General features: G+C 33.6%; 5 protein-coding genes and 1 long non-coding RNA gene across 7 annotated transcripts; 3 read left to right on the top strand and 3 right to left on the bottom strand.

The window, feature by feature from the left end:
• Positions 1 to 5,144: 5,144 nt before the first annotated feature.
• Positions 5,145 to 11,277, top strand: LOC133205572 (uncharacterized). Its single transcript, XM_061341411.1, has 12 exons — positions 5,145 to 5,352; positions 6,198 to 6,386; positions 6,567 to 6,695; positions 6,798 to 6,861; positions 7,006 to 7,151; positions 7,240 to 7,314; positions 7,486 to 7,635; positions 7,755 to 7,830; positions 8,802 to 8,896; positions 9,169 to 9,362; positions 9,546 to 9,706; positions 10,114 to 11,277. Exons 1-12 carry the CDS (start codon positions 5,262 to 5,264, stop codon positions 10,154 to 10,156), a joined length of 1,413 nt encoding a protein of 470 aa, XP_061197395.1. The 5' UTR covers positions 5,145 to 5,261; the 3' UTR covers positions 10,157 to 11,277.
• An 847-nt stretch (positions 11,278 to 12,124) lies between these two features.
• LOC133172367 (uncharacterized) lies at positions 12,125 to 14,320 on the top strand. Its single transcript, XM_061307238.1, has 3 exons — positions 12,125 to 12,139; positions 12,590 to 13,834; positions 14,093 to 14,320. The coding sequence occupies exons 1-3, from the start codon at positions 12,125 to 12,127 to the stop codon at positions 14,318 to 14,320; spliced, it is 1,488 nt and encodes a 495-aa protein (XP_061163222.1).
• A 1,520-nt stretch (positions 14,321 to 15,840) lies between these two features.
• On the top strand, positions 15,841 to 25,230 carry LOC133205571 (uncharacterized). Its single transcript, XM_061341409.1, has 12 exons — positions 15,841 to 15,986; positions 19,379 to 19,567; positions 19,703 to 19,831; positions 19,917 to 19,980; positions 20,066 to 20,211; positions 20,295 to 20,369; positions 20,603 to 20,752; positions 20,860 to 20,935; positions 21,595 to 21,689; positions 21,859 to 22,052; positions 23,075 to 23,235; positions 23,612 to 25,230. Exons 1-12 carry the CDS (start codon positions 15,896 to 15,898, stop codon positions 23,652 to 23,654), a joined length of 1,413 nt encoding a protein of 470 aa, XP_061197393.1. The 5' UTR covers positions 15,841 to 15,895; the 3' UTR covers positions 23,655 to 25,230.
• Positions 25,231 to 32,350: 7,120 nt separating this feature from the next.
• Positions 32,351 to 33,796, bottom strand: LOC133172368 (neuronal acetylcholine receptor subunit alpha-10-like). The gene has a single exon (XM_061307240.1). The coding sequence runs from the start codon at positions 33,794 to 33,796 to the stop codon at positions 32,351 to 32,353; it is 1,446 nt and encodes a 481-aa protein (XP_061163224.1).
• A 4,158-nt stretch (positions 33,797 to 37,954) lies between these two features.
• Positions 37,955 to 38,674, bottom strand: LOC133205917 (uncharacterized). The gene is made up of 3 exons (XR_009723677.1): positions 38,633 to 38,674; positions 38,261 to 38,347; positions 37,955 to 38,089 (listed from the first exon to the last, which is right to left on the bottom strand). It is a non-coding gene; the product is annotated as an uncharacterized LOC133205917 (long non-coding RNA).
• An 8,041-nt stretch (positions 38,675 to 46,715) lies between these two features.
• Positions 46,716 to 58,075, bottom strand: LOC133172534 (AKT-interacting protein-like). Of its 2 annotated transcripts, none has more exons than XM_061307444.1 (9): positions 55,025 to 55,216; positions 54,573 to 54,805; positions 53,877 to 53,941; positions 53,556 to 53,656; positions 49,971 to 50,059; positions 49,676 to 49,774; positions 48,994 to 49,101; positions 48,678 to 48,738; positions 46,716 to 47,830 (listed from the first exon to the last, which is right to left on the bottom strand). In XM_061307444.1, exons 1-9 carry the CDS (start codon positions 55,199 to 55,201, stop codon positions 47,732 to 47,734), a joined length of 1,032 nt encoding a protein of 343 aa, XP_061163428.1. In that variant the 5' UTR covers positions 55,202 to 55,216; the 3' UTR covers positions 46,716 to 47,731. The 2 variants fall into 2 exon arrangements, with proteins under 2 accessions (XP_061163428.1, XP_061163427.1); XM_061307443.1 differs by lacking the exon at positions 55,025 to 55,216 and adding an exon at positions 57,954 to 58,075 and having other exon boundaries at positions 46,717 to 47,830.
• Positions 58,076 to 60,948: the final 2,873 nt, after the last annotated feature.

A 60,948-nucleotide genomic window follows, 5' to 3' on the forward strand; every position in this document is an offset into this window, starting at 1 on the left:
ACAACATCCACAACTGTACCTGTCCTGACAACTCTAGAATTTTACACCATGACTGTACCGGTGCCTGATTGACAACATCCACGACTGTACCTGTCCAGTACACACACTTTATTCTACATCCATGACTGTACCTGTGCCTTATAAACAACATACACGACTGTACCTGTCCAGAAGACACACTTTATTCTACATCCATGACTGTACTTGTGCCATATAAACAACATCCACGACTGTACCTGTGCAGTATACACATTTTACTCTACATCCATGATTGTACCTGTGCCTTATAAACAACATCCACGACTGTACCTGTGCAGTATACACATCTTACTCTACATCCATGGCTGTACCTGTGCCTTATAAACAACATCCACGACTGTACCTGTCCAGTACAAACACTTTATTCTACATCCATGACTGTACATTGCCTTATAAACAACATCCCTGACTGTACCTGTGCATGTATACACACTTTATTCTACATCTATCACTGTACCTATGCCTTATAGTCAAGATTTACACACAATAAACTTCTCAGGGTGAAAGAGGTACGTATTGTATACTGTATTTGGACCATCCTACCTTAAAAACAACATGTACAATATTTAAACAAATTTATTTTACTCACAAATTTTGATCTTTCAGTGTGTCCTTGACACTTAAAATTTGACAATTATTTCAAATTATAATTGAAAATCAATTAGAATCAAGTTCGAGACACGAATAATCATCAGTGTACAGGTGGAAAACTCAAAGCTATAAGTCAACTCATAGCCAATTACTATTATTAATTTTAATAAACATTTGTCGTATAAGATTGACGTATAATCAGTTGTAAACTATGATAATAATACCCCGCAACTTTGGGATTGGCACAGAAGGTGTAAAATAGTTGAAAACATTTTAGGATCAAATGGTGCATCTTATCGTGTTGACAAAGAAAGACCTATTGAAAATAATTATTGCAGTACATGTAATACTACATGTATCTACACTTCACAATTCAATGTTTAAATGGCATTCAAAAGAATTAAAAAATAACCCAATGATGAAAAATGACATAAACAGGAGGGGAAAATGAGGAAAAAGTTGGAATTTTTTTTATGTGCTTAAGAGCCCTCTATACACTGCACACTAAAGAGTTCTGATTATGTGGTACATTTATGCAAATAGAGTAATCTGGCCTTTCATCAAGAATAAAATAAATTGAAACCGGAGGGGATGATAGGTTTCCTCTGAGTCTGTCCGTCCGTCTGTCTGTCTGTCCGCCTAGCTGTCCCTCTGTCTCTCTGTCACTCTCTCCCACTTGGTTTTCCGCACTTTTTTCTAAACGCTTGCAGATATTAAGCTGATTTTGGTATGTAAGTGTGTATTGATGAGTTACAGATCAAGTTTTTAATTTCGTTCCGCTTCATTGATTTTTGAGGGAATTACAACCTTTTTAATTTTTAAGGGTTTTCCACACTTTTTTTCCAAACGTTTGCAGATATTGGGTTGATTTTTGGTATGTGAATGTATCTTAATGAGCTACAGATCAAGTTTGCATTATGTTCCGCTTCAATGATTTTTTGACAGAATTACAGCATTTTCAATTTTTATTGGGAACCAGATTACACTTGCCGGTAGGGGACTAGTATTGCTAATGCAGAAGGCTTGTCTTAATAGCTTTAATACGCATGCTTGAATAAACCATATGATAGCAAGAATGATAGTAAAATTCTGCCACCTATCGCAGAGTTAATTTAGAAAGTTAACATATTGGAATGATTTTTCGGATTTATATACCGAATATTTATGTGAATTTCATCAAAAAACACAACTTATTTGGGAAAACAAAGAAAGATAAGTCTATAATTTTGGTAAAACTTCATCTCTATAGAAATCAACGGAAAATATTTTTATCCCCCCTCACTGAAACAACAATTCCTTTTTCAAGTATTATGAATTGTTATTTCACAAATTCAAATTTATACCAATTGTTTGTTTTTCAGGGGAGTGGGTTGTTGGGGGGTTGGGGTGGATGAGGGTGTAGAACATATGTTTACAGACTAAAAACTCAAAAATAGTCATTTTATTGCCAATGAATCTAATATGTCAGTTGACTTTTACATAAGTTAAACATACGTAGAGATTTGATGGTTATTTATCCATTTCCATGAGTATTTGAAAATCTGGTTCACTCGTTATGTTTAAAGCCCGATTTCAATTTATAAAATTGTCTAACCCTTCCCCCTTTTTATGAGAAGAGTTTTAAATAAGAGCAGTTAACGTTTTGACACTGGTTTTAAAATAATTAATCCATTACTTATAAACTCTTCTACAATAATAATAAAACTTGGCAAAAGTTGTGAAGGCGAGGATGGAGTATATCGAAAGAAAGGGTATTTCCTCTTAAAAACAAAAGTCTAAATCCCACGCATATGATTCTATTTCTTTTGACGGGGTGGGGGTTCGGGTCAAAAACAACAAAAGAACAAACTTTTAGTAGGGCCTTGAGTAACTTTTCTTGGATGTTGTTAATAACGCAAAGATACAGTCATCAGCAAAGATACACGCAAAGATACATGTAGAATAAAGTGTGAATACCCAACAGGTACAGTCGTGGATGTTGTTTGTAAGGCACAGGTACAGTCAGGGATGTAGAATAAAGTGTGTGTACTGGACAGGTACAGTAGTGGATGTTGTTTATAAGCACAGGTACAGTCAGGGATGTAGAATAAAGTGTGTGTACTGAACAGGTACAGTCGTGGATGTTGTTTATAAGGCACAGGTACAGTCATGGATGTAGAGAAAGATGTGTATACTGGACAGGTACAGTCAGGGATGTTGTTTATAAACACAGGTACACTCATGGATGTAGAATAAAGTGTGTGTACTGGACAGGTACAGTCATGGATGTTGTTTATAAGGCACAGGTACAGTCAGGGATGTAGAATAAAGTGTGTATACTGGACAGGTACAGTCGTGGATGTTGTTTATAAGCACAGGTACAGTCAGGGATGTAGAATAAAGTGTGTGTACTGGACAGGTACAGTCGTGGATGTTGTTTATAAGGCACAGGTACAGTCAGGGATGTAGAATAAAGTGTGTATACTGGACAGGTACAGTCAGGGATGTTGTTTATAAACACAGGTACACTCATGGATGTAGAATAAAGTGTGTGTACTGGACAGGTACAGTCGTGGATGTTGTTTATAAGCACAGGTACAGTCAGGGATGTAGAATAAAGTGTGTGTACTGGACAGGTACAGTCATGGATGTTGTTTATAAGGCACAGGTACAGTCATGGATGTAGAATAAAGTGTGTGTACTGGACAGGTACAGTCAGGGATATTGTTTATAAGGCACAGGTACAGTCAGGGATGTTGTTTATAAGGCACAGGTACAGTCAGGGATGTTGTTTATAAGGCACAGGTACAGTCAGGGATGTTGTTTATAAGGCACAGGTACAGTCAGGGATGTTGTTTATAAGGCACAGGTACAGTCAGGGATGTTGTTTATAAGGCACAGGTACAGTCAGGGATGTTGTTTATAAGGCACTGGTACAGTCAGGGATGTTGTTTATAAGGCACAGGTACCGTCAGGGATGTTGTTTATAAGGCACAGGTACAGTCATGGATGTTGTTTATAAGCACTGGTACAGTCAGGGATGTAGAATAAAGTGTGTGTACTGGACAGATACAGTCGTGGATGTTGTCAATCAGGCACCGGTACAGTCATGGTGTAAAATTTCTAGAGTTGTCTGGACAGTACAGCAGAATCTTAGAGAGGTGGATCTAATAAAAATATTTACTTATACAAATATTTTCTTCGGATGTTATCGATAAATATAGCATTAATTTCCTTTAATATGAGCAATCATTTTAATACCATACCCTACGTATTCCAGGTATCACACCACGGTTATCGACCAGTCAAGATGTTAATTGTTTCATGCATATAAAATTAATTTTTATTTCTTTTGAGATTTTTTTTGGGGGGTGGGGGGGGGGGTCTTCCAGCCTATTTTTACAACTTTGATACCTGTGCCTAGTAAATTTCATGTACTTTGTAAATAAATAAAGGTTTTTTGTCAGGAACTATTCTTTTTCAGGGCATATAGGAGCTACTTCCTGGGGTGCACTTGAGATGTTTATATATATAACACATTGAAAACGGGTGGATTAGCCCATTCCACCCGTATATATCGTAAGACATATATTTATGGGAAAAAAACCTGTGCTTTTCATTGACACCTCTTGCGTGTTCAATGAAAAGGGTGAAATTAATAATATTGTGACGTACTTATACTTTCTAACATAAAATTGAGGATTACAAATTAATTCCAATATTTATTTTAATTTCCTTTTTTATTTTACTTTGTTTATTGTTTACTCGGATATTTTCTATAATTATACTAGCATGTTTCATTTTAAATTCATCATTGTTATTGAGCACGTAGGATATTGAAATCATGCCCCCAGTCCCCCCCCCCCCCCAAAAAAAAAAAAAATAAATAAAGACCTGGCTCATATTGTACTCTGAACATAAAGCTTTAAATTTAAATCTGTAAAAGTTTTGGATCCTTCCCTAATCACTGCTGACATCGTTTGTCTCGGTATCACTGTCATGGGTAATATAAAGATTAGCGTTAATTGCGCTTTGATTGAATTCAGTCTAAATCTAAATCGGAGAAAATCCACAGAATTTTTTTGTGTGGATGTTATTAATCAAGCGCGGGTTAAGTTAATCAAGCGCGGGTTGAGTCAGTGGTAGTGTGTATGTACGGCACAGGTACAGTCGCAGATGTTGTATATCAGGCACAGGTATACAGTCATAGATATACAAAATGTACGCTGTAGTAAATGTTACTTTTTAGAGATAATAGCGATCTATGCAATATGGATTTAGGCATAGTCAAGCTTACACATATATTTTCCGCGATATATTCACTAAGCTAGTTATCGTTACCGTTTTGGCGATTACAGCCTTCCATAAAGTAGATTAATTATTAACACATTTCGTATGTTTCATTAAAAAAAACAATCCATACTTAATTAACAACATATAGTTTAATACGTTGAACAATCCGGAAAATCTTGCTCTGACATTCCGTTTTTGATATTAGTGAGCAGGTACAGTCATGGATGTCCGGTACCAGCATTGCCGAGTACAGTTGCGGATGATAGCTGACAGCCACTGTTGGATGTCGATTGAGGTCATGTGGACTGTCCATGGCCCTTATTCCTGATTTCAAACATTAACACCCCCTCCCGTTAACGATGGTGTATAATTTGCTTGTGGATGGTTCACAGACTACAGTGACTCTCTCTGGAGACAAAATAACTTTTGAATCAAGTGGCATCGTAGACCGTAAGTCTTATGGATATTTATACTTTGAAAATGTTTATTATTAGGAAAATTTATAGATATTTGTATGTATAATATACCTGGATTGCATGACTTCTATAACATGAATATGGCAACCAAAAAAATCTATTACACCATGCACATTCTCTCAATTAAAAATATACATGTAAACACATAATGTATATGGTGAACCATGCATGCCATAAACCCAAGTGTGCAGTAAAATAGAATAATATGTGGAGTGCTTTTCCTCAATAACATAAGATTGTCGAAGGAAAATTTTAGCTTTCTTTATTGAAATTTTTGAATAAAAAAAATAGGCCTAATTTTTTTAGGACAACGAATTTTTTTCGCGCGCGCTTGCGTTTGGATGGGGTTACAAAGTTTACTAATTTAAATTCATTTTTAAGTTTTATACACATGGATTGAGAAGGATTTTTGTCGGAAACAGGGACATTTTAGAAAATAGTAAAATCTATTGAAAGGTTGGCAACGTTATTTGCTTTGTCTTTTTATATGGCGTGCGAGTCAACTCAAATAACATTTATTTTTTCGAGGCTATATGATACAGACCAATCAGAGAACCCATCACTATCATATCAGTACTTAGTGCAGCTGTGTAAATACAATTTCTTCAAAGCATGTTACACTACTAGAAAGATTATGAGACTGATGAACCTTGTAAGATGCATATCGAAACAGCATTTTAAAATTCAGCGAGTTTTGAAAGTTTGAGACTTGTGTCATAAAGAAACTTAATAAAAAGACATATAAATAAACATGCAAAGAATATATAGTATTAACTCATTAAACATTGATGCTCGTTATGCTATTTTTATTATCTTCAGTCAGTTACCAGTTAGATGACATCATAGGATGTGATGAGGTAGTGATGGGATGGTTTTACAAGACCGAAGTAACCCGATTGTGGGTCATCGAACATGGTCATTCAAACTTGCTGCTAAAAAAGTGCAAAATAGTTTCTGGAGACCAAAGGAAACGATTTCAACACGATTTGACAGAAAAAATAACAAATAGTAAGTTAGTACGTATATTCCGGGGAAAAAAACTCTAAAAGTAAGGTAACAGAATTTTAATAAATATTCAAAATATATGCACTGTGCTGATTATGCACACTGACTTATTATTGGTGAAGATCAGTAGCTACATGATCAATCTAAGTAGATTTGTCTTTTAAGTACTTTCGGGTCTTGCAGAAACAAAACGTCCCAAAAGAGTATTGGTGATGATTAACCCTAAAGGTGGCAATGGTACAGCAAAAAAGGATTTCAGGGATATCGTAGAGCCAGTTTTGAGACTTTCAGGAATATCTATGGATATAATTTGTGAGTATGACCCTCTTTCTAGTAAACATTAATTGAATATTTCAACATCAATGACAGTGAATATTCCATCAAAACCTTGATGCATTTTTCTCACTATTTCAGTTACTGAGCGGTCTGGGCATATGACTGATGTTGCAAAAACTTATGAATTTTGTAATACTGATGGGTATTGATTCAATATATTTTATTCAATATGCATACAAGAAACAAACTTTCTCGTACATATATACATGTGAATAAAAACATATACCATATAAACTAGTTGACGTTGACATTCATATGAATAAGTTGCTCTATGTATTGACTATAGAATAGTTATACTTGGAGGAGATGGGTCGTATCATGAGGTGGTCAACGAATTAATGAGAAGGAGACAAGAGGAACAAGGCATGGATATTAATGATCAAAATGCAACCCTTTCGGCGTTGAACATTCCCATAGCCATGATACCAACTGGTAAATTTGTTTTTTTCTTTAGTGATTAAAATGTCACTGAGTATGTTTACCATTCATAATATAAAAAATGTTCTTTATGTGTCATTAGGAACTGCTTGTGGAGTGACAGAATGTAACACTGGAAACACCAATGTTCTAACGGCTGTTCTCCATGTTATTAAAGGTAAGGCTCGGCAAATAAACAGCAGATTTAGTATATTCTTGCAAGTGCAGTCCTAAACTTGAAGCGATGATTAGATATATGTAAACCAAATGCGACGAAGTTTGCTTTTGTTGATGTGTTACATGTAGGTATCTGAACAGTTTTGACAATTTCTTAATAATGTGCGTACAGGGAGGACCGTGTCATCTCACCTGCTAGCACTCTACAACAACAGAAAACTCCTGGGATTTGGTGGAACAGACTGTGGTTATGGAGTCATGACAGATCTCTTATACTACTCTGACACGAAGTTCCGCTGGCTTGGTCGATCACGATACTTCTGTATGTAAAAAGAACATCTACTAGTATATCTCATTTCATCATTCTCTTAATGAAAAAAAATTCTTATTCTGAGTAGTATCTCATGGGATTTTTTAATCGTTGAAATGGTATTTTTGTAGTTGTTCCAATATGGATGTTTTTATTCAAATCTCAGACAAATCGAAATTTTGATGCCACTGTCACCTATTATACATCGTAAGTATGTTGGATTTTACACTAAAATTACTGAGTATTACTGAGGAGTGAGATGGAAAAGGGTTAGAATCTTGATTGATCTAAGAGATTGATGTGCAGTAGAACATTAGTAGTATGTCATCAAAATAATCATTTACTGGACGTTCTATGAAGTGAAATATGAATATAACGAACAATAATTAAGCTCAAAAGTCCTTGGAAGAATACAAATTTGGGAGCAGAGGAAACGCGGACCTCTGAAAACGAGAGGTGGGATCAGGTGCCTTGGAGGAGTAAGCATGCCCTGTCGACCGGTCAAACCCGCCATGCTCCTCGTCATGATCGGACAAATGGAAAAATCCGTAGACAATTCAGCGTGAAAATAATGGCATAATCATTTGTATGAAAAATAATGGCATATCCATTTGTATGAAAAAAGTCAGTCAACATTCGACTTTACAATAGGTTGTATTCCTTGTATCGACCATAGAATTGGCTAAATGTTGACGTTCTATTATGGCAAATAGATAAGCAAGTTATTTTATAAAGTAATCCCAGTCATTTGTTTACGTACAAGTACTCAAATGATTCTGTGATGAGAGATTACAGTCCATATAGACAAGCTTCCGCTTAGGAATAGCGTACTTTCTTAACATGATAGCGTAAATATGAGACATTCATTGTAGTAACTCGTTGCTCTAATTGTACATTTAACAAGGAATGTATCCAAGAAAACTCATCCCCATTCCTTTTCAGGAATCTGTAAATCACTCTGATAGAACCGTATTACAGGTAAGAGAGGTATAGATTAGTTAGGTATTGCCGTATTTCAAGCTGAAATATAAAAGTTGTGAATATGATGCAAACATTTTTAAATCATTAATTTATCTGAGTATAGTATCTATTTTTTTAAGCCACTTATATTTCTGATATACCTGTTTGGTATCTGTTATTTGTTTATCAAAGTTTTAGCTATGTATTTTACAAATCAGAGTCAATGAACAAAATAACAAAGAAACCAGTGAGACCGAGATATTTGTTGAAGACAAAAGGCTGTCAGGATATAGTTCTTATACCTCTGATACAGGTAAATCTTATTTCATAAGATTTTATACTATAACTGAAGAATTGGGCTCTCTTGTTTTATCGGTCATTAAATCATTTCAATGAAGTATTCTCGGATAGATGAAGAAAATAACAATTCTGTACTTTAGTAATTTAAAATATAATTATTCTTTGGTTATTATTCATTTGTTATGCAAAAATATTGCATAATAAAATTCTCAGTTTCTAAAGGACAGTGCTTTAAACATCACCATATTGAGCCTCTATTTCTTACTAAGGAACAACTTTTAACAGTGACCTTCAATCGCATGTTGTGGAACATAATGACCGTGAATGGTAACTTCATCTTTGATGGTAAAGTTGTGTTTGATGTACCCAGAGCGTTTGTCCCCAAACCCACCATGTGCTCCTCCTTTCTTTTCTATGGCGATGTATCAGCTGGAGTCATGAACAAATTCTTCAAACACATCGGTAACAGGACTCCCATGGTAAGCCGGAAATGCTGAGCTTCCAGCTTTGAACAAATTGTTAACGTCATAAACAGCTCAGCATTCAGCAATTAAGACAATAAATTTACATTCAATGCAATGTAATTAATTTTATTTTAATGAATCCCCTCCATGTAGAAAAAAATTAGCCAAAGCATTGCACAAATATCGGTACTTTTAAAGGAATTCTCGGACAAGGAGTTGGAGGTTCTGAATGTCCTGGGGCTCACAGTGGAACTAAGGGACAGTCTTCATAGCAAGGATCCAGAAATGGCGACGTTGAAGCGTCTTATACATCTAGATGGGGAGATGTATCAACTGGAATCTCCTTCATTTCAGTTATGGTAGAGAGAGATTGATTCCTTAAGCTAATTTAAATAAATCAAGGCATAAACGTTCGATCAGATTATGAGAAACCTATCAAACAGGCTATTTTTCTTGATATCACAATACAGTATATTTATTTATACATGGAATTAATTAAAAGAGCGTCGAAAACCTTTAGCTTCTTTTCCATGCCATTTATGATGGCTAGGTTTATCTTTTTTGTAAAATCTAGTATCAAAATTATATCTTTGATTTATATCTGCGGCAAAGGCTTAGTTTTTAATTTAAAAAAAAATGATTAAAAATTTAAATGTAATTATATACCATTAAACCTGAAATATGATTTTCAGGAATTCTTAGTGTTTTTCCAAATTTCATTTTTTTTTTATGATTTGATATTTCCCCGATTAATTTTTTTTTTCAGGTACAAATTGGACGTTGTACAAATCTTTTCCAGTTATCTGTGAAATAAACATCCATAGAGAGCTTTTTCACATGCAGAACAAACTAGAGGTTTTATTGCATTTTGTGATTGATTGATAACACACTGCTCACAATGTGATTGATAACACAATGCAAACAAATTGAATAAGATACCGCATATTATTTATAGCATCGTAAAATGCTAAAAATAAGAAATTGATTCTTATTAATTTATCTCTTTGCCTCAAAGTTAACCGTATATATAAAACTGGGTACAAATATTTAGACTGGAGAGGCTAGACCAAGTTCTTTTGATAAGCAGGAAACTTTACTCGATTCCTTTAAAGACAAGAGACTCAAGGCCCTGAACGGTCACCTAAGAATGCATGTAATACCACACTGTAAAGGATCCATAGAAGTATAAGATATGTTGCTCAAAAGCAAAATGAATAGGATGATCGGAGATCAACAAAAAGTTCAAGTACTCAGTAACAAATCATAAAGTAATAATAAAATAATCTATTTACTTGCCTGTATTTGCCAGTGCTAGTTCACTTCCATTTGTCTCTCTCACCATGCAGGCTAATCAACACAAATGGTTAATCCATCACATCCCCCCACACTAGCCTCTCTTTTTCTTTGAAAATTTTAACCTGGTCACACGCTTGGAAGGTCATACGCAGCATAACAACCAACTGTTTTGCATTTCCAGAGGTTATATCTATGTAAGTTTTGTCAATACTCAGTGAACATCTGCCTGTTCATTCATCCAGAAAATATCAATTATACAGAACTCAAAGCATGACTTGTAATTGTAAAACCCTAAGCCGCAGCATGTTTGTATAAATGGTCTAGGTAGGACCTGGTACGTATTCTTGGGAATGGCCTTGCTGAAATAAAATTATTGATCAATCATCCAGCAAAATGTATCTCACGTGTGAATACTGAATCATTAGTATTATTGTAAGCAAACTTGTTGTCATCATCCATGTAATTTTAAGGACATATGTATATTAAATATATGTAGTATGTATTTAATTTTAGATTTAATCTGCTAAAAGATTTAACTTGACTTAATCACATGTGTTGTTTGCATCATGCGAATTACTTCTGAACAACTGCAACCTTACCACCAGTTATCTTTTGCAGTTAGAATAAAAAGCTTAAAACCTAAAGTATTCAGAGTTCTTTGTCATAATAAAATTTCATAGGGAAGCGCTCTTTTGAGCCTCTGGAAAACCCTGGGGTAGAGATAAAAGCTCTGAAACATTATTGCACAATAACGTGTCATGGCCAATTATTTGGAATTTTGATACCAGTTAAAATGCAGGAGTTGTTTCAGTGACAAGTTTAATATTTGTGTACTGGCTAAGGAAAGTAAGGAAACGTACTGTGACTATTGACGTATATGACGAGACAATTAACGTTGAATGACAATTGACGAGACAAGTGACGATTTACTACAAAAAATACAAAGAAAAAATATTATGAATACAAGATAATTCAAATAAATCACACATGATAACACATCCTAGCAAATTAATTCTGATGTATTACATATACTAGAAAATAATAGCCTCTGCAGATTCAATACATAAGATTGTTGACAAAATGAAAACAAAGTGGCATAACTCTTGATTAAAACAGATCGTGATAGGAAAACATGGCGCAAATGGAGTTATCTCCCGTACATAATAAATGTGCACATATCCAGCGATATCACATGTATGTCAATAACGTACCTAATTTCCTAACATACTAATGCTTTATAAATAATAAACTTGAGTATAAGTGCACAGATACTTTAAACAATAACTTTATACTGATATTAATAAATATGCAAAATTTATCGAGATATATCGTCGAGGGTCCTAAATCGGTGGGGTTCCTAAATCGGTGGTATTTCCCGTTGGGCACGCGCGTTTTCTTATAGTGCGAGATCTGACGTCATCGATTTTTGCGTAGTGTTTGTAAACACGGAAGCTTATGACTCAGTGAAAAAAAAACTCGAAATGTCAGAGAAAAGTGTAAGTAAATAGCTGTTATTGTCATATCTACATAAAATACCATATTTTCTTAATGCTAAAAATATCCAAATGTAATTGCCTTCTAAATATAGACTTTTAAGAAATATTTTATGAAAATACGAACTCCAGACGCAGCTTACCGTCTGCGCTTTCAAGTCACGTGACTGTCATGTGGTTATTATAATTAAGTAGAAATACAGGGTACGTCCAAAAGTCAGTGTCTGTTATATGTTTTTGAGTGTTTTGACAAAGATATGGTTTATATTATGTTGTTGGTAAATAGTTAGTAATTAAACAATTACATAGAAATTAGTTCTGAAATCTAAAGAAAACTATTAAAAGTATATAGTATCATGTAGATAAAATAAAATAAATAAATAAATACTAGTAAATAAATAAATAATAAATAATAAAAAAAAAATTAATAGTAAATAAATAATTTTTTTATAGGTTGCATCAGATAAAATAACAAGAAAGTACAGACCATACTCCCCTACATCCATGACAAATGCTTATCATGCTATTAAGGAGCATCGGATGTCTGTATGGAAAGCAGCTAGGGTTTACTGTGTTCCGGAAACCACACTTCGACAAAGAGCATTGGGGAGAGTTGACCCTGAGAAACTAACGTCTGGAGTTTCTCCTGTTCTTTCGCTAGAGGAAGAAGCTGCATTTGTTGACCATTTAAAGGTTATGGCTAGTTGTGGCTATGGCTACACTAGATCAGAAGTAGTAAACATGGCCTCAGAATATGCCTGCAGTTTGCAGAAACGTGACAGAAATCATCCATTTTCAATGAAGTGGTTCAAAGGCTTTATGATGCGGTGGCCAGAACTGAATGTTTCAAAGCCTCGCGCGTTGTCAGCTGCCAGGGCAAAGTCAACCTCTGAAGAAGTAGTGTCAAATTACTATCGAGAATTAGACACCATTCTTAAGAAGTACGACCTAGTCGATAAACCTCAGTGCATATACAACATTGATGAAAAGGGGTTACAAACAGAACACAGACCACCCTGCATTGTGGGTTCTAAGATGTCAACAACACCTGCTATAACATCTGCCAGATCTTCTACAGTAACTGTCATAGGTTGTGGCAATGCTTTAGGTACACAGATGCCTCCGTATTTCGTTTTCCAAGGGGCTCGAATGAGACAGGAATTGATGGTAGGTGCATCGGAGGGTGCTCAAGGCACAGTAACAGACAGTGGTTGGTCGAACTCTGAAGTCTTTCAGACTTATTTATCTGAACATTTTCTTAAATATGTCCAAAGACCGAATGAAAACCAACCTATCCTAATTCTTTACGACGGACACAAATCACACATTAACCTCACGCTTGTTGACTGGGCAAAGCAACATAATATTGTTTTATTTGTTCTGCCTGCCCATACAAGCCATGTTCTTCAACCTCTAGACCTTGGATGTTTTGGCCCATTTCAAAAAATCTATAATGCCGAGTGCCATAAATTTTTACGTGAAAATCCATCTTCAAAAATTACAAGATATAATATTTGCTCATTAGCTTGTAAAGCGTATGCACATGCTCTTTCACAAGGAAATTTGCAGTCCTCATTTCGACGCACTGGAATTTTCCCATTCGATAAAAATGCAGTGGACCCTTCCAATTTTGCTCCTTCTGTAGTTTTTTCCGCAGCAGAACAATGTCCAGACCAAGATGCAAGTTCTTCAACTCAAGCAATTCCAAGCACCTCTGATCCCAAATCCTTCTTTAAACTACATACAAACCCAATTTTCAACAAAACAAAATCTGTTCTAACTGAAAAAAGAAACATTAGCAAAGTTGTAAGTGGTAAACCAATTACAGAGGACAGTGTTTTGCAAGAAATAAAAAATTATTCTACAACAAAACAAACATCAAAAAGAAAAGAAAAAACGACTTCTACATGTAAGGATTTATGCAGAAAGAAAAGAAAACAGGGTGTGTCTGAACAGCCTGAATCCTCTGATGCCGATGACACAGAAGATGAAAAAGAGAAGTGCTGTGTTTGTAAACACTTTTGGCCAGAGGAGATAAAGGACTGCGACTTAGTTGTTTTTGTGAAGTGGGCTCAGTGTAGCTTTGAAAAATGCGACCACTGGACCCACTTGCAGTTTTGCTGCGCAACTAAAGTAATTAGACGGGGTGACGAATTTATCTGTCCCTGCCATAATAATAAATAAAACTTTATAAAATTGTAATTTATCCCTTTGTTCATTTATACAAATTAATATTCGTTATACATAAATTTATGCCTTTGGTTGGTGTTATTAGGGTAAAAACTTTTGACAAGTACCATACCACCGATTTAGGTACCTCAACATTTCTGCTTACGTAAACGGCAAGGAATAAAGAAATCGCGAGAAAAAAATAATTCAGTTTTTTTATTAGATAATATGGATATAATTTGATCAAATAAAGAGTCCTTCAGAGGTAGGTCACATTTATTTTATTTTAATCGATCTCGTTAAGATTATTTTATCACGTAGTTTGCTAATACCACCGAAATAGGTTCCTCGAGGATACAAATGCACATTATATACAGCAAAACGATTAACAATGTAATACTCACCAATTCAGAAGTTTCCTCCAGTTATATATTTATCAGTTGTATCAGTACAAAGATGACTGGAAAACTAGTAAACTAATAATAAATACTGCAGGCACCTAGCCCTGCGGCCTGCCGCGTCCTGTCATAATATCACGGGCTCTACACAAAAAATACTGTGCCCCAAAAATGATGACGTCACATCACAAGTGCAGTGATAAGTCTTATTACCGAAAATGGCCCGTAACAATTTGAACCACGCTTCTTTAGACTTTTGGTATCGAAAAGACTTTTGGTGTCAACATCGGAATTTCAAAACTTTATTACACATCTACAGGACCAGTTAAACTAGATACAAATAGAAGCGGTGACAATATGATAAGCGTCTGATGAGGATAACATATGATAAAAGTTTTTTCCCTTGATTTTAAGAGTGGGTATAGTAATTTAGAAATAATTTTTTTTTGTTAATGAGGGTAGGTCAGTGCCTTGGAGCACATGGTAATTAACACTGGCAAAGCCATTTATATTTAAAAAAGTTTTTACGGGCTTCAATTACATGTATATATAACCAATAGCCCCCAAAAGACCTAGTTATTTCTTAAATAATTAGGAGTATTTATCGTGTCAAAATGTACTAACACAGACATGACTTTATATACATAATTATTTTTTTTCACCCCCCCCCCCCCAATAAATTATACTCCCCATTCCTAGTAAATATCAAGTGCATGAAAAAGCGTCCATTGATGGACATGTTAAATGTCTCAAAGCATTTACATGCGCTTGACATGCTTGATACATATACATTTTTTCCAGATTAAAAATATGATTTAGTAAATCAATAAATGTTAATATTACACGACAAAGCTGACCAGAGCATTTCTTTGAAAAAAAAAATGATTGTACATCAAGCATTGCAATGAGAAAAAATACAAACATATCTGTGAAAAAACAATTATTATTGTTATTTATGTCTCTTGTAAAACTGCATTTTATACTGTACGTACACATACATGTATATGAAAAATCGATGAAGACATAAATAAATACTGACGCTGAAACATAGTGTAGTTTGTTTTTATTTGAGATGTCACAAACAGCCAGCTATATTATGAAGAGTGATGTCAATTTAGGACATAAAATTTTATGTTGGGCTTTGACCTTTATTCCCGATTTCATACGCTTTAAGAAATAATACCGATGAAAGATGGGGTACGATTTGATTGTGGATGGTTTGCAGACCAAAGTGACTTTGCATGAAGATAAATTAACGTTTGAATCAAGCGGCAAAACAGAGAGTGAGTTAACTTGTTGTGAATACATATTTTTTAACCCTTTGAATGGATGTTTTTTTGGTATAAAAATGAATTATCTGAGAAAAAGCCTCTGAACAATGCTATATAGTGGTTAGTTAGACGAAGTAAGTTCATTTTTCAAAATATATAAATGTAAACATAGGTATGGTGACCAAAGCTTGCCATAAATTGAGTACAGATCTTGAAAAGTAAGAATTCTGACGAGTTACTATGTAATGATGTGCTTTTCTTTAAGGATTTTCTGGGTGGATAGTTCTCTGAAATGGTGTCCTCAAATTGAATAAGGTGCGATTTTTTTTAGCTCACCTCGACAAAGTCGAGATGAGCTTATGCTATACCCCCGACGTCGGCGTTAGCGTCGGCGTCCCGGTTAAAGTTTTAGGAGCAAGTCCATTCCCAAGTAACTATAAGCCCTACCTGGACCAAACTTGCATGAATGATGCATCTAGGGATGGACACTACCACACTTGCTTCGGATGCTGGATCTGACCTAGGTTTTCCAGATGAGTGACCAGATTTAAGATTTTAGAGCAGGTCATGCCAAGAAATCCCGTCCAGTTTTCCACAGTGATGAAGTCAATAAAAGTGTAATTGATGCAGATCACCCATATTCCCCTAACGCTGGCAAGACAACGGCAGCAGATTTGAGGGGGGGGGATCCTAAGTTTTCAGTTTTCTTAGTTAAAGAAAAATAAACTTCTACCCCAGGAAGTAGTCTCCTATGCCCTGAAAAAAGGTCCTGTCAAAAAACTTTATTTATTTTCAAAGTACGTAAAATGCCCCGGGCACAGGTGTTAAAATTGTAAAAATAGACTGGAAAGAAATTTAAAAAAAATTACAAAAGAAAAAAAAATTATATGTATGGAACTACAATTGACTAAGTTCATTTTCGTTGGTCAATTACCGATTTGATACCATAATACGACACGGTACTTCCACAACAACCAAATTCATCGTACCCGATGTTAATTTATACTATAGGAAATTTTTTTTTTAATTTAAACCCAGTAAAACTTAAGATCCCTACCTCAAAACTGCTGACATTAATTGCCTCGCGCACACCTCCCTGAGGAAAAATAACAGATTAACGCTAATTCGGCTTTTATTGAGTTCGCTCTACAGCTAGAATGCTTACCTTTTCTTGGCACAGTCCATTCCCAAGTAATTATAAGCCCTACCTGGACCAAACTTGCATGGATGATGGATCTAGGGATAGACGCTAACCAACCTTCTTCAGATGCTGGATCTGATATAGGTTTTCCACATGAGTGAATTTTAGCCATATTTTAACCAAATTAGCATGGACGGACGATGATGTATCTAAGGATGGACACTTCCAGACTTGCTTTGAATTTTGAATCTGACCTTCATTTTCCAGATGAGTGACCAGGGTAATGTTTTTGGAGTAGCATGTAAAATTTTCGCCTGTTATGATTAAACTTGCATAGATGGTGCATCTAAGGATGAAAACTTCCAGACTTGCTTTGGATATTGGAACTGACCACAATTTTCTTGATTAGTAAAGAGGTTAAAAGTTTTTGAGCAAGTCTATTACCAAGTACATGTAACTATAAGTCCTACTAAAACCATGATCTTGGAATGTACACTAATTAGAAAAAAAATATGATGCGTGATTTGCCTTACTTATAGATAACATTCGTCGAGGTGATCTTCGTAATCTCTGATTACCTATGTTTTAAAAAAAAGTCACTCATTATGCCTGGTGCCTTAGTTAATCATTGAGAATTTTTTTTTAAAGTAAGATTGGAATATTCGGCATCTATTTTTAGATGATGACACAGTAACTGATAGAGACAGACTTTGATAAAAAAAAATAATAATAATGTTTATAACAGTAACTGTAACAATACGAAATAAAGCTTTGTTTACCTATGTTTGTGTAAACAAAAAGTAAAATTAACAAGCATTTGGAGAGTATTGCATAAGCAATACTAGTCCCCTACCGCCAAGTGTAATCTGGTTCCCGTTAAAACTTGAAAATGCCATAATTCCGTCAAAAAATCAATGAAGCGGAACGAAATGCAAACTTCATCTATAACTCATCAAGGTAAAGTCACCTGCCAAAAATCCTCTCGATATCTGCAAGCGTTTAGAAAACTCTCGTATGAGAGAGAGAAATACAGAAATACACTGTATAGAGAAAAAAACTCTCAAATAAAATTTTCTTAATACGAAACGGAATTGGTATTTAAAAAACTAGTACATATATATGTTATAGAACTGAGAAAAAGTTGATTAATTGTAGTATACATGATGCAGATTTACCTACATGAAGGCTCATATTATGATTATGAACACCATAAATTGGTAATTTGATGTATGTACGAGGGTTGTCCTGTAAAATCGTGGACAAGTTTTCTATTGGGAAAATCATCACTACGTTCTAAAATTTTCACTACTCTTTAGTAATTTTTTTATCGATATACATAGCAAATTTCAAATAGACATATGCTCAAACAAACAAAATATGAAATTTTGTTATGCGTGATATCGCCTTATGGCGCACGGATGATAACGTCATTGATCGTGCGCCGTATGACCGTACCCTGTGCATATTCAAACATACTAAAATCGTTATTTTTGTCTATATTTTATTAAAAAAAAAAATAAGATGTACTTATATATGATAAATAAACATTTGCTGAAAATTTCAGCTTAGTACGCCCATTATTTTTCGATAAAAACGCTTTGTCCTCAATTTTACTGGACAACCCTCGTAAATACAAACAGCCAGTCTTGTATTTTGTTAATTGCATTTTCAATTTTAATCATTGTTTCCGATATTAATTTCCAATTGGAAAGATTCAACAATTTTAATCACGATGAACCAGAGAATTAAAAGCAGATATATTCGATAAAGTTGTTATTTTTATTTACGGTTGAACTTTTTCCATTTGAGTAAAACATGTACAGTTATTACATATTTGTGAAATATATGATCAGTAATTTGTGCCTCCAACTGGAATGGATTTTCCTCCATTATCAGTATGATAGTATTCTGATTAGCGCATCAATAGTATTATGTGCATTCGAAAATTGATCGTATATAAATGGTATCCGAACAAAGAACAACTAACATTTAGAGGATGCATTTATTTACTAAGTACTGTAAAATCACAAGTTTTCGTGGGATCAGATTTTTATGGATTGAAAAAATATTGGTTTTGGGGATTTGATTTTGTGGTTGGGAAGTGCTGAGTTATTAATTAACATTTTGTGGAGGACATGAATTCTTGGGTCTCTTTTTACCATGAAAACAACAACGAAAATTATCCCCAACGGAAATTAGTAATTTCACAGAATATAGAAAGAGTAAATCATTGACATATATGCTATTTCTTTGTTTCTTTCAGTCAGTTACCAGTTAAATGACGTCATCGGTTGTGATGAGGCGGTGAAGGGATGGTTTAACAAGACTGAGTTTACTCGCGTATGGCTTATCGAAAATGGTGCTTCAAATGTGCTGTTGAAAAAGTGCAAAATAATATCAGGAGATCAAAGGAAAGATTTTCAACAAGATTTGACTAAAAGGATAACAAATGGTTTGTTATCATACATTGTCTTTGTTGACTTTCAATTATATTGCCTAGTAAACTAAATAATAAAGTCCTGAGTGTAATTTTGTACTTAAATTTTATTTCAAATTTTGCACTTAAATTTTATTTCAAATTTTGCAGGAACAAAACGTCCCAAGAGAGTTTTGATTATGATAAACCCTATTGGCGGTAATGGCACAGCCAGAAAGGATTTCCGGAATATTGTGGAACCAGTTTTTAAACTTGCAGGAATATCCATGGATATAATATGTAAATACAGCCCACTTACTCGAATAAAACAAGAAATTCAGAAAATGAGGTATTCCTCACTCAGTGTATTTATCTTCCATTTCAGTTTCTGAGCGTGCGGGACATATGATAGACGTGGCAAAAACCTACGACATTTCTAAAATTGATGGGTAATGCTTTGTATTTGTCACTTTGAATATTGCTCACAGTTGTTCATATCTCAAGGACAATTCATTTTCTACAAATTTACACTAGAATTGTACTACTTGGTGGAGACGGGTCGTATCATGAGGTGATCAACGTATTGTTGAGAAGGAGACAAGAGGAACAAGGCGTGGATATTTATGATCAAAATGCAACGCTCTCCCCCTTGAACATTCCTATAGCCATGATACCAACTGGTAAATTTGTATTTCCTGTAATTTTTTTTTATATTTCCAGAGTCTAATGACCGAAAAATAATGATTTGATCTTATACTCCCAGGAACTGGTTGCGGGGTGACGGAAAATAACACAGGCTGTAAAGATGTTCTTACGGCTGCTCTCCATGTCGTTAAAGGTAAGGTACATGCACATTGGACATATTATGAAATATAGTTTTAAATGAGCGAAACTCTCTATTCCATTGTTGTAAAAATACATGTATACAGTGTAACATTTACTGAAACTCGTGAGATTAATCTGAATAAAATATATAAATTTATGTACTTTGCTCTTCGAAAGCTTGTATTTTTTCTGTGAAAATGTATAATTTTTCTTTTAAAAAAAACCCACGCTATTATGTATTTATAGGGAGAACTGTGTCATCGCACCTGCTGGCTCTGTACAACAATGGTAAACTCCTTGGATTCGGAGGAACAGCATGTACATACGGAATCTTGACAGATCTTTTATACTACTCTGACAGGAAGTTTCGCTGGCTCGGGCGATCGCGTTATTTTAGTACGAATAAACGACATTTCAAAAAATACATGTATATTCAATATTGTGTAATTTTAGAGTTTTCTGAAATTAATTTCTCATGACGATTTGTTTTCTTGAATTTATAGTTGTTCCCATGTGGATGTTCCTTTTCAAATCTCAAACAAATCGCGCTTTCACAGCCAAAGTCACCTATTTTACATCGTAAGTTTGTTATTTTGGACTTCTTAATCATGTACACGTATATGTTTCATGGGGAGGTGGAGAGGTTGTATTATCGTCTACAAGAGAATACTGAAGCATTGCAACCAAAATACCTGAGTTGCTATACCTATGCATTCAGTAGATACACGTGTATTCGCTACAAGAAAATATTTCCATATAATTAATATGAGATACCTTATGCAAGCGTATCCCTAAAAACTGATCAATACATTTATTCACAACTGATATTTTAATAGTCTTCATAGACAGGATTGGGAGTTGAAAATTTCTCAGTTACTGATATTTTATCCAATTATCTACACTTAATTAAAAAACACCGCTTGTTTTACATCTGGAGATGTAATGCTTACTAATTTTACGAAAAAATTGGCAAACAAATATGTAAAATTAATAAAACCCAAAGTAAACCATTTACTGTGCTTATTCTTTCAAGCATCATAGGCAGCCCTTTATCCTTATATTATTTTAAAAAGAGAAGAGAATCATTAACATTAAAGAATACATTTTTTTTTAATTTGATTTTTAACATTTGAACATGGCATCCTGCTATATTGAGTACCTAGTATTTATATTTTTATTGGAATTGATTTGTGCTGTGGATTTTTGAAGTTTCAATCCTGTGTTTATACATGTACCAGAGTTACCGAAAGACGCAATAGTGAGAGCAATGAGACGGAGATCTTTGTTGAAGACAAAAAGCTGTCAGGATATAGTTCTTATACTTCTGATACAGGTAAACTTTATAGTTTTCTTGTTAAACGTGTCCTTGTGGTATGTACATATGTAATTATGTATTCTTATACTTTAACAAGATAGCAATACTAGTATATATATAATCATAAATACTATACACATATGAATATAATGTACTACTTACGTAACTGTAAAATATATTCTTACAGTGATCTTCGACCGGAATTTGTGGAATATGATGACCCTAAATGGCAACGTCATCTTTGATGGTCAAGTCGTGTTTGACGTCCCTAAAATGTTTGTTCCTAAACCCACCAAGTTTTCTACCTTTCATTTTTATGGTGGATTTTCTGCTGGGGTTATGTTCAGGTTTTTCAAACACGTTGCTAGGAGGTCGCCAATGGTAAGATGTTGAAATGGAAGATTTGCACAAAAGTTCAAAGGATTCTCAGTATATGCTTCAGCGATTAAAACATACTAGTATTGGTCTTGTAGTCTTGTACTCAAGTTAGCTATAAACTTTATAAAATAATAGATCTATTATTTTATAAAGTTTATAGCTAACTTGAGTACAAGACTTGGGATAATTTTTCTGTTTGATGTTTGTTTATCAACCATCTGTTTGATTGTTATTCAGTTTTGACTTCCCCCAATAAAGGTGGGATTAAATAATAAAAACATCTTTTCAAAAACAGCAGGATAATTATAAAACAAATTAATATAAATCAGTCTTACAGTATGTAGTATACATTTTGTTCTCATCAAAATCATGCCAAACCCCATACCCCTGAGCTAGGGAAGGGCCACAATAGAGGGACAAAATTGGACATGGAATAGTAGTAAATAGGTAAAATCTTCAAAATCATTCTCATCAAGAACAATAAAGGCATAATTAGTTAAGCAATATAAGCAATCCTATAGGTAGTATAGATTCACTTTCAAATCTTGTAATGGAGCACAGTTTTAATACAATTCTCAAGAACAGCTGGACCTGTGCTTAATGCAAGATGTATGGAAACATTCTCATTTAGAGATCAAAGTTTTACATAGGACTATATATGTGGGAAAATCTTCAGAATATTCATCTATAAGAAAACATATCAAGCAAAATTAGACAACATTCCAATTCCATGTGAAGTTTTATTCCTGTCCCGTTGGGTTTGTCCACAGGAGTTTGAAATTTTATGAATAAAGTCAATAATCATCGATTGACCAAGCCATAAGAAAGAAGCGATGCTTCTTACCACCCCCCCCCCCTTTTATAATTAAAAAAAGCTGTAAGTTGGAGTGAACAAATACCGGTACTGTTTAAACCACATCAGTAATAATACGGTCTTCTCGGATAATTTTTCATCATTAATATTTTATAAGGATAGAAAAATTACCAAAATTCATTTTTTTAAAAATCAAATTAATGTTTTAAAGGAAGTCTCGAATAATGATTTGGAGGCACTAAATGTCCGAGGGTTCACGGTTGAAATGAAAGACAGTTTTGAGAACGAAGATCCAGAATTGACGTTGTTGAGGCGGCTGATACAGTTGGACGGAGAGATGTATGAGCTGGAATCTCCATCGTTTCAACTATGGTACGAAAAAAAATGGTTGCAAATTCAGTTAGTTTATAAACACTTTTGTTATAGGTAATGTAGTGATGCACAGGTGATATAGTGATGCCAAAACTTTTCCTGTGCGTGTGTTTGAACAGTTTTATAATATTAATACGACCTTTTATTCATTTTACTGACAAAGGTCAGGAAAAGTAAAATTAATAAAACACACACTCGTCACATTTTTAATCAAGATTCGAAAACTGTGCGAAGAAATTGTTTTTATGAAGAAAAAATTAAATAAAACAACTATATGTAGAAATAATGATGTGAACATTCTAATCACCTTTATACTCAAATCCTTTTTTACGGTGTATCTTTCCTTTCCATAAAAGTTTTTATTGCCTTTTTTCAGGTACAAACTGGACGTTGTACAGATCTTTTCCAGTTATCTGTGAATTACACCACTTTTAGCTTACCTGAGCTGAAAGCTCAGTGAGCTTTTCTAATCATCCATTGTCTGTCCGTTTGTAAACTTTTCACATTTTCGACTTCTTCTCAAGAACCACTGTGTCAATTTTAACCAAAGTTGGCATAAAACATCTATGGGTAAAGGGGATTCTAAATCGTTCAAATATAAAGGGTCAAGCCCGCTTCCAAAGGGAGATAATCAAGAAAAGGCAAAAAAGGGTGGTGTCATTAAAAATCTTCTTGAAGTTCTTCTCAAGAACCACTGGGCCTGAAAAGCTGAAACTTAATATCTGGAACCTTTCTTAGGAAATTAGATTCTAAATTTTTCGAATCAAGACCTCCGGGGTTAGGGTGGGGCTACAAAAAGGGGATGCAAGTTTTACATTAAAGTATATAAGAAAAATCTTTGAAAATCTTTCCAAGAACCACTGGGCAAGAAAAGGTGACACTTATGTAGAATCTAAATTGTTCAAATCATGGGTAGGACCACAATAAGGGATGACAGTTTTACTTTGAAATATATTTTTAGAAAGCTTCTTCTCAAGAACCACTGGACTAGATAACGTGAAACTTATGTGTAAACTTCGTTAGGAAGTTTAAATTGTAAATTGTTCAGATCATGCATATGACCCCCCAGGGGTAAGGTAGGGCCACATTTTTACATTGAAATATAAGAACAATCCGTAAAAATCTTCCTCTCTAGAACCACTGAACTAGATAAAGTGAAACTTATGTGGAAGCTTCCTGATTGTATATTCTAAATTGTTGAAATCATAGACCCTTGGGGTAGAATGGGGTCACAATAAAGGATCCAAGTTTTGCATTGAAATATGATTGAGAAAAAGCTTTGAAAATCTAAATTCTTCCCAAGAACCACTGGATTGGAAAAGCTGAAACTTATATGATGGCTTTCTGAGTAAGTGTGGATTCTAAATTTTTTAAATCATGATTTTCATGGATATAGGGTGGGGCCACAATAAAGGATCAAAGTTTTACATTGGAATATATAAGAAAAATATGAAGAAGAAGAGCAAGGTTCCGATTATGTATATGGAAGCATTGTTGGTTGGTGTAGATTCAAATATTTGAAATCATGACCCCAATGGTACGGTGGGGCCACAATATGTGATCAAAGTTTTGCATAGGAATAAACAGGAGGGCCATAGTGACTCAGGTGAGCGTTGTGACCCATGGGCCTCTTGTTTTATAATTGGTGTATGCCTTCATCGTACTTTCAAAATTGTGAACATACCAAGGACTTTCTGTATACATTGTTTATTTGTCCATATTCTTTTTGAAGAACTAGTTGTGACACGCCAAATCAGCAGAAATGAGCTTTACATTTACATTTGATAAACTAAGGTTATCATTTGTAAACTAGTTTATGCAGCGTAAGCTTCATGTCTATAATAAACATCTCCAAACCATAGTTTACACCCCGATCTGTGTCTCACACGTGTGAAGTATACTTATATGTATCTGTGAAAACACTGTTATTTCATACAGTTTCATAACTTTAAACTTCAGTTTACAGCTTTGTAAAGCGCTACCCCCCCCCCCCCCCCTTCCAAAAAAAATGATGAAGATAGTTTTATGTTTGAGAAACGTCTCTTGTTTTGTATTAAAATTGCAGATTTCTTTGTGAGACTCTAAAGTGTCCTAGTCCGAAATATCTGACGTTTTCCAGCGTTTTTCAAGATTTTGATATTTGACTGGCACTTTAAATATCAAAATCTTGAAAAACGCATAGAAAATGTCAGATATTTGGGCACGTCAAATATCAAAATCTTGAAAAAAGCCTGGAAAACGTCAGATATTTTTGACTAAAATTGTGTCCTAGCTATATGTAGTTATTTCATAGTGCAATCTTCCTTTGCCTTGCCACAGTTTTTGTATTTTATAAAGTGTATGTTATGAAGTCTATTTTTATGCCAGCATAATTATTTTGTATACCTATACTTATTTTTATACCTCTCGTCTATATTCTAGGATGTAATCATGTGCATAAATGTATGTTATATTAAACAAATGTGTATTGATAATTCATTGTTTGTTCTTTCTGTTGGACATGTAAATCACAGTGTAGAGCAAATCACTTCATATGTTTGATGAACCTCTCTCATAAATCCATGTAATAATTTGATTATACTTTAGGAGGACAATTTTTTGACTATTTAAAGATCCTGAAAAAGAATGCTCTCTCTATATAAAAATGTAAGAATTGCATGTAAAATATTATAGCTTGAACATGCTTTGTTTCTCTTTACTATAAACAAAAAGAAATGATTTTTTGCATTAAATTTAACGCCTGGTATTAGTAATCACACGTGTACTGTAGATTCCTAAATATACTCGAGATAAAAATAAAATAAAATTAATCGCTTTTATTTTTATGGTGCTTTAATGTATGTAAAATCTGTAGATAAATCACCCATTCGCGAATTATTGTTCTCGCGATTTGACGCCCTATGGCCATTTCGCGATATTAAGTACTCGCGTAAAATAACGAATCTACAGTATACATGAATAAAAATATGTATGGACCATTATTATTTTTTGGGTTTTGTAATTTTGTTTTAAAGGAAAACAATATGAAAGCACAAAAAGCATAGTAAGAACACAAAATATTCAATTGAATGTGAAACTATTTTGCATGCATAATTGTATAAGAACTGCAGGCCCGTAGGAAGCAATTTCGGTTTGGGGGTACAAGTATAAGTATATACTGGCAAAATAATGGAGGGGACACAACTGATAATTACCTTTTTACGAGGGTTGTGAAATTTTAAAATTTGTGAGAAAAGACGCACTTTTCCTAAACAATTTCACAAACGCTACGAATTACGTTTTAAATAGTCGGTGTTGTACATGTATTTAAGAAATATTTTATTTATTGAGATATTTAATTGAAATTTCTATGTAGTATTTAAAAGTATTTAAAAATGTTGATTATGGTGCATGCCAATATCTATCTTTATAATTTTAGTGGAAAAAAAATTAAAAATGTTAATGTTTTTCTGGGACAACCTTTGTATATGGCAAAATTATTAAGAGGAGGATGCATGCCTCATCCTGTAGTGACCTTTACCCCCGGTTCCTACGGACTGAACCGTTTTAAAATGTGGCCATTCTGGTAAACGATAAGATTTTGCCAGCAGTCGTCTTTTTCTTGTAATTTCCCATGAATCAACCGGACATGACATCATATACTTGTTTCATATCTGGATATTTTACTATTAATAGACGTTCATGGTAATCAAGAAACAAAGCTAAATATGATAAACGTGATGATTTTAACTTTTCAATCGTCAACTTCCCTTACTTATGCAGTAATATACAGTACCCTTATCACCTGCATATGAGGTGTATATCTCTCAGTTGATTCGATACGCAAGAGCATGCTCTATATGAACAGTTTCTAAAACGAGATAAGTCTGCAAGTTATTGACAAACAAGTTGATGAAACAAGAATATTAACAGTCTCGTTTAAAGTCATCATTGTGTAAGTTCTATGGTCGATACAATGACCTTACCAGCAAAAACAATTTATCAATTTCATATGCTGACTAACGTTTTTTATACTAATTGTTAGGCTATTATTTACACACTGAATTGTCGACGGGTTTTCCCGTTATTTCCCGATCATGACAAGGAGCACACGGCGGGTGTGACCGGTCGGCAGGGAATGCTCCCTCCTCCATGGCAATTGATCCCACCTCTGATGTTTTTGGAGGTCCCTGTTTGCTCTGCTCCCGATTTGTATTGTTTTTATGGATTTTGATCTTGAATACTGTTCGTTATCTCCATATTTCATGCATGTATACCACCCAGAATGCCTAGTAAAGCATAGTAAATCATAGCACAATAAAAAAAAATTACTAATTTTTCCATTGAAGTTTCCAAAGGAAACAGGAGCTTTTATTTTTTCTGAGGTGAAAAAAAAAACAAGATTTTAGAGAAACTTGGATGACTTCAGGAGTACTGTGTAACATATTCGAAAAGTGGTGTTAATCAAATTTGGGTGCTTAAAAATTTCTAGGAACTTTTAGAAAATTTGAGATCACATTTTACCATAATCAATATCATTAAAACGTGTTACTTTTCAACACTTTATACAACTATTTCTCACGATAAATGAAAGACTATATAGGGTTTTTTTTTTTTAAATTCTAGACAACTGTTTCATACGAATTGTTAGGCCATTATTTGCACAATAAATTGTCTACGAATTTTTTTTCGTTTACTTGATCATGACAAAGAACACATGGCGGATGTGACTGGTCGACAGGAAATGCTCACCCCTCCGTGGCACCTGATCCCATCTCCGTTTTCAGAGGTCCTTGTTTGCTCTGCTCCATGCCAAGAAAAAGTACGCATTCTAGTTTTAGAGCGAACTCAATAAAAGCGGAATTAGCGTTAATCTGTGATTTTTCCCTAGGGAGATGTCCGCGAGGCAATTAATGTCAGCAGTTTTGAGGGAAGGATCTTAAGTTTTACTGGTTTTAAATTAAAGCTATAATACTTATTATTTAGAAGCCTTTGCACCTTTTTTCCCTTTTTTTTTTGGGGGGGGGGGGGGTTCCATGCAAATCATATGCGGTTAAAAAAGTAAAATAGAAGAAAAAGAAAGTGAAATGAATATTTAGTAAACTAATTAATTGTTCAGTAAAAATTAGACGCCTTTCAAATTTTTCAGTGTTTCAATATCAAAATATTTTTTCCTAGTATAAATTAACATCGGGCACGATGAACTTGGTTGTTGTGGAGAAGTCTTCCGCCTTATTAAGGTATCATACCGGCAATTGACCAATGAAAATGCACTTAGTCAATCTAGTTCCATACATATAAAATTATTATTTTTTCTTTTGAATTTTTTTTATTTCCTTCCAGTCTATTTTTACAATTTTGGTACCTGTATCTAGTGCATTTTAGATATTTTGTAAATAAATGAAGGTTTTGACAGGAACTATTTTTTTTTTCAGGGCATAGGAGGCTACTTCCTGGGGTAGAAGTTTATTTTTCTTTTACTAAGAAAACGGAAAACTTGGATCCACCCCCTCAAATCTGCTGCCGTTAATTGTCTCGCCAACGTTAGGGGAATATGGATGATTTGCATCAATTACACTTTTATTGACTCCATCGCTGTGGAAAAATGGATGGGATTTCTTGGCATGCCTATAATGCTTCTTTAAAAGACTGTAATAACGCATTTTCACTTTCCCTGAAGTACGCCTTTTATAAGCTAAAATGAAGCATTTTTTCGTTTTCTATGCCTTTTTGGCATTCTATAATGCCTTTGAATCTCGAGTAATTACGATTTTTCACTTTGCAGTATAACGCTTTCAGATTTTTTTTTCTTTTAAGGTCATACGAAACGTTCCTCGAATATCTGTGTTGTATCTCTTCGTAATATAAAAAAAATTATATTAATTATTATCATCATCTCGCTATTTCTACACTGTTTTCAATATGTCATAAAAAAGAATTACGCCAAAAATTATTATTTTGGGATTTCAAATAATTTCCAGTAGCATTATGTAGGAAACACCATCATCAGGTATCTTGCACAAATGATTGGCAGGGTACCTCAATTTTTTTGTGAATAAAATTGCTAAGGAGAAATATTTTATTGATAAATTCTTGGGATAAATTATATATTATTGAGGAACGTGTTGTCTGACCTTAAATCTGCGTCGTCGATATTTTGCGTGGTATTTCATAGACCCATCTAAAGCCACTCTTGTCATTCAATACGATTGCTTTACTGCAAGTCAGAGTAAGCTCTGATAATCTCCAATATTGCATATTTGTGCATATATTTATAATTATTTTTTCCCCTGAATATTAATTAAAAAATCTATAGCAGAGACATACATAACATTTATTACGTTTTCTTTGTTTCTATAAGAAGAGAGAGAGGGGGGGGGGAAGAAGATGGAAAATAGGATGCGGACCTGGATTTCAACAACAGTTTTCAGTATTATACGGTTTAACGCCAAGCAAACCACCTGTATAGATTTCTTGAGCAGTGGCTTTTCCATCGATGAAGCATACAATAACATACAATATCAATAGTACAATATTTAACGCACTATATGATTATATATGCGGACATAAATAGAAATAATAAGATTTCTTTGGTTGAAAGTATGGGAATTAGCGTTGCAGCTAATGCAGAAAAAATACGTAACCCGCGTATGTATTTTTTCTGCAACAGCTGCAACGTTAATTCCCATACTAACAATCAGAGAAAGCATTTTATTGTTTAAATATACAATTTGACTTTCAAATCATAGGGTAACATTGTTGAAGGGAGCGACATTTCTTCAGTTATGCATGCATTGTCCAAGCTATGGTATATGTATCACCTTAATTTGATATAATTTGATTTTAAAAAAAAATAAGGATAACGCAGCTTGAACGTTAGAATTGTGTGTTTCGGCCCCTCCGTAAATATTAATTGTATATCGTCTGCTCTGAACAAGGTTTGAATTGAAAAGACGAATCAGACTTGGTCAAAATCGGACATGAAATTCAGGAGGCAGTGTGGGTGTTATTTTCACAAAATCCTCTGATGACTTTCTGACAAGTATTTCAGTGAGACCATTAAAACTAAATGTCAATCATAACAATAGCTTCAATATTTTTTCTAAATTTAATTTTTTGTATGTTCCAGAGTAAATCAACTTTATCCACAACTTCTCAATTCCCTTTACCCTATGCATTTTTTGCATCTCTTGTTTATTCAATTATGTATATACATTTTTGTCGCATTGTATATCCATTCCGCTATTTGTTTTTGTGAATTTTGTAAATGTGTACCTTTACAATTTTCTCAAAAGACTTCCCAGAACTTTAAACCTTTTCAACTCATTTACACTGGTTTTGTATTCATTAATTCACACCAGTGTACAGTATATTATTACACATGTTATCCCTATGTACATATTCATATTCTATTTGTTTTTCCTGTTTATCTTGTGTTTCTGCTATACTTTGTATTATTTTTTGTTGACACTTTGAACTATACTTTATATCCAAAATTTCTAAGTCATGCAAACAAATATGTGTATTTAGTGGTTTTTGAATTTGTCATAACTTTAGCAGCTACCGATTGCAGCCTCTTTTTTATGATCATACATGCTTCATACATTGGATTTTTTTTAGCAACATGACTCTCGAAAAAGCGGAAGAGGACCGATCTGGATTTGTCTTCCAAGCCGACAAAAGTTAGTGATGATGGAATGTTAGAACAACTGGTTCAACTGTTTTTCAAGTTAATTTTACAGAGAGATCACATAACTGCATTACAGTTATGTGCATACTGACGTGCTCATATTTATGTCTTATATTTTATGTTTTTTTTTCAAATGTATACTGTTTGCATATATTTTAGTTATATACAATATACAATGTATTTTAATTATACACTATAAATGTGTTTCGATTATATACTATTTATATGTTTATCTAAAATATATTTTTAGGAAACCCGTTCATGTGATAACACATTTTTTATTCAACAAACTTCATACTACATCGGTACAGAAGACATCTAGTTTTGGGGTACACTTGTTCAGAGCTCAAGGTCAAAGTTTGAAATTAACATATGACCATTTCTATGACCTACAGATTTCATATGTAGTGTAGAGATTGATAGTTTTTTCAGGTCACTTGTGTAAAGGTCAAAATCATTGATAAGATATTATGCTCAGACATTTTTAAAGCATAGTCCATGTATATTAATGGACAATGCAATAGTCATAAAAAGTTATGGACAGATTTTGAGAATACTTCTTGAAAGATCAAGGGTTGAAATTATTGATATAAGCATTCACCAATCTGAACAACCGTCAAGTCGAGAAAATTTTCAGGTTTTAGAACCATTTGGTCAACGTTCAATATTAAAGATCAGGATTGTATAAAAAGAGAAGTGTGGTGTAACAACATGGATAATGGCTTTTATTCTAGAAAAGTACAAATTCGTTAAAAGAAGACATTTCTTGAACAAAGGTCAATTACAAATGGTCAAGACTATTGAAATACAAGGCTTTACACTTCAAAGCTAATATGTGACTTTCATTTATTTGCTCTCTATCATACATGTTTAATTACGAATTTATGTCTGCTTGTGTACATGCACTCTCAAATCATAATGGATGATGGGAATATACGGCAAAGTTAAGAAGTACAATTTAAATTTTTCATCCATTCTACATGTCTTTATGACAATTGAGGTGCCTTGGCAATATACAGTAACATATTTCAGTGCATTAATGTAACTTTCCGTGTGCAAATAATTTGAGATTTTTGAAACCAAGTTAAGATTGAAATAAATTTCTTAAGTTCTTTTTAATAGAAAATTGATATTTTCCGACTCACAAAACAATGCATACATCCAAATGACTATTTATTTGCATTTACAAGATTTTAGTTCTCTCATATTTCCGAAAGATTTCAAATTTCCTTGGAATTTCATAAATACGAATCAGAGAAGCTATTCCAAAATAAAGCATGATTTATTTTCTCATTAAAAATTATTTTAACAAAAAGGAAAACAACAAAATGTATACAAAAGACAAAATACAATATCTATTAACGTAATCTATAATGTATACACTTTCTTTCAAGTGCTTTCATCGTAATTCTTTGATTCTGAGCACAAAATTCGTCTTCTGAAAAATCAGGGTTCATCATTTTGACTCAGCACAATAAGAAAAACAAACGTATTAAGAGATAACACAGTTATATAGAAAACAGTGAAGAATCTATCCAATGTATAGGCCAGCAATTCCCACTCATTCATCTTCTTGCTGGCATCAGAGAAGGCAGACTTGTCGGTTTCCATGAAGCTGACTCTGTGATTGTCTCGTCGCTGTACCTCTCCTACTTCAACCTCCCAGCCATCATAGACAGCGTCCTGAATTCCACTTAGAGCTGTTAGTTTTATACTCTTCCTATTCTTTTTGGCTTTGTCTACTGGGATCACGGTTTTCCTAACCACTTGGTCCTGATCTGCAGAATCTTTATTACCATTTTGTTGAGATTTGAAGCGTACAATGGTTTCTGGTGTGATGAACATCAGTCGACCTAGTCCATCAACTAGAACTCTTTTGACCCATTTTGGCATCTTTTTGCCACTGAGATCATGGTAGAAAAGATACACAACGATTGCCGACATCACACAAGACATGCAAGTGAGCAGTAGGGTTATGAGGAAGTAAATTCCAATTTTAGGAAAAAATTCAGATGATGATGGAAGTGTATCTTGAATCAGGAGCAAAAAGACAGTGACTGCCAAAAGGATATTCATGTGGAATGTTATCTTTTCTCCAGAGATGGATGGCAAAACGAATCCAGCAATGGATAATACAGTGAGCGCAAAGAAAGGCAAAATCATTGTGATTATGTAGAAGGTGGCCTTGCGTTTTATCACTAGTTTATAGGAAATGCTGGAGAAAGGTTCTTCACAGCATGTGTATAACTCTGTTATTTTAGTTGCTTTAAGACTAACGACTACCCACTCTTGATGATTGACAAAGGAAGTGAGATCTCCAGTATCAGATTTACTAAACACTTCTATATACTTGTTTGAATGTATCCATGAACCAAATGTCATAGTACACATTTGATGATCGTATGGAAACAGAGAAATATTCATTCCGCATGTCATTTGTACAGTCGTAGGAAACTGATATTGAAATTCTCCTGTGTTCGTTATCAAGGCTCTGTATTGCTTCATATCTGGCATGTTTGCAATATCATCAATACCTTCAAATAAAGTCACATCTGGGATCCAGATTTTGTCATATGGGACTCCTATCTGGGAAATTCCACCAAATTTAGAGGCATTCCACACGAAGTTGCAGTCCTTCCAGGTAAGTCTGATCCAAATCTTCAGTTTAATGGTCTCGTATTTTTCTGATAAATCCACAATTTCTCGAAGTCCTAAATCAATAGTTACATTGACAGCGTTTTTACCGCAGTAAGGGTAAAAAGTTGATATGTAGTTACTTTTAAACAAAGTCTTGTATAAAATTGAAGCAAAATAGCTCTGGTTTTCACTGGAAATGACTATTGGTGCTAAAGAAAGGAAGATGAAAGCCTTCAATATACATTTTGACGACATTGTTGGTTCTAAGTAGCTAAATTATCTACCTAAATTATAAAGTTGTGTATTTTTAAAGAATAATCTTTGCTTCCTGTTGTACAGACAGTTCCTGTTGCTTTAAAGATTCGACGATTTGTTGGTCAAAACTAGAAGGTTACTACCGGCTTACCTTTCATACAGGGTATTGTTTTTATTTTTTTTCCTTTTAGTATCTAATTGCATTTGTATTATATATTTCTTATCTATTTATCCTAAGGAAAATATTTTCTTTTCATTAAAATTGTTTTGAACGTTTTTAGATTTTGTTTCTGTACATATTTGCGATCCTCTTTCATGCGGAAATTTAAGACTGGTTATTCTAGTTTTAAGAAGAATATCAAAATATACAAATTGCTGTATCATGAAGAATTTGGTATCATTTCACATTGCTTGTGGGCGTATGTTATAAGTGAATCAAAGGAAGAGTTTCAATTCGGTTGTTATATTTCCAGAAATTTTGCAGTTTCGAAGACAGATATCAAGTTTATCTGATGTGTATCAAACTTCTCTACCTGCAAAATAAAATACAAAATTAACTGGAAAGTTCAGATTAGTCACCATCCTTTAGTAGTAAGTAAATAGCAAGGAGTCGAATTTTTTTGTACGGGTTTCTAATTATTCCTAAAATTGACTCTTGCAGGAAAGTCTTGCTTACAGAATTCAAGAATTCACTGATCTGTCTGGGGAGGGTTTTTTTTCAATTTAAGTATACGTTGGATAAAATATTTCTTTGGAAAACAAGCAAGTGTAACACGAATATCTCCACTCACAAACAATTATTTGAAGGTCCACAGTATGAAAATATTTGAGGGTGTAAATGAGAAAAAGGTAAAATATATTAATGCTTCTGTTTCCTTGAATTTATTGTCAATCGCACAACATACTTTAGTTTCGTGAAAATGGTGATCAAGTACAGCATTTTTTTTAAAAAACTGATTATTTAAAAAAATTCAAAATCTAAGGGCAATAACATTTGGGAAATTGAATCAACTGATGTGAAACTCGAATTTTATCCGTAAGTGATATAACGATGCATACCAAAAATCATTATATTTTCTACAAGTACAGCCAAATATAAATCCGGAACATTGTGGGGAAAAATTACAAATTTCAAAGTCTAAGGGCAATAACTTTCGTGAAACTTCCTCAATTGACAAGAAACATGTTTGTATGACCTACGGAAAGGGATATGATGGTAACACTTTATGCCCCGACCATTTCACGATGGGATTATAAGTCTAGTTAAAGGGATACTAACGCAAATAAGGCGTTATAATGTGAATAAAAAGACGATATAATGCGAAAAAATGCGTGATAAGGCCAATTTGCAATAAAGCGTATAAAGCAATATTACGCCTTTCGAAAAGGCGTTATAGCGTAAAATGAAAATGCATTATTACGGCATCTAAAAAGCTGTAAGTTCATGAAGTGGAAAAGGGTTATTACTATGAATCCGGATAGGGCCATGCATAGTTCATTATCGCATCATCTCACTATCGAGGTTTTGGTTGATAGTGCGATGACGCAATAATGCGATGACGATGAAGCGATGGTGCGATAGGCGATGATGATGCAATGACGATACTATGCGATAACGATGATGCGATGGCACGAGGAAGCAAAAGTGCGAGAATGCGATGGTATGTGCGATAATGACACGATGGTGCCATGACGATGGAGAGATGTACGATGACGATGTTCACTATCGCTCCATCGTGCTATCGCACCATCTTAATTGCATTGTCGCGCTATCGCAATATCGTCATCGCGGTTCTTCGTCATCTTGCCATCGCTTCATCATCATCACACCATCGCAGTATCGCGCCATCGACCCTTTAGTTGATGCTCGATAGTGTGATATTGAACTACGTGGTCCTATCCGGATTCCATATATTACACCTTTTGAAAAGGCATAATAATGCGAAAGAGAAAGGGGTTATAATGTCTTTTAAAGTTGTTTAGTCAAGGACTGATAGCTGTCCTCATGCAAAAAGTTTGCTTGCTTAAAGTTCAGGTTTGAATAAGATTTCTTTAAGCATATGAATTTCACTTATGACCAACGTAGCCCAAACGTTTAATGTTCTCAGGGGACATGAATTTAATAATTTTGTTAGATATTTTAGTACTCATTAAAACAACTGCTTGCTAGATTGACATGAGTAAAGAATATTTTCCTAATTGTATTTTAAATACGTGAACAACTTAGTTCAAACGTACTATGCTACAGCAGATTCTAGAAGTGGTATAAATCAAATGTGAATTCTCAGAAACTCAAAGGAACTTTTAGAAAAATTTAAAATTACAGAAGTCAGTAATATCAAAAAACGTATGACTTTTCTACACTTAATACAACCATTCCTCACGATAAATTAAAAACTAGGCTTTTTGATATCGTAGACAACTGCTTCTTAAATAAAACTGAACTTGGAAATTTTCATATCTTGTGATAGGTGATCACCAAAAAAATTTGTTAAAAATCACTCTGATTCTACACACAAGTACTCTGAAGTTGATATTAAAAGGAGTGGAGTTCCTCATTCACAATATCTTTGTAGTCTTTCGAGACCATGTCTTCCAAGAAATTATTGGAATTTTCCGGCCCCTTATTTTTATTCCTCTATAAGCCAACCTGTTTTTTATATTACTATGAAGTAGAATGTATTCACAAACTTCGACATGAGAAGAAGAAAACATTTGTCTTCAACTTAACATTCAGATACCGGTATATCGACAGCGTTTTTTCATTTAACAATAGTTACTGCTATTCATATGTCAACTTGATATATCCCATTGAATCCGAAATAAAGGATACCCACCCACAAAAATACCTTGTTACCTGCTAGATACATATCATTTATCTTTTGAATCTTGTAACTTTGCATTCATCTTAAACCATTATTGCTACGAAGAAAAGGTTGTTAGTTAGAAATAGAAAATACATTGACAATTAGGAAGAAGACGCCCTGTTATTTAAAATGTCCTTGATTTTAATCTTAGAACTGGGGGAAAATGTAAGTCTGTTTAAATATTTTGAAAAGGAAAAAACCATAAAGTTTATTTTATTCAAAAGGCTTTCCTTTCATTACCTTAGACACTCAAATTAAATTCAGAATCACCGTAAAAATTTGGTAATACATGTGTACGATTTCTTAATTTTGCAGAAGCATGACTTTCTGGGGAAAAATTGAGATGGTAACAATGATTAATCAAGTTTCGTTCACCATTGACTTCAAGTGCCTATAAATGTATATGTTCTAACCTTCAAAAATGTTCAAAATCAAGTTATTTTCATTATGAATGATCTTGATTAAATGACATTTTGTATAATTTCTATATTACCGGGTATCTATAAACTTTGTACAAAATTCCTTTGACCTCTTTTTTTTTCAAAATTACCGAATATTTAAATGTACATGAGACTTCAAATCCAAGAATACTTCCGGATTTTGAAACCAACTATCAATGAACAAACAAATACAACTTCGATTCTTTTATACTGTTTATTGCAAAAATACAAAGTATTTACAAATTTCCCATCTTTAAAAAAAATATTAAATGAACTTAAATAAGTAAATAAAATTTAAAAATATATGTCAAGAGAATTAAAAATAAACTAACTTTGATGAAAACTGAAAACTGCCATAAGATTCTCATCCACATGTGGATAAAAAAAAAATTGCCAGAAATTTGCTCATTGAAAACATAAATCAAGACCAAAAATTCATTTACTAAAAAAAATCCTCAAATTTATTACATGATTGTTCATAACGAAGTAATAAAATCAAATTAGGTGGTTTATAGTTTAATAGAATCAACTACCAGTTTGGAAAAATATAAGTCAACATATTTCCACTCTTTTTCAATCTTGAAACCATATCCTTTCAATTTTAATAGCCATGCCAGCATGCTTAGAAAAATTATCTATTTTAAGTATTAGACTCATTACTATATAAATATAGTATATAGATAAACATATACATAGTATATAATAAAAAATATACATAGTATATAATCAAAATAAATTGTATATACATAGTATATAACTAAAATATATACATACAGTATATATTTGAAAAATCATACAAAATATATGATATAACTATATGTGCACGTCAATGTGCACATAACTGGCACGCATCAATGATCGGCTTATAAGGTCAGCATGGCAAACAGACGAACCAGCCGTTCTAACATTCCGTCATCACTAGCTTTTGTCCGCTTGGAAAACATATCCAGACCGGTCCGCCTCCGCCTTTTTCGAGAGTCCTGTTTCTAAACAAATCAAAAAAAACACAATGTACGAAGCATGATTATAACAGTTATAAAGAGAGGATAAGATTTACTACGTGGTCGTTAATATATAATGTTAGTTTGTATCTACACCAACTCAACGATTTAGAATTGACCATCGTAAGATGTTGAAGACTATTGTATTATGTTTACCATAGTTCGTACTTTTCCCGTTTCAGATGGCGGAGAAGGACCTTCAAGCACCTGCTTGTCAACCAAACGACTTTTTGTCGATCTTTTCTACAAAGAAACAAATAGATTTATAATAAATTTACATGTAATTTATTTACTGCTAATACCTTACACCATTTAACACCTGGAACATAGGTGATATGTAGCTGCGGAACTGAGGTGATATGGCACACTTTTCAGCAATGTCCTCTGCATGTGTCATAAACCACATTATTTGAATAACACTGTTAAGTAATGCTAAAAAAGGGGGTCAGATGCTTAATTGTATGAATCGTTGGCTAATACAATAGGATAAAAAAAAACAAACTTTATTTCAAGTCAATAATTACGTACCGACTTGCTAACAGCCTTCTTCTGATCAAAAGAAGAGGACAGAAGTGTTCCAGTCGAGGCGGACGGCGAAGACGGAACTGAAGTCGCAGAGTCCTGTGGAAAAAAAAACGTATATGTAGATGGAAATGTACATACATGTACATTGTACAAGTAATTAAGTATATTAATACATTAATAAAGCATTAATGCATACACTAGTACCACGTAATGTTAAAAAATGTTTGCCTAACATCAGAATATCAATAGTATACAAAGTATAAAGATAGTATTTGTACTCACAACTTTACCAGTACATTTTTCCTCAACACCAAACCCGTCTATTCTGGTCGACAGTATGCGTTCCTCTAGAACCTCCCTTTCATCTGGGCTATATTCTGGTTTCCTTTCCTGCGCATTTTTTGATAAAATAGAAAAGATATACAAGTTAGTAATTATGTAGTAAGTAAGTTAAATATATTTTTGCATAGTTTTATTTATTTATTTATCTATTTATTTATTTATTCATTATACGGTTTCACACTCGATCAAAAGTTCTGCAAGTTGATTATATGAAGTTCTTGTTGGAAAAGTGCTGTTTTCGTGGATCTTGTTTTAATTGTGCAATTAAAATCTTTTTTTTTTTAAATATGCAGAAAATTAGCTATAGCAATACTGAAAAACACACACACACAAACACACACACACATACCACTTTTCTCGAAACTTTCTTCTCGGCAGAATTAGCCAGACAAACATCGACGAAACTGGTCGAAGGAGTCGGGGATGGTTGGGTGGCCGCTGGTTGTATCTCTGATTCCTGCACGCAAAAAATGAATGATTTGGTTAAAAGCAATGTGAATTAACAAAGCAAAGCAAATTAAATTTGTCCTTTGAAATTGAAAGATGGACGTAAGACTTAAACATGATATTGAACACTAACGTTTAAAATGTTAAGTTATAGCCAACATGGATTTGAAATAAAATCATATGTAGTTAATTTAAGTTGATGACAGCCTCTAGGTTTTGATATCGTAGTCAAAGCAGCATTGGTATAGAATTTCGATGACAAAACATGTCTACTTCTATATATGTTATTTCGACTCTTCAAGCAGTAATGGTAGCTTAAACTATACACCACTAAAAAATTGCAATTACAATTTAGTAGAATGTTATACAGTGTTATATAAGGTTTAAAAAGGGTTATTTACTTACAGTTTCCGCTCTGATGATTTTAAGCATGGCGGAAATCTGATTTCTTAAATTCATAGTAAAGCTGTCCGTCTGCTTTGTCTTTAGATCGTCCACCTGCTGGGACTCGGTCTATATAATGAAAGAATAAATATAGTTGTATAATGAAATTTCATGAAATAAGAATTTCAGTTGTTTACCTTTTATTTCATTTTAACTTTTTAATGAAACTCTGGGAAGGGAGCAGTGTTGGGGTTTATGGTTCTAACATAAAATAACAGAAATGCATCCTAATGATCGATATATATTACAAAAATTGTTATATGCATATATGATTTTTTACCTTCTGTCTCCAAGATCTAGTCTTTTGCTTTGAACGCTTTTTAGAACTCTTTGGTTCGGTCTACAAAAAAATGAAAAACAGAAATACCTTAAAATGAGGCAAACTTTTTTATTATCACTTTGGTTATTGCTTTTAATTTACAATTTATAGATGGTGTTTGAAAATTATTTACTTAAAAAAACAAAAGTTCGTTAACCAAAGAAATGAGCAATCGAACCTGGTGATTTGCCACAGGTTTTGGTGTAGTGGCTGACAAAGCCATTTTCTTAAACGCAGATGTACAGTCTGCAATGGCAGAATCATCAACTTTCTGAAATATATATGATAAAAAAGTTGTAAAAGTAAGCCTGAATCTCAAACACAGTTGGAAAGGTAATGTATGAATCCTGTTCTGAACAGAGGCTCATGGGCCTTGACAGTCACCTGGGTATCATAATTTTCTCAGGCCATGACCGCACAAGCCATACGTGTATCTATAACTTGCTTGTGTCTTGCGTGACTAAAATTACATTGTTTGGTGAGAATTCAATGATCATTATCATCACCATGCAGCTAGTCTCATAAGGGTTTGAGAGTAAAGAAGATAAGGTAAATTGTTGATAAATTTTAATGAAGGACCTACTTAGCCCACTCAGGGGCCTGATTCATGGACCCATGAAATTTTGAACAAGTGACTAGTGCTCATTAAAATCAAGCGAAGTATCTGCCTTCTAAATGTGAGTAATGAAGATTTTTTTTCAAAGATGTAAATAAATATTAAGTTTTCAATAAATGATTAATTTAGCCTTATTCCTGAACGCAGGGGCCATGAATTTCACAATTTTTGGTAAAAGACTAATTGCTAAATTATAATCATGCCAACAGTTTGACTCCTTCTGAAGTAAAGATTTTCGAAGATTGATTAGAATTATAATTTTGATGGTTAAATGGTACTCTGAAATATGTGATAACTAGAATTGTTTATATATACTTTCCACCTATCTGTCACTTACATTTTGATATATACCAATAGGCCTACTGAATGTGAAAAAAGTTGTAAAAATTCCTCTGAAAATTGCTATGAAAATGGTGCCATGAACACTTGCAAACCTTCCCTCCTCAAAATTCATCGACAAGAAAAAATATTTTATAATAGTTCATGCGTAAGCCAAAGGTTTTCTTCAATTTTATGTCCGCAAACTCGTGGGTTTCTGGAAATATAATGGACGCAAAAAACTGTGGCTTGAAACAATGGATAATGATTTTTTTAAAATCTTATTTCATCTTTTAAAATAATATCTAATGGAGGAGGGGGCGCTAGTTTTGATAATACTGTAGTACCCCATGGAATGATTGTGAATTCATTGGTTACATTCTAGATTCTCGTGAAATACACGTAAATCGTAAGGCACAATTATGTTGTCTTTGGAGACTTACCCGACAAATGATGAAATGAAATGAATCAAAGGAGAAATCCAACAATCTCACTCATACAACTTTTGTTACAATCGTAAAACGTTAAGCTTTAAAAATATTTATTGGTTTCCAAAAAAAGTAACTGTTACGTAAGTTTTATTGTAAACAGATAATTCGCGGAGTTTTCACCACATTAATTACTGTATAAAATATCTATATTTGTCATTAATTTCATAATCTTCGCCTCGGCGAAAGTGAACATAACAACAAATAAAACGCTGTTTGAATGGATCACATGCAATTGGGGGGGGGGGGGGACTCTGCTGTGAAATTTAAATACATGTACATGATAGGCCTATACACTTGTATAATATTTTAACCCATTACATAATCATGAAATAATACCTTTGTTTTAATATATCTCATAATTTATTCTCTGCAAGTTTAATAACATAATTTACAATTTACAGAGTGTCATCTGCTGATATTAAAAAAAATCAGCAATGAAATCGACATACATAGATTTTCTGGCAAAAATTTCACCAAAATGAGGCATTACCCTCTTATTTTTCTCTTTTGACATCTTTCAGCAGATTGGAGTCTGTAAAAGACAAGTTTTTCCACAAATGTTTTTCTTGGCTTAAAGCACGTCTGTCCTCTCCAGCTGATGCTTTGGAAATGATCGTAACTACAACTGACGTAATACCAAGCAAAACACGATGACGTAACAATCGCTGACATTGGCGAATGAGAACGCCTTTTTCACAGCGCCAATGATCGAGTGGCGGATCCAGAGACTCGACAAAGTGGAGATGATCCTCGTTCTTCATTAGTTGTGGGGATAGCATCAATGAAAGACAGAAATTCGGACCTAGCGATATTTATACAAATCCAAACACAACATATTTTTACAATTTGATTAATACTAAGAACATATATTAAACTAATGATTTAGTTTTGTAAATCTGTTTTTTTTTAAACAATCCATGCCTGAATTTCTTACAGCATAAACATTTCTGTTTTTAACAACTATCAAAACCGTATATCAAAGATCTTTTGTTGTTCATTATGTTAACTGTTGACATTATTATTCTAACATACCCGTTATTTGGGGCTTTAGTAATTTTTTTTAAATGTCTGAAAGTCTCAAATCAAAAAAATAAATAAAATGTTATCTATGAAATTTATCATAAAAATATTAGTGTAAAGACAAGGTAACTACAATTATAAAGCATATAAAGAAAACTATTCCAATGGACCTTCTAGTTTTATGTATCCTAAATCTAAGAACCATGGGTGGGAATGGGTTGAATTTTACAAAATTTGGTCAACATCTTCTGACATTTACTAGTAGTAGTCTTGCTATTGTTTATTATCAGATTTTTTTTCATACATCCTCATACATCTTAATGTAATCCCTTGTTTGACAATTTAAAACTTTAACACATCATGAAGGTACTTGCATTTAAAATATTTCCTTTTCGTGTAAGACTATAATTTTCTGATACTGATCTTGTTTAAAACGATTTAACAATACTTCAAGTTCATCCATCTGATACAAAAACATGTATACACGACTTTTTCTTGCAGCACAATGAAAACAAGAACTTCAGAATTGTTTTGTATTATAATATCATATCCCTCCATTCTTGAGTTTTCAACCGTGTTCTCTGAGGTCGGATAATGTTTCTTTGCACAATCCCAATAAATAATATCTGCGTTAAATTTTAAACCATTTTTGTCATCCCACACTGGCAGAATCTACATGATTTGATTATCCTACTTTAATGCTTGCAATACAATGATATCATGGTTTTGTTCACAACTTCTCGGGCTCATTGTACCAGGGTACTGGGTATATATATACATCGTAGTAATTTTCATCACACCAATTCCATTTTTTAATTCAATTAAATCCAGCCCAGTACATCTAGTGTTTCACCCAGTGTTGTAGAGTGAGAATTCCCCCATAGTCAAACTGTCTCTAGAGTGGGACTTCCCCCCGAAAGTCTGGCTCTAGAGTGAGACGTCCCTCTGGGGGAACTCTGACTCCAGAACTTCCCTGTAGGAACACCTGTAGACTCTACTACTAGTTGTAGAGTCAGAATTCCCCCATAGCAGATCTTCTCGCTGGTTTTACTAGTACAATTCAGTCACTCTATAGAGATAATATAGTTACAAAACCTTTACAGCGGTGCTTTGATTCCCCCCCCCCCCCCCACTTTCACTGAAAGTGACGAATATTTTAAAATTTGGATGTGACTGTCCGTTTGTTCGTTCGTCCGAGTAGCTGATTTTCTGTCCATGAGTAACACTTTCCTTTCTGGAGTTCTTGCAATGAAATTTCATATCGTTGTTGTATGGCTTAGATAAACGTGTACACCGTACTCGTGTCTACTATATAGTATGAAATAAAATAGACAGCACGAGCACTACTTTTGTGTAAGTTACTTTTACTTAAAATATAAAATTTATACCCTCCTTTTCCTTTCCAATAAGTTTACACATTTAGAATTTACCTTGATAAGTAGGGGGTGTTTCAATCTAGAGCAAGACTTCAAAGGGGAAATATGGTTCTAGAGTGGGCTGTCATATTGTAATTTTTGAATTTACCAGGTGGTAGTGAATACAAAAATTACAATATGACAAATTGTAATTTTTGTATTTACTACCACCTGGTAAATTCAAAAATTACAATATGACAGGGCCTTCCCAAAGTGGATAGTATCTAGAGCAAATCTTGCGGGAGGAAGTGAGGCTTTAAGTTAAGGCTTCCCCTTGGGTAGACTTACCCTCTTTTGATACTTTTGGGTAGAAGTATGGCTCGGGGGGGGGGGGGGGGGGGTATGGCTCTAGAGTTAGACTTCGACCTAGGGGTGAAGGCTCACTCTAGAGGAAGACTTCCGGGGGGGGGGGGGGGGGGGGGTTCTCACTATAATGGGGAGTTTTCTCTCTACAACACCGAAACAAATTGCAACAGAAATAATTTTATTGCCGGCAGTCTCTAACATCCTCCCATATCATATCAAAAGTAAAAGAAAATCTAATCAGTCTAAAGTTGTTAATTTTGCAATTATATTTTAATGAAATTTATGCTAATTGAGAAGATATTGCTAGGTTGCCCTAGTAGCAATTACACTTGTAAACAACCACGAGAAATCAATCGTAAGTGTATTTTTACTAATTTAAAAAAGTAAAATAATACACATGTTCCTTCAAGGTATTCCAAAATACTAACATAAATGCAGCCCGTGTCATCAAAGGTCCAACGTATGTACACATCTGGATCAATCATTCTTATTGCATTTCATTTGATTTGAATTTTGCGCTAATGATCAAGATCAAATCACCCATCTCCGTATATTTATGATATACTAGTACATCAATTATAGTAGTTATGAACAAGTCTTTAAATCATTCTTGGTATGTGGTTTGATTAATATTTCAAATTTCTTTTGCAACCACTTTATACAAAGGTCTAAATGCGGGACCATAAAGTCGTTTGCTTTTTCATTTTTCTTTTTTGGTGCTCCACTCTATTTAAAGCACAAGTTTCCAACAGAAAATGTTCAATTTTTTTTATTTTTTCCCCTAGTATATATCCTTTTTTTAAAATTGGATTTGAAAATCTTAAATTAATGAATTAACATATAATAGCTACCCACGTGATACTGTATAACCTGGGTTGGAACAGTTTGCGCTTTATAAAACGAGCAGCGGTTTATAAAATAGCGTCAATTGTACCAACCAAGTTTATACCAGTTTAACTTTGGTAGCTATTAAATTCATTCCTTATAACTTAATTTTCCATCATTAAGTGTAGAACAAAAGACAAAATGCTTTCAAATTGCACATATTGTAAATGTAACGTCAAGAGGATTGATACGTTTTTGACGCAAGTCATTGTGACGTAGGCAACACAGGTTATACGATATATACTATTTTTTTCCATCCAATCAAATGACGCGTTACAACCAAAATTAAATTATTTAGAAATAAATTGCAGTACATCTTTATTGCTATTATTCCTCATACTGCTGATGCCTAGTAGTGTCTCCTTTAATGAGGTCCCAGAAGATTGATGGGCTGTGCATCAATACTTCAAACATATCATAGGCATGACCATGGAGACACGCCCATAATGACATATGCAAGGCATTACTGGTACAAACGCATTAAATTTCTCCATATACATGTGATCTGTGCTTACAAACTTCCTTATCTCAGAGGAAGATTTAGAGTTGGCAATTTTATTCTAATTAATGGAAGTCTTTATGAAATAAAAATTTGACAAAGGAAACTGTTCTCTTAAGATTGACTGATGAAATGTCTCACACCAGAGTAAATTTCTTGGACAAAGCTGATAAGGGGACAGCATTCTCAGAAATTAGACATCGTTCATAAATAGATGTTTCCAGAACCTACACGGGCCAAGTTCGCACACTTAGACTTCATGAACCTAATTAAAGGAGGGCGCATGCACATGACCTTCACCCAAAGTCATGACAAATCCTCAAGACATAAGAAAGTTTTGTGTCAAATATGATCTTTTAATGAATCTCTATTACAAAGTTATGGCACAAACAAGATTGCATCACCAGACGAAGAGACAGACGGACAAGGTGACTCCTAAATACCACCAGACTTTGTTTCGAGGGTTATTATTGTTTTTTTTATTCATTTTAGTGGTCAAACATAAATAATTTCAATTACTGGTCGCAAGAGTGGTAATTTTTTTTTATTTTTACAATTCTCTGACTTTTTAAAAAAAGAAAAAAATTGCCTCAAACCAGGGTTTTGCCTGATTATTTTTTTCTTATACTTTTATTTTAGATTATTAAGACATATGCCATACCTCATTTTGGCATTAAAAAACTTTCTGCTGCAATTTGTCCTGGGTTTTGCCATTTTTCATCCAGATTGACTAAACTTCAAATAGGGTTAAACAATGGGAGTTTTTTTTCCATAGGAAACTTTGTAAAAAGATAGCTTGAGTAGTAGCTCAAAATAAGAAAATATTGGAGGCAGTTATACATGAAAGACAGAAAAAGCTTCAGCCAAGGTGGGCTTAAACTGATATACAACATGATACGTAAATTATATAAATATATTAATTTTATTGTTTTGATTTTCATTAAAACAATATAAGGTGATAATATAACCATATGATATGTTTCAATAAAATGCATTTGCACAACATTTCATACAACTGATGAGAGTGACAAAATCAATATAATGTTACATAAAGTTGAAAATATGAAGATATTCAAGTTGCGGAGAAAAAAAATCTTTATTGAAAAATGTCTTTAAAGTTAAATTTTCATCTCTTTACAGTTCATTGCTTTTGGTAAAAATGACAACAACAACAACAAAAATTGAAAAATAAAAACAAAACTAAGTTTGACAAAGCACTAAAGTTTTGTCCTCTCATCAGATGACATTGCATCAACACAGATCACCAAATAAACTGGAGACAGAATACATACAGAACATATTTATACATGTACAACATGCAAATCTTCATGGATTCATTACAAGTTAATATCAATTTTCATTGAAAATACTGTTCCTAATTGTACTGAAATCTTTTCATCTAAATCAATGTTTTAATTCTTTTTCAGATATAATGAAGATTGTTAAGATCGGGATATATACTGTAAATACTGTAAAAATTCTAAAAGTACTTTTCTTTAATTTGGTAACTGTCACATAATAAGGCATAAATAGCATTACAACCTCAAAAAATACACATCTTTGCACTTGAAGCAAAAATAACTCACAAAAAATAAAAATTTTATAAATCACCATCTCCAATTTGGTAAAGCAAAATATTTTCTACGAAAAAACATTTATTTATTTAACAAAAAATATTTTTAAAAAAATGAAGAAAAAAAAATACATGCATAGATTTATTCCTGGCCAGTGCTTTACCATAGCAATGAACCATTCCATTGAAATGTCCTCTTCAAACTGTTTGTGTGTGTCATATATATTTATAAAGAAACAGACAAACACAATGAGCACCATTTTGGGGTTAAATATCTTGTTCAACTCACCAGAGTTTGGAGTTTTTGTATGAGAAAACATATCCACTCTCTTTAGAGTTTTTTTTCCACAAGACAAAAGAACAGGGTACTGTTTAAGTCTCTTTCCCAAAAAGGAAAGAACACAGTATACATTATACAAAGTTTAAATTATGCTAATGCAGAATCTTCCCTGGCAAAAATCTGAACACTTCCTGGTTTCATCCATGACAGACCTGGCTTGACTCCACCCGGATCACTTTGACTGACCTGAAGCATGGAAGAAGTTTTAAAAATATATTACTGGCGTTTCTTTATTCCCTCAAAGTATATAAATTTCTTGCATGTACCAGTAAATTTTTGCTATTGTTTCCAACTGCTAAAAAAATAAAATATGGAATGTTAACATGATCAATGATAACAACTTCAGTTGTTTTCAACACTCTTGAGTTATTGTTTACACAATTTAAAATATTAAATTCTATCAACAGAAATTTTTATTGTTGCCTTCATCCTCTCATTACATGTATCTGGGATCTGTTTTGATTGAAAATCTATTGGGAAGTGGGGGAAGGGGGGGGGGGGTTTCCAATCCTCATTACCATTACACAAACTCAGCATTTCTAGCAAATCATGCAAGCTAAAATATTTTTTTCCATGCAAGACACAAACCAAAAGTTGTCAATGTACATCCCCTATTTTTTGAGACTGTATTTAAAAGAGAAATCCTTAATGCAATCAGATTACAGTTTAGTTCTTAAAATATATTTCAAGCAATTCATACATATTATCAAGCAAAGAATTTTACAAGCATAAATTTTGGGAAAATATTAATTATCAATAATGGCCACATATACATGTATATTTCTACCTATGGCAAGCTACTGTTAAAAGTATGTGTTTGCTACAAAATATCTACAAAGTGCATATAGATAAGTCACTCTATGATACAATAATATACTACATGGTATATATTATAATATTATAGTATAAACATAAAATTTACATAAGTTATAGCACAGAAAAATATCATTAGATTCTATTGGTAAGTAAAAAGTAAGTAAAAAGTAGGTGTTAACAGACCACACACCAAGCCAAGATTACCTGTGCAATTTACCTGCATACTCATCATCTGCTTCCGAACTTCTTCATGAACACTTGGATCTAGAGGGGTGAACCTACAAGATCACTTGGACACATTAGTCTACCTTTTCTTTGTGTGCATTCCAAGCATAAACCAAAAATTGTCTATTAATGTACATGTGACACTATAGGTGTTTTCCAAAAAGAAATTTTTGCCCTGTACAACTTCTGACAAATGAACAAACAAATGGATGCAATTTCAATGTACTAACTGCAGACAGCTTGTAATTTTCACCATTCAATAAAGCAGTATAAGCAGGCTGCAGTGTATGCAATACTTGCTGCTGTACCTGAGTATATGTGGGTCATCTGATTTAACTGGTTCCTCTATTTTCTCTTTACTGGTATTCACCGTCTTCAAGACTTCTTTTCGAAAAGCATCTGGCTCATTGTCATACCTTTGGGAATCATAAAAAATTTCAAGCTACAAAAATCACTATCAGTATTCCAGTGATTCTTATATTAAATTCTTGAACACTGGACCTGGTATCCAGTCTACTTCTCCAAACACACAGATGGTAAAACTTTGTAACTGATTTAAACAAAAGCTGTGCAAACTTGGAAATTTGTCAGATTGATGAAATAGTGGAGTGCTAATACAGGCACATGCATATAAATACTTGTATTTATTCAAATATCATTCTAAAGTTATTTATTTATTACATGTATGTGTAAACAACCAGCACATGGACTACTGTATGTGTATTTAAAAAAGCGGGCTTTATATTTTAGCAGCTTTGGCCCAGACAAAGATGTGCTAATTCATGACTACAGCAAACTGAGTGAAGAAATCATTAATAAATGCAATGCATTGGGCGGAACTGCGCAGTGCTAATTCATGATTATACTAACAACTCCATAGGCTGTTATTGTGCTAAATTTTGAATATGCCAATTTATGTACATGTACAGTATCTAATGTAATGAATATTTTCAAACACAGAGAAGGATCCTCACAGACAGTAAGACTTACAGTGAGGCAGCTTCCTTGTTCCAGGGAAGTTTGGTATCTATTTTGTAGAAAACACGACGTGCATAAAGCAGGACCTGCCATATATGGTTTGAACTTTTTCTGAAAAAAAAAATTGAAAATGCATTATCAATTCTAAAGAACCACTGTTCTTTGTAAAGGAGATTTAAGAGTATAAATCATACAACGTTCCAAAATTGAAAATCTCAAAAATTCAAAATATTCCCATAAGTTTTGATCTTCATTCAATATACAATTTATAATGATGCTACTGAGTTCTCTACTGCAAAAGAGTTACCTCCACTTGGGAAATGCTCTTTTGACGTCTAACTCTCCTGTGGTAGGGTCCACTAAAGGATGAAAGACGGGGAAGGAAAAGACTAGACTCTAAAAAAAAAATTCACATAATTATGTATACTTTGTATTGCAAAAAAATCTGCAAATAATGCCAATTTTCATTTTGAAACTAGAACTGTCCAAAAGGGACAAACACCCCCCGCTGGGTTTTTCAGAGAAGGTACCAAATCACTAATGTTTTCTAGATGTGAGAGGTGTCCACAATTTGCTTAAACATTTAGAGTGAAAATTTAATTACTCATTATATTTTTTTTTAATGAGTGAAACTAAGGTACAGCCTAATAAAACATCAATACTAGTAATTACAGTGTTATTTATGACATTGAAAAAATAGTTTGCAACTATCTGTCATCTTTGTGAGACATGACACTTTGCAAATTGATTGTTGAAAAAAAAAATATCATAATTAATTATACAAAATCAAATTGATCTTAATACCTTTATATCAAACTCATTTTAGAAATAAAATGCTGGTTCCAGTAACTATGTATTTTGACAGACATAAATTACAACTAAGAGACTTAGACAACAGAGATCTTTATTTCTTTCTGCCCAATTCCCAGGAGATATAGATAAGACCTGCTTGATCAGAGATGCAGAGATGCCCTAACAGCTTCCCACACTGAACTCATTAATTAATCTTTAACTGGATGCATGTCCACTCATTACTCCCAAGGAACAAATGGATTTACACTATCTGCTGTGTAATGTAAAAACTGTTTTTAATACTTTGTGATTTTTTTTTTAGTTCTAATGAGTAGTTTTAAGCTGTAGTTCACATTTTTGTACAGATGTTCTAGATTCTATGTCTCAAACCTTAGACATGAACCCGCAATGACTAAGTCAATAAAAATGAAAAAAAAAACAACTGCAAAATGCAGAAAAATTATCAAATAATGTTGAAAATACCAGGTGCATATCTTCATATGGTAAATAATAAGTGTACAAATTTTCATACAAATCTATGCAATAGTCTCTGGGAACAGATCCGGACAAAACCACATAATAACAAGAGGCCCATGGGCCACAGCGCTCACCTGAGTAACTTTGGCCTTGCTGTTTTTCACCTGATTTCTCCCCCCCCCCCCCCCCGTAGTACTTATTGTGGCTGTGGCCCCGCCCTACCCCGGGGGTCATGATTTGAACAATTTAGAATCTACACTACCCCAGCATGCTTCCACATAAGTTTCAGCTTTTCTGGCCCAGTGGTTCTTGAGAAGAAGATTTTTAAAGATTTTTCTTATATATTTCAAGGTAAAACTTGGATTCCCTATTGTGGCCCCGCCCTACCCCCGGGGGTCATGATTTGAACAATTTAGAATCTACACTACCCCAGCATGCTTCCACATAAGTTTCAGCTTTTCTGGCCCAGTGGTTCTTGAGAAGAAGATTTTTAAAGATTTTTCCTATATATTTCAATGTAAAACTTGGATTCCCTATTGTGGCCCCGCCCTACCCCCGGGGGTCATGATTTGAACAATTTAGAATCTACACTACCCCAGCATGCTTCCACATAAGTTTCAGCTTTTCAGGCCCAGTGGTTCTTGAGAAGAAGATTTTTAAAGATTTTTCCTATATATTTCAATGTAAAACTTGGATTCCCTATTGTGGCCCCGCCCTACCCCCGGGGGTCATGATTTGAACAATTTAGAATCTACACTACCCCAGCATGCTTCCACATAAGTTTCAGCTTTTCAGGTTCAGTGGTTCTTGAGAAGAAGATTTTTAAAGATTTTTCCTATATATTTCAATGTAAAACTTGGATTCCCTATTGTGGCCCCGCCCTACCCCCGGGGTGTCATGATTTGAACAATTTAGAATCTACACTACCCCAGCATGCTTCCACATAAGTTTCAGCTTTTCTGGCCCAGTGGTTCTTGAGAAGAAGATTTTTAAAGATTTTTCTTATATATTTCAAGGTAAAACTTGGATTCCCTATTGTGGCCCCGCCCTACCCCCGGGGGTCATGATTTGAACAATTTAGAATCTACACTTCCCCAGCATGCTTCCAAGTAAGTTTCAGCTTTTCTGGCCCAGTGGTTCTTGAGAAGAAGATTTTTTAATGACCCCACCCAATTTTTGTATTTTCTTGATTATCTCCCCTTTGAAGGGGACTTGGCCCTTCATTTTTGCTAGCGCTCTCGAGCGCTAGCAACTACGTTAGTCTATTTTCCTGGAATACGCATGCTCGACTTCACCGTAGGGCATTCTGGGAACACAACTGTAGATAAACTACCATGTAAATTTCGTTTAATTATCTGAAAATACATATGATCTGAAGTTTTGTGCTTTGTTGTCTAAGCTGTATACAAATGTTAAAAAAGTAACAGTTAAACTTAGGTCTTATAATGCCAAGACTGAAGAGATCGGTTAATTCTAAAAGAATACTAAAACCTTAACCAAGTATTTCTTAACTTCTTTCTTGCAAGCTCGGCAAACAATCTCGGATATATATGTTGCCAACCTGATTAAAATCTTGGCCTTGTGCAGCGATCTATGTGAGCGGATCAAAGGATCTGATTTTAATCAGATTGTATATGTTACCGGAAAGACCCGAGAAGATGCGATTGCTACAAAACAGTACTACACTGGATAATTTTAAACTAGGTGCCCATACCTAGGTTCTACTGATCTCTTTTATTTCACCTCAAAATTGAAATAACAGTAAGCTACAGAATGCTTAAAGCACAGTTAATGACTTATGCCATCGCCAATGTGAAGCCCACTTTCACCATTCATTCTGAATTGAGACCCCCCCTCCCCCTACCTTACACCACCCCAGTGCACCACTGCGCCTATTAATAATTAATCGATTCAGCAACTTAACAAACGGTTCAGATATCTACTTCTGTGTTTTATGATGGCTAACGCGCTAGCTCACCCATCTTTTTTAAAAGATAAGCTTGTAACAATTTAAACTCCCCTTTACCCAAGGTTGCTTTGTACCAAGTTTGGTTAAAATTGGCTCAGTGGTTCTTGAGAAGAAGTCGAAAATATGAAAAGTTTACAGACGGACGGACAGACGGACGGACAGACGGACGGACGGACGGACGACGGACAACGGGTGATCAGAAAAGCTCACTTGAGCTTTCAGCTCAGGTGAGCTAAAACTGAAAAAAACACCTGTAAAATGCAAAAAAATTATCCAATCATGATGAAAATACCAGGTGCACACCTTCATATGGCAAAGAATAAGTGTACAAATTTTCAGACAAATCCTTGCAACAGTTTCCAAGAAATGGTCCGGACAAAATCTCGTCTACAGACAGACGGACAGACAGACGGACAAGCTGATTCCAATATACCCCCCCTAAACTTCGTTTGCGGGGGGTATAAAAATGCAATGTTTAAAATATTCATTATGAAATTTTCTTCAATTTACACCTTCATGTACATATAACGTTGTCAATATGTTCACTGTAGGATAGTTATCTAGGAAAACTGAACATAGGATAAAATATTTCTCATTTTAAAAACTGTTCAATTTTCTCTTGAATACATGTACCATTATGTTGGAACAACTTACAGGACAATCTCCATCAGGGAAATTCTCAGGAATGGTTAGAATAAATCTAAAAACTCCCTCTTGATACATTCCCTGTCTGATGAACAACACCCCATGCCAAACTGAAAAGGATAATAAATACAGAATATCTATAAGAAGATAAAATCTTACAACATTACATGTATCAACCTACATGTAAGAACATGACATTTACTTCTCTATAATTAACAATATTTATCTTTCATTTTCATACAAATCATTAATCATCTTTTATAACATTATAACATTACTACTTTTATGAAAAATAAAGATATATTTACAACAACATTAATTTTTACTCACTAAGTGGTGTCAGGGCAGAAGGTATTGCATAACAGCCAGGGACTTTGTGTGACATCAATAAGTTACTGTAAAAAGAGGCATAAATATTAAGGCACACAATATAGAAGAAACAAATCGGAAATACCAGATCAGTTTAGATGAATACTTAATCTGGAGATAAAAGAAAATATCTTATTTTTAAGTCTCTTAGCAATTGAATTTCTTAAGAACTGGGAAAGAATAAAGTTCCGTCTCCTACCTCCAAGTCAGATTTCAAAAGTTAATATATCTGAATAATTTTCTCATATTCATATAGATATTTATGTGAATTTTCATGAAACTTAAATTATATGGGAAAACAAAGATGGATAACTCTTTAATTTTGGTAAAAATTGCATTTTTCACAATAAAAATCAACAGAAAACAGAAAATAATTTTTTAAAACATCCCCCATGCAACAACAAAAATTCCTCTTTATGGGATTTTAGAATTTATTTCACAATTCATGCAAGTTTTGTTGTTCTGGGGGGGGGGGGGGATGTTGACACTGGTTTTAAAATTATCAATCAATTAATAATGAACTCTTCTTTGCATTCAATCAAGTTTTAATGGCCAAACTGCCATCTACACTGAATTACATGGGTGTAAAATGTAGACGGAAATTGAAAGTTAGCATGCGTGGTTCTTTATAAATGATGGTAAGGCCAAACTACTTACTACTCAGCCATGAGTTTGTACTCGGTAAATAGCTGCCCATGCCCATTAGATCCACCACTTTTTGGCATGGCATTCTGCCTCTGTTTGATTTCAGATGCCATGGCAAGTTGTGTGTCAGGACTAGGTATTGGTGGAAGCTGGCGACGCCCCTCTTTAGGTACAGATGTAAGAGCAGTGGAAGGATCCTTTACACTAAAGCTATCATCAGACCTAGAGTCAGTGGAAGAAGATGCCTGGAAAAAAAGCATTAAAAAATATTATGTATTAAATTATCTTTAGATTCATTTCAGTGCATCTGATTCATAAAATAACACATCCTTAATGAACACTGCCAAGCATCTGTAAGCATTCAAATATCAGTCACTTCTAAATTGAAATATCAAATTAAATTATTTTAAAAGAATATATGGCATTCACATCTTATTGCAGTTCTAATCAACATAACACCATACCACTAGCAGTGGTTTGACCGGTCTAACTGTGAGAGATTTCTTATTGACAGAGGTCCGAGTCCACATGATGTTCATCATGATCTTATCGTCACCTCCATGGACCCTCCACGTAAGGGACTTTCCTTCTTGGAGGGCACTGTTCACAGCCTTAATCAGAGCTACTGGTACATTAGCCATTGAATCCCTCAGTAAAATCTAATGCTCCATTTATCACAACAGTATTAATTCATACAAATTTGGAAAATGTTCTAGGTAGTTCACAAAGTTTTTATGGTTTCAAAGTAACTTCTAGCACACATTCCAGTGGTATAACAACAAACTCTTCTCTAGCTGGTCAAGTACTAAACATTTCACTAAATACTAGATATCTTGGGATTGATTACATGTATTTGGTGAATAAAATCATCCTTTTACACAGTATAATTGGAAAATCATTTGTTTGGTCAAACCTTTGTGGTAAAATTATACATGCATTGCTTAATAATAAAACAACTCGGAAATTTGTTCAAGCATGTTTACTTTGGTAAATAATGCAAGGGGGAAACAAAAGTGAAGCTCATATTGCTTTACTGTGTATGAATTAAAAAGATCGCCCAAGAAAGCCTTCCATGATTCCTGCTTCTTTTGTCTTTCATTTCCAAAATCACTGAAGTAATGCTAACCACTATTCAGGTGAATGGAATACGATCTGTTGACAAAACTCAGTGCAAGCACTTGTTCATTTCATGTCAACACATACATGTACATGGCACCACTGGCACAAATTCATTTAATTATGCTATTATTAATGCATGTTCGTCCTCATGTCTGTCATAGGTTTCAGTGCAATGATGAGACAAAAGGCCATTCTATTTATAGACAGATGTACATCAATCTACATAGTAACTGGACTATGACCTATACAGACAGGTAAAATAATATATACCTGTCACTCTAAAAACGTTTACAGACAGAGTCCACCAACACAAACTATCTAGACGTTTCCTATTAACAACCTTTGTAGAGATGAGTATAGGCTAGTAAATTTCTGAGGAAGAATCCTTTCCATCCTTTCTATTGTATTTGATATGCTAACAAATCTGCCTAATATATGTCTCGAATTAAGTGTTAAAAGATCTAAAAATAAGGATCTTAACATCAGCTTTAGCATCTAAAATCTATCTTGTAAAGTCTGATAGATCTGTTAATTTTTAGCACACACTTAAAAAAAAAAACAGAATGCAAGTCATCAACATTAATGAGTTTGACTGTGCCATAAAAACCTTGCGGACAATTGGTGTACAAATGCCAAGACATATACAATTTATTAGTACTTAATGTACCGTATATGACACATTTGAGATTTCAAGTAGAAATATTCTGTCTTGTTCTAGATCTTTTACAGGTGACACATACTTATCTGTTACATCTATTAAGAAAAATAAATTACGGTAGTTGTTACACCTGATTTAAATGACTCTTGGATTAGGAATGGAATTTTTTAATTCAAAACCTGACCTTGCTCTTCGCTAGCTTTCAATTTTATATTGATTTTCTCAAGTTGAATGTATCTGTTAATGCTTACTTTTAAATTCCTTGCAAAAAGCACTTCACATTTTTAAATCAAACGTTTTACTGGTAAAATGTAACATTCCATTTGAATCAGTTAAAGTACTTCCAATAATTATTTCATGTGATGAAGAATAATTAATTACATACAAATACAAACCTTAACATCCATCCTTTAATATTTAGTTAGCTCCATTGTTCTATATGTACAATTTTTTTTTTTAAATTCCCAACATAAAAATTCAGTACAGTCTTATCAAGATCCATGAATAATTGTGGTTTTTGCATCTCAATTAATGTAAATATCTAAGACCATTTTGAGACATTAATAAACTATGAATAGAATCCAATAAAACAGGTACATCTGATGCCGTAGACGGAAGGCCCCACATTGAGTGTCAGATAAAATGATAGGACATAGATCTGGGGGGATTCCAGTAAGATAACTATAGAGTATTGGTCTGTGTCAATATTTACGCAATTCCTTCATAATATGCCTCCCAGTAGATATTTCACAGAGAAACCCTTTCTATGCCAATAGTTTGCAAGGGAAATGGAAATGATATGTTAAAAACTACACTTAAATTTGATAATATTGATTTATTGAATCAACATGAATCCTGTTTTTCTATATTAACCATTGCAAATTTAAAGAGTAAGATATAACAAAATTCAATCCTTCTACATAAACTTTAGTTGATTGTTGTTGAAGTGTCCCCAGGAAAGTAAGAGCTGAGAGAACTCACTTTATATGATTTAATACTGAAATTTCTAGTGTCCACTAAATATTTTCACATTTCTCATTTCTTTGAACATTTTCAATTTTTGTCAGAAATGATTCTCCAGTGGCTATATAACCATATTTTAATTAAATAAATCACACTAAATATTTTCTATATATTCAATGTCAGTTTATTGATAACTCCAATTTTCTACTAAAGCTCAAGTGCATATATAAATATTTTTTTCAAAATGCAAATTTTTTATATATTACAGTATACTTGTATACAGATCTATGAATCTTAAAACATTGAAAAATTCTAAAACTGTCTCCATTAAAATCATAGAATTTTCAATTTTTAAACATTTCATGGAATATATATTCTTTTTCAGATATTTTTGCAAACACATTAATGTATCAATATTTTTGAATATGAATCCTCTGTTCTGTTGGTTGACATGATTTAATAAATTATACTTAATTTATATGGAATGTAACCTAAATAATATATTTATCTATGCATGTAACCTCACCTCCAGTGAAGATTTCAACATTAATCTATGGGTTAATCTACCGGACATCTTTCAAAGTGTTAACATACATGAATTTGTCATGCAATGTAACCTAGAGATACACCTGTAATTTTTACCTGTATCTTACCTGATCAGGTGAGGTACTCTGTGACATAACAGCATACTAATGACCACGACATGTGGATATCCTCCTCTGTTCCCAAGCATTCAAGACATCTCTCTTAAGCCTGTAAAGAGACGAAATTACATTAGTCGGTGGGCAAAATCCAATTTCATTTATAATGTTCAATTGTGTAATTGTGAATATAGTTATTACACAAAAAATACATTATACTCAAGAATATTGCCCTGGATTAAGACAGTTTATGCAGTCTTATTTGGATACGATTGACAGATACATGGACAGGATTCTTCATATAGACTGTTTAGACCCTAGGACAGATTTTCAATTTAAGGTAGAAAGTAAGGAAATGACAGTCTGTGCAATCTGTAAATCTTATTTCTGTGTTTAAATATTTATAACAAAGAAATAACTAAAGAAAACATTATTAGAGTAATGAGAACATTCAAAAGGAGGCCACATTAACCTAGAGGAATCTATTGTGTCATTTTGTTCTGCCAGCATTTATCACATTTAAAAAATGCAATTACAAGAAAATAAAAAAAAAACTGAACAGAAAAACATGAAACCAGAAGTTTCTGATATAAATCTCTAGTTTGTATTGATTGGTTAAAAAAGAGCAAATGTGATTTTTGTTCGTAAGCACCTGAGGCAAGTCAGGAAACAATGAAATTACATTTCTGCTATTTCCTGCAATATCATGCAGGGAAAATACATTCACAGCCCCGTTGAAATTCAGATAATAAAATGTTAAGTGTATATTTTCTCAGTTTCAGAGAAGCTTTCTGAAAAGTATCCTACAATAATTAAAAGGATTTTTTACATCACACTTCCAAATTTCTTCCAAAAAAAACCTTTCACATAATGATGTTTTATGCGTTACAAAAAGCTATTTATGTCATATATTCTAATTGAGTGTATTCTGCTTAATCAACCACTCTTACCTCCAGTAATTACATTGTGGTAGACCTCTACACACATAGACAACTCAAAACAATCTCCTGGCACTTCTGTACAGTGTAATGACAACACAGTCGAGTGATCAATCACCCCATACTGCCCAAAGCTCAAACAAGGGACACAACTCTATCATTTCTCCATTTATCTTAATTAAGTACACCCTAACATACCATAGATGCTATGGAAAATTATGCATATACTTCTACATTTAAGTACTTGGAATTGACATTTAAAATGCTAACTAAACACAAATGGGCGGTACACAATTTAAGAGGAGGATTACAAAATTATTATTCAAAAACCCACAGTACAGTCAAGAAAAACAGAAAATAAATTATTCTAGCTTATTTGCCTTCCCATTATTTCATAACTCTCTCTCTCTCTCTCTCTCTCTATATATATATATATACACTAGACAAAATTGCTAACGCACCACCTAAATAAATGAACATTTTTCTTTTCAAAACTTGTTTATGATGTTTTTGATATATAATTATGTTACTTTAATTAAAAATGAGACATTTAAATGTTTTAACTGATAAATAACAACAATGTTTACTGAAGCATAACCACTTCATAGAAAACATTAAAATCATGTCCATACTTTTTTGGTGGAATAAATTTCTATATTTTTCTTTGTCGTTGTGTTCTTTATGTTTGTACTAATTAAAAACTCAGAAAAAAAGTTACACCGTATGCGGTGTTTCACTCTAGAAGAGTGTGCTAAGGCAGCCAGTATGGTGTCTGCAGTGGGTTCCTTTGAAGAAATTCGTGAAAAATTAAAACAATTAAAAGATTATGCATTTCTCTGATGAAAAATTGTTGAAAATGAATAAACAATCACAAAAATGTTTACAATAGTTAGCGACGGCATTAAGTAAGCACCACACAATAACTTCAAGATTGGTCCACAAAATTGGGCCAACCGGAAGTTGGGTGGTTTTGGTTGGGACACCAAGGCACTGAATGACTACTAAGCGATATGGTAGTCAATCAGGATATATCATTTGATTTTTAAGTGGGAGACTGCTCCCATCGCAACCTCACGGACCACCATCGGTAATCACCAACTTCATATCTTGGCAAAAACGGTGCGCAGTGCACGTCAGGAAATTGGTTTTCGGACAAGAAGGTCCTTTAAGGATCTTGACATGACACCAAGACATTTGTCAATCCAACTGTTTTGGAAAAGAGGGCATATTTTATATATTAGTACCAATCAGGAAAATGATCAATTCACAAATAAGAATAATAAGTGGTGTGTTAGCAATTTTGTCTAGTGTATATATATATAGGTAAAAAATGTGTGAAACTCTTCAAAATATATTCTCATATAAACACATTGTGTTCCAAAATGGTTAGTATGTTTCATGAATACATTCAGGAAACTCTTCCATGAAAAGATATACATTTGTATATTCTCATATCATAGACAGGAATGTACATTTGTGTTCCAAAATGTCTAATACTTATACTTACATATTCAGCTTCACACAAATGAATCATAATTCTAAAATTCTGAAAATCCCAGTATCTTACCGGCACAGCTATACTGCCATTTTACCTAGTCCTGTCCATTGATAAATCCATCCATAACATTAGATTACATATTTCTCTTTATCTCCTTCACACTTCCCTAATCAAGCATGACACAAAAATGTCTCAAATCTGGCAATACACACAGATAAGACAGCCTTCAGCTATATAAACTGACCTAACAATTCCTAATCACCCCTTCCCAGGTATTTAATTCAGTACATTACAGGATTAAAAGTCATATTGGACTAATCACTTTTAATATATCTAGTGCTGTAACCTGTTCAATTGTGCATTAATAAAATAAGCCGTGTAACTGGATAAGAAATCTATATAATCTGGAATTCCAAACTTGCACTATTGCGTCAAACTAGTGATCCATTTAACAGGAACATGTAAGTTTTAAATACAGAAAAAAAGTCTTCTTAAAATCCTAATTAACAAATCATAATTCCATTCAACTTATTCCTAAATGTAATTAAGGCAAATTCAATCCTCAATTCAC

This window comes from Saccostrea echinata, unplaced genomic scaffold, assembly GCF_033153115.1.
Source record: "Saccostrea echinata isolate AGI-Se365-2 ecotype Australia unplaced genomic scaffold, CSIRO_AGI_Sech_v1 ptg000054l, whole genome shotgun sequence".
In the NCBI taxonomy this organism is placed as follows: Eukaryota; Metazoa; Mollusca; class Bivalvia; order Ostreida; family Ostreidae; genus Saccostrea; species Saccostrea echinata.

Excerpts from the sequence above, each read along its gene's own strand:
- LOC133205571 (XM_061341409.1), top strand. The coding sequence starts at position 15,896 with ATGGGGTACGATTTGATTGTGGATGGTTTGCAGACCAAAGTGACTTTG. Across the intron at positions 19,568-19,702 it reads GACTAAAAGGATAACAAATG|GAACAAAACGTCCCAAGAGA; the intron begins GTTTGTTATCAT and ends CAAATTTTGCAG. Across the intron at positions 23,236-23,611 it reads TCTCCATCGTTTCAACTATG|GTACAAACTGGACGTTGTAC; the intron begins GTACGAAAAAAA and ends GCCTTTTTTCAG.
- LOC133172368 (XM_061307240.1), bottom strand. The coding sequence starts at position 33,796 with ATGTCGTCAAAATGTATATTGAAGGCTTTCATCTTCCTTTCTTTAGCA.
- LOC133172367 (XM_061307238.1), top strand. Across the intron at positions 13,835-14,092 it reads ATGCAAGTTCTTCAACTCAA|CCTGAATCCTCTGATGCCGA; the intron begins GCAATTCCAAGC and ends GTGTCTGAACAG.
- LOC133172534 (XM_061307444.1), bottom strand. The coding sequence starts at position 55,201 with ATGGCTAATGTACCAGTAGCTCTGATTAAGGCTGTGAACAGTGCCCTC. Across the intron at positions 53,942-54,572 it reads TACAAACTCATGGCTGAGTA|TAACTTATTGATGTCACACA; the intron begins GTAAGTAGTTTG and ends CTCTTTTTACAG. Across the intron at positions 49,775-49,970 it reads AGAGCATTTCCCAAGTGGAG|AAAAAGTTCAAACCATATAT; the intron begins GTAACTCTTTTG and ends TTTTTTTTTCAG.
- LOC133205572 (XM_061341411.1), top strand. The coding sequence starts at position 5,262 with ATGGTGTATAATTTGCTTGTGGATGGTTCACAGACTACAGTGACTCTC. Across the intron at positions 7,636-7,754 it reads TGGTCGATCACGATACTTCT|TTGTTCCAATATGGATGTTT; the intron begins GTATGTAAAAAG and ends GTATTTTTGTAG. Across the intron at positions 9,363-9,545 it reads TCGGTAACAGGACTCCCATG|GAATTCTCGGACAAGGAGTT; the intron begins GTAAGCCGGAAA and ends GTACTTTTAAAG.